Raw genomic sequence first — 61,242 nt, forward strand, 5'->3', positions numbered from 1 at the left:
TTGTTGTTGTTGAGTTTAATTATAGTGGCGTGCACACAATTGTGCATGTGCCACTTTTTTCTGACTGCACCGCAGCCTGCTAGTTGTTCCTGGGAAAGGGGATGGTGCCACCTCCCCCAGGCTTTTATGGATTCAAGGAACCCTGATAGTTTGGCCTCAATCTGTGGGTCCATAAAGGTCCCTTACAGTTGAATGGTTGGCTGTCATTTGTGGGAAGGAGAGCTCGGGAACGGTCCTGCTTGCTTTACATCGCTGGTTTCTTGTTGCATTTGCCTGGTGTTTCTTGCAATTTTTTTTTTCTTCTTCAAAATGTTCTAAAAGGAGGGGGGATGTTGTATGCTGTTTATAGAGGTTCTTAGTAGAAATCATGTATGACGAGAGATTTTCAAGGTTATTATGGTATTACTAGTCGAGGTCTTTAGGGTGTGCTTCCTACGTTATGTTATTTATAAGTTTTTAGATATTACGTCTTTAAGTTATTTATTAATTAATGTTTTTAGTGATTGAATGTTATTTATACTTTATTTAGCAAGAGACCGATGTCCTAGCCGATTACACGGTTCGTTAAGGACATCTAGGACCGGAATCCTAGCTGATTACTCGGTTCGTTAAAGACATCTAGGACATCCGATTTTGCGGTTTCCTTAGGTTTTTTTTTTATAGGTGCTTCGTAAGTGAATTATTTATTAATACTTTTATAAATTGAATGATATGTTATGGGTTTTTATGTGGTGGCTTCTACATTTATTTAGCTAGTTACTAGGTCTTTTGGTTTTGTGGGGATAGTAATTATATTTTGTTCCTAAGTCCTCCTGAGTCTATGAATTGATTTATATTTTTATATGCTGATTGTTTATTTTTATTAGAGTCCATAAGTAACTCTGGGTATGTGTGTGGTGATCTAATCTCTTTTTGGTTTTTGATAAATATTTTCCGAGCGGGTTGATATTTTGGGCATATATTGAATACGTGGTGTAGATCTTCGATGGTGTGGCAGTTAAAGCAGTTAATGGTTGCTGGTTTGGGTCCTATAAACCTTCCAAAACTGCTTGCTAGTTTAGTTTTTCCAGTTATTATCCTGTTTATGGTTTTCTGTTCTAAATAGGTACCTTTAGGTAACTGTATGTTCCTATCTACGTTTTTTGGGGGGGTTTCATGGTACTTTTTACCTTTTGTGGAGGAGTTCCAAAAATCTTGCCATGTTTGGTCTATATATGTTTGTGCGAAGCTTAGTGCTTCTGTAGAGCTATAGTTAAGCTTGATAGAGTTTTGATCTCCTAGTTTGGTTTTTGCAACTTTGTCTGCTGTTTCGTTGCCAGAGATTCCAATGTCCGACGGTATCCACATGAGCTCGACTAATTGATGTGCTGTGGTGATATCGTCGATGAATTGGCATGCTCTGTCGAGGAATTGTTCCCTAGAGTGTGTATTGCGATTTTGGATCGATTTGATAACGCTTAGGGAATCGCTTATAATGACTGCTTTAGGTATTTGGTAGTCTTTGATCCATTGTAGTGATTCAAGTATAGTCCAGAATTCAGTGGTGTAAATGGAGCAATAGTCAGGTAATCTGGTTCCCGTTTGTATATTGAATTCAGGGATGACTATTGCTGCTGCTGTTCTTGGTGGGTTGTTTGTTTTTGATCCATCGGTATATATTTTAACATAGTCCGGGTATTTTTGGTTGATTTCGTTTACCAGTACAGGTTTTAGTAAGTTTTCTTGTCCTTCTTTATTGCCTAATTTGGTAGCTCAGTGTTAATACTTGGTGGTTTTTGTAACCATGGTGATTTGTTCTGGTCTGTATTGTTTGCTACCTGTTTTTTTAGTAGAGGTATCTTTTCTCTTAGTTCAAGGATTACTTTGCCACTTGGTGTGATGGGTATGATTTTGGGTTTGAAGACAACTTTACACTTATTTATAGCTATTTTGGTGGGATGGTTGTCTGGGCGGGTATCTAATCGAATGGAGTATCGGAGGAGCAGTTCTTGCCTACGTAATTTTAAGGGTAGTTCACCTGTTAGTGTTTGTAGTTCTTCTAATGATGTTGAGGGGAGTGTTCCTGTGCATAATAGTAAGGCTTTTCTCTGGATAGTGTCAAGTTTTTGTAGTACAGGTTGCTTAGCCGAGTTATATGCTTGGCAACCGTAATCCAGTTTTGATCTAATTAGGGTTTTATATATCGTGAGGAGGGTTTCCTGGTTGGATCCCCAGTCAGTCCCTGTGATGCTCCTGAGTAAATTGAGATCTTTGTTACAATTCTGGGTGAGTTGTTCAATGTGCTGTTTCCATGTGAGGTGGTTGTCAAAGAACATTCCTAGGAAGTTTACTACTGTTACGTATTTGATTAATTGATTTTGTATATAGAAGTTTGGATAGACTAGGTTGTTATTTCGTTTGGGGGTGAATATGATTGCCACAGTTTTTTCATGAGATATTTTGAAACCCCATTTGTCCGCCCATCTCACTATGTTGTCTAGGCTATGCTGGATTTCTTTAACTACTGTGTTATTGGCAGGATTTCCATTCCTCTATATGCCACTATCATCTGCAAATTGTGACAAGTTTATTTTTGCGGAGGCTGCATTGAGGTCAAGGTCGTTTACCATTAGGTTAAATAGTAAGGGACTTATTACACTGTCTTGCGGTGTTCCATTTTCAAGTGAAAATTCTTCCGAATGGGTGTTGCCTATTCTTGTGGTAATTTTCCGGCCTGTGAGGAAATCGCCAATCCAGTTGAACAAGCGTCCAGTTATTCCAAATTGGTTTAATTTGGCCATTAGTCCATTGGTCCATACTAGGTCGAACGCTTTTTCTAGGTCTAAAAAAACCACTATGAGGTTGCGATCGGTTTTCCTATGTGCGTTAAAAGCGAGTTTGATGTCTGTTTCCAGTCTGAGAAGTTGGTCAGTGGTGGACCGTTTGTTCCGAAAGCCACATTGATTTATGGAGAGTATGATATTGGTTTCTAGGTGGTGTTTTAACCTATCTGCCATTATTGTCTCCATTATTTTGCAAATATTGTTTGTAAGGGAGATGGGTCGGTACGAATTTATGTTGTTGGGATCTTTACCTAGCTTGGGGATTGGTATTACTATGGCCTGTTTCCATTTGGTGGGTAGTTGGCCTTTATCCCATATCCTATTAAAGAGTTTGATTATGGCTATTGTTATATTGATAGGTAGTTTTTTTGTAGATAATGTAACCTAACTGATCCTTACCAAGGGATGTTTCGTTTTTGGATCGAAAGGCTATCTTCCATTCATGTACTGTGATGTCGCTATTTAGGTGAGATTCTTTTGTTCCTTGGTCTTGAAACATTTGAGTTTGGGTTCCCTCCATTAGTATTTTGTGTTCTTGAAAGTTTCTGGTGTGATTATTGTTGCTACTCATGTTCGATAAATGCTTCGCTAGGAGGTCTGCCTTATCTTTATTTGTTATGGCATTTTTAATTTTTGGGGCTGAGGTAGTTGCTTTCCCTTTTATGGCTTTTATCTTGTCCCATATTTGTTTTGAGTTTGATTTTAGACTCAGTTTAGAGCAAAAAGGTTTGCCATAGATTAATTGTAGCAGTTTTTATAGTTTGTTTTAGTGCTTTTTCTATATCTTTATATTGCTGGAAGTAGATAGAATTTTTGGTGCGTTTATATTTATTTAAGGCCCTTTTTTGTCTTTATGTGCTATAGTGCACTGTTTAGTACACCATGGTACAGGGTTTTTATTTTGGATATTAGTTGTCTTTGGTATGCATCGGTTAGCTGCTTCTATAATTGTGTCTGTTGTGTTATCATAATACATGTCAATACTTGGGCTTTCTAAGTTATCTGGATTTACTCTAGCTAGTAATAATTGGAATTGGTCCCAGTCTGCCTGTTGGTACCTCCATTTAGGTGGGGTTTCGTTTGGAATGTGTTGAGTTTTTGTTTGAATATTGATTGTGATGGGAAAATGGTCACTTCCTAACGTATCTTCCTGATCCACCCACCAATTTGTGATTTGAGCCAATTTTGGGGTAGTGATGGTTAGGTCTATGGCTGAGAGAGTGCCATCCTCAGGGTTGAATCTAGTGTTCGACCAGTCATTTAAGATGACCAGATTGTTCTCAGTTACCCATTTTTCTACCATTTTCCCTCTTTGATCTTTCTTTTTACCTCCCCATAATTCACTGTGTGCGTTGAAGTCACCACAGATCATTAGATTGTTGTTGTTGTTATTAGTGATTGCCTTTAGTGAGATTAGGTTGGTAGGGCAGAAGGTACCCCCTGGGTCGTATGCATTTATTATTTGAATGTTTGTGGTTCCTATATTTATCATTACTGACATTATTTCGATGCTATTATTGATGTTTATGTTAGGGGGTACTTCTTTTACTTCATAGTAGATTAGTGTATCTATTAAAAAAATTGCTACTCCACCCCCTTTCTGCCCCATGGGTCTGTTTTTAAAGATTCCCTGGGTATAGCCTTGTAGTTTGGGCAGGCGTTTGTGTTCTTGTGTTATGAGGGTTTCCTGTAGGCAGATTGCGTCTGGTTTTGCGGCCGTATCATTCAGTTTGTTCTGCAGTTCTGATAGGTTTTTAAAGATTCCTCTGCAGTTCCATTGCCAGATGGTGATTTTATTGTGCATGCGTGGACTAATGCAGTAACAATTTTTTTAACGAAATTGAATTGTTTAAATTTTACCAATGAGATATATTTGATTTTATAAGCGAAATAAGTAAGAATGATCCTGTATCCGTGTGGCTGTTTCAAAGTTCAGATAATGGAAACTATGATCAGTTTGTACTGCCTGATGGAGATATTTACAGAACAGAATCTCTCTTATTTGATATTTGCAAGTAGAAAGATAGTTCGTGATACACTTCAACAACAATTATTTATGTTAAATAAAGAAAAAAATTCAAATCTACCTGTAACATTGTGTTATCGACCAGTAGATACGCGACGACAGAATATCGACGTTGATATACCAGGGTCGTCAGAAATACAAAATCTTGTATTAAATGATATTGTTTTAGTTTCTGCCAGTGTTGCTGAGAGCGCGTTAACTCCTGATGAAGTCAGGAACAAAACTCCATGGACGCTAGCAAACGCAATGACGATTAATTCAACACAATGATTAACCATCTCTGATACAAATGTTTGGATCGTCGATTATCGTATTGAATGGTCAAATTTAGTTTATCTCACAATGTCTTGAGTCAGAAGAATATCTCAGCTGCGGAGAATTATCATAGACTTCACAGATATTGAGAATCAAACTGGTGGCAATGGCGATAATATAGTAAGAAAAAGATTAGTTATAAACAATGTGACCCAAAAAAAATCGCGACTTTGATCTTGATGCTGAATTTATCATGACATTAAAACAGCAACAAAATAATCATTGTGCTAGCTGTAACACAGTAATATTGTCGCAATATTCAAAACATAATCCAAGACAATTTACCGTAGACAGAATTAATAGTAGTCTTGGTCATACACGCGAAAATGTGATGCTGACTTGTCTTGAATGTAATCGACATCGAGGTGCTAGTTTACAAAAGTGAATACGGTGGTAATTGTGTGTCTTCAAGAATTACTTGTAATTGTTCATGTACAAAATCCACGTTGAGGAGAAGCTGAATCTAATCTGGATATTGCAGATCTTACCATGCTAGGAAGTTTAAGTTTCATGATACTCCTAATAGGACCAGTCGCTCTTTCTTTTTACCACCTTCAAGATCACCGGGTTCATATAAATACCTGACAGTAACATTACCTAATTATGGTTGTTTTGAAAATTCGTGTCGTTGTATTGGTATGTGTTGTTTTTTTTTTTTTGTTTTTTTTTTGTAATCGCATTAGCGGGTCTCATGGTAGTTGTTCGAGTAATTTCATTATGTAATGCAGCTATCACACTTGGTAATCTTGCAACCCATTTGCGAGATCTTATATCTTTCTGAATTATTTCCTTCGGATATTGATATCTAAATAACCGCTCAGCAAGTGTTCGATTAAATCGTTCAACAATTGCCTGATCACGATGAATTGCGGTATGTCCTCGTCTGATTTTGACGTTATGTTTTTTCATTAAGGATGATACTGCACCAAGAAATTCGTTGCCAGGATCAACCTGTAGTAGTCGTGGCCATCGCAAGGGTCCTCGTTGATAAATTCGTTCAAAAGCAGATGCAACTTCAGATGCTGTTTTGGTTGATAACGGCTCTGCTTCCTTATATCTACTTGCAACATCAACGACAGTCAACGCGTATTTATATGTATGTGATTGACGTCTTCCAATTTTAATAGTATCATGTGGTAAAAATAAAATATCTGCTTGATGAACTTCATTAAGAGTGCTGACATCAGAATGTGCATGCAAATTTTTTTAGATGATGATAGATACAAAGTTGCCATATTGCCTGTCGTGCTAACCATTTTGCAGCAACAGGACGTGTAACATTTGCTGCATCATCGAGTCTACTAATCTCTGCTCTACCCCTCCAATATCCTCTTGGGCTATAATAAATTGATTTCATTATTTTATAATAATCGATTGATTAATTACCAGCGCCTAATAATAATTTACCTTTCATCGCAGATCTTACCAACCAATGAGCTAATGTTTCTTTAAAAGATTTTTTTATATATATAGAATTTAACGAATGAATTAATTTCACATCTGCAATATGCCTTTGTTTCTGGATTTTCATAAGCTACATCATGAACATGACACGCTTTATCAATCGCGTTTATTGGATATTCACCAGGTCTTGGTTGATCTCGCTCGTCAAGTCGAATATCAAGTCGGGTTCCAGGACCACAATAATTAGGATCATTTTTTTCTCCTGGGTATTTCGCCCAAGGAGTTCCTGGTAATTTTCCTAATGAAGTAGCGATACCACCACCAGACATTTTGTGTCCTGGCTGTGTCAGGGAGATACATTTATATTTTTTATACCTCATTCCACACATTTGCCTGTAAGTGCGCGCTTTTTATTTTTTGTTATTATTGTTAATCCACTTGAGGTGGTGGATGCTCTGCATCTAACGCAAAATGAATCCATATTAGCTATTATATTTCAACAACATGAATGTCATTGATTTGTCAGCGACACGAAAGCAAGAGCCAGTAAAACATCATCCAGCACTACCAAATTCTATCAGAGCAATTATCAGAGGTCCGTCTGGGTCTGGTAAAACACAATTATTACTTAATTTGATAATAATGAGATGGCTCAAATGAGATAAATTTTATTTAGTAGCTCTGTCAGTTGATGATCATAGATGTTACGATGTACTTAAAGATTTTACTGAAAACGCAAAATTGTTAGATGAGGACGGTAATGATATTATTGATTTTATCACCGATATTGATGAAGCCCAATCTGTAGATGACCTCTATGGATTTATTAATAATTTAGTAGCATACGATGATGTAATGCTGGACAAACAAACAAATCCAGCAAGAATATTTTCTTGAGGCAGACATAAAAATGCTGATGTGATTTATGTTACTCAGAGATATACACAAATACATAAAGTGATCAGAGATAACTGTAATATTTTAGTTGTGTTTAATGGAGTCGATACACAGCCTCTGCGAAATATTCATCAGACTTGGTGTAGTGGGGACATGGATTTGATTAGGTTCGAAAACGTCTTTTCAAAAACACAATCTGCTTCACGCGAATTTATAACAATAAATTTGCATGATCGTCGATCACGATATTGTGTAGGTCTTGATAAATTCTTTGGTTGAGAGATTGATTTAATTACTCACACATTTATAGCAGCAGAGAGGGTGCGACCTCAATGAAACGTCCAAAAGGTAAACAAAACGCGCATATAAATTTAGAAAAACACGAACGACAAAGATAAAGTAACAAAAAAACTAACCCAATTAGAGAAACTCTCGGTCAGTTAGAGACTTCTTTTTGACGTTATTAACCTTAATTTTTTTGTTTTCGTAGGAAGCTTTATTTTTTTTTTCAAAAATGACGTTCCAGCAGAAGGTCTGTTTGCCTTCTCTGCTGCTCACAGGATCAGGCTGGCAGAACTATTCTCTATCTCCCTATGTTAAATGAGTGTTATTAAATAAGGAATCAGGTTGCTGGAACTATTCTCTTACATGGGTTATAATTTTTCTGTATTCTTTACAACATTGATGTATTTCAGCCTTATTCATGTCAACATTTTTGTAATATGATGTTAGAAATATTGACTAAACATCCGCTAATTTCTTCTTTCTTATGTTTTCAATCATAATTTTACAGAATATCAAAACGATTACAAATTAATTGAAATTTCTCCATATCTAAATTGTTGTCTATTGAATTAAATGCATTACTATCCGACAATTTTATTGAGCGATCAGGCCGGATTTTTCTAATTCGAAAGTACATGTAAAACTTACCCATTCAGGTTATTAACCCATCCCCAAGAAATAAATTCCTCCAATCGACTTCACGTCATGCTGCTGCTCATCCTATTGTCTAGATTAATTAATTTTGTCAAAAATACATGACACACGCTGATTTTATAGTTTTTCAATGTGCCATCCTCGTCAAATTTGTCGAGAATATCAAGTATCATTCGTACAAATGAGCTTTTTCTCTATTTAATATACATTTATCTCGTTTAACAGATTCACTAGTTCTATACTCGGAAGCACTAAAACTGGTTGCAGAACAAAGGTAAGGTGTGCAACTTATCCCCCCCCCCTTTTTATATATCGTTCTTTGAAATCTGAATTGTCTTTTGTTTATAATTTTGTTTCATAAACGTTAGCTTTATCAACAAAATCAATAATAATAATAATAATAATAATAATAAGAAGAAGAAGAAGAAGAAGAAGAATAAATTTTGTGTAAAAAGCAGGTTGAAGGATGAAAATGGGGGGGGGGGTGAAGCGGGGGCTTGGTGTTTAGGGTCGAAAATAGGCTGTTGAAAAATGTATGAGAAACATTTTACAAAGGCATTCTTTGAAAGGATGACTGAAAATAAACAAATAAGACATACATCAAAATAGCTAGTGGTTTTGTTTTTGTTCTTGTAATTGTATCATTTAAATATTTAAAATTTAAATGAAATCCAAATTTCCAAATGCATTTTACCCCCATCCCCCTCTAGCTACCATTCACCTAGAAACAATTCGCCATAATTTAACATCCATTAAGTTTTAAATGAAAAACTGAGAGAGAACGGCTAATTCGAGATATGTTCGATTATTGCTTTGCTAGGGGAGGTAACCAAATTTGTCACGTGATCCAAAGTCGGCCATTTTGCAGCTCCTGCTGCCGATATATTTATTACCGATTTGAGTCGGACCGATTTTCAAATGGCATCTAGAATGTCAAAATGGCTCCTTCGACCCATCAAGGTTTAATACAACATGCGTATTAATATTAGACGCGATGCACGTAGAATTCATGGAATTAACGCTTAACAAAGGGTGTAACTTTGGGTCAGGACACCGGTGACATTGACACTGTACTGTAGCGGGGTTGGGGGATGCTGATGTTTTTTGTAAAGTTTAATTTTCTTAATGATTATTTTGAACCATTTCTTATTGGTTTAAAGTCTTAAAATACCATTTAAAGTTTTCGTATTATTACCTTATATACATCCAGTTTCTGATTGACATTGATTGCAATGTCTTTTGAAGGGCAAGTGTAGTCCTGTAAGACATGGCCCGTGTTGTTTTTGTTTAAGTGCAATGTCTTACTACCCAAATAACGGCCTTATATAGCATGTTCTGATGTCGGTTGACATCGGAATGAGTATACACTTGGCAGCCTATTTCGACACTCTTCCACTAATTAGTAATTTATGTGTAATTATAATATACTTAACTGTGCTGTCTTTATCCTGGCGGAATGAAAATATGACACTAGCAAATGGATGCATTTTCATGTTCTGTTGACATACATTTGAATTTGTTGCAGTGCAACTGTAGTTGAGGTATGTCAAAGTAGGTTCATGTGGGGGATATGTTTCTTGAATGAAACAAAACGTGCTTACAGTCCCAATAGGCATACTATATTTTTATTTGTTTCTTTAAAGAATAATATTTCAACTTAACTCAATTTTGGCATTCCCAGCTTTTATTGCTATCCAGCCAACTGAAATGTAGGCAAATGAAACTTGAAAATGGGTCTATTTCTTTTATGAAAATTTGTATTTTATGAGAGAAAAGACATCAGGGTAAGTAAAGTCTGACAAAAACTTTACTTTGTAGAAAGGTGTCATTATTGGTTGTCAGTTATGTGTGATATTCCTAAAAATTTGACTTTCGTTACACTGTTAGCCGACATCAAATCATGCTACACAGCACCGTTAGTTAGGCAGTAAGACCCATCACCCCTCCAGAACAAAAATATCGGGTGATGTGGCTTACGTTGTATGACTAGGGCAAGTGATGCAAACGTTTACCCTAGTTTCAGTAATAACATTATTGTCCATAAATGATCAAACTTGGTTACAGAAATATTGATTGATCTGTTAGCTGGAAGATTCATGGTTTGCAGTCCTATCTTATTAGAAAATCAAATGCCAAGACAAAGGGAGATGGCAAATGATTGTACATGTAATCCATGTCTTGCCGTAGCTTAAGTGTTCAGTGTGAATTTGAATGCTTGCATTATAATATATTAGGAAAAAAATATTAAAATCACTTTAGAAGTTGCCCTGATATATTTAATTAATTTATTCCTTAAAAATGGTTATAAACCCTCAGTCCTGTGCTAGTTATTGTTTTTCTGTGTGTGTCATAGTTTGTCTGTTACCAGAAGTTTGTCCATGATTCATGGCTCAGACATAAAGCCACTTGATATAAAATGGTAATGTGCCATTTAGGCCATGGTTTAGAAATCAGTTGTTTATGGTGTCCATTTGTTATTATTATTTTCATCTACATAATATTTTTCTGCTTTAAAACACATATTTGACTGCAAGAAAGTTTTTATTGCACAATTAACATTATCTCAAACTATCAAGACATATAAGTGTTTATATGATAATGGTTCCTTCATTTACAGTGTCAACGACTGTTTCTAAAGAAAAGCTGTTGTGCACAATATTTTTAATCAGGGTACAGATCCATTTGTTACAAATAGTTCTTAAAATTTGTCAGTGGTCAAAATGGTTTCATTGATTAAAAAAAAGGTATATCCCATTCCTCTTTACAGGGTCGTTCCTATGCAACACAGACAGTAACTCAAATCAAGACAGATGCCAAACCTCTTATCCCTTCCCAAGGTGCAAAGGTAACATAATTACATTGAAGCTTTTTTCCCTCATTTAATAATCCATTGTTTTCACATGACATCACAAAACATGTGTGCTTTAATATCCGCCATTTTGATTCCCTAGTCACGCAACGCGGAACCTAACAACATTGCCTTCCCACATAATTATGAAGGTATGTCTCACTGTGCATAGGGATATAATAATACATCACATTCTTTTGTGCATGTCAACCACACGAGACTGAATGCGTGTCTTTTCCCCTTGTTTTCTTCAAGGAAAACATTGAAATTTCAGCTGTCTTTGTTATTCTTTAAACAAGAAGTAGATCCAGCAATAGATGCATAAACAAATGGATACACAAAAAAGTAGAAACATGTAATGATTGTTAATCTTCATGGGCTTAAATCAATCATTTGGTTATCGTTAAGAATACTTGGCTTTGACATTATGCACAAATTCATGTTCGGTTAGGCACATGTTTTGTTTTAATATCCTGAAGATGAAACATCTTTGAACGGTTATTGCTTTCATTCAGTATCATCCTAAGTTCATCATCTCCAACACAAATACAATATTTGACCATACTAGTTAAACAAAATTTGTCAGCTGCCTTTGGCACAAGCACTTGTGAAAAGTATTTATAAATGAAAGTTCCAGTATAATACCCATGCTGTGAAATTTTAATTACGTAACTGATATTGTATCCGAAAGATCATTGTCCGGCAATACTCTTTCAAGATGACAAGCTGATGGACATCATACAAAATGTTTTTAAAAAAATGCCAATATTGACTGTTGGTAAAGAAAAAATAACCTTTCTATTTTATAGCAATATTTCATGATTATGGTTCAGTTTCACTATCCTGTCTTTCGATAGAAGCCAGCACACTTCCAACTTTATTATATTTTCATGCTATCGGGGCACTTAATTTCAAGCATAATCTATGTCTCATTTTGATTAGGTAAATATCCTTATTGACTACTAAATAAGATTAGTATCTTGAATATACATGATGACTAAAGTTGACAAAGGTTTGTTAGGGACTCAAAATGGCAGTGCAAGGTGTGCACATGTTGCATTGTGGGTATTTGCATACACAAGTGATGTCTGTGAAAACAACCCATTCAGTAGATATATTTCTAATTACCCAATGATGATAAAAATGAAGTGAAAATAAAATCAGAAATTTTTCTTACACATTATAGAATGATTTGTGAAAGTTGTGATTTCTGTTGTTTCATTAGACCACTTCTTCACTTGAAGAGAGTAATAACAAACACTGATATGATTTACTCACCCATATGACAGAAAATCTAGCGGATTTGCTGAGCTTTTTTCTTATCTCAGTCTGGTTGTCTCCAGCATGGTGTCCATGTGCTAGGAACTACTTGTAAAAAGAAGAAATCCTTGTTGTCTGCTGTGCCTAACAGAGTTGTTATAAAATCAACCAACAACAGGAACAGATACAGTGGAACCCCGCTATAACGCGATAATTGGGTCCAAAAATTTAAATCGCGTTAATATCATGGTCGCGTTAATGCGGGGTTTTACAGTATTTTACTTTTTTCAGAGAACAGCTCATTGGCACATATACATGTATTCATGTCTAATGTGTATGATGAATAGGGTATCAACACTGTTTACTATCGTGCCGTTGTGGCATGCAGTTCATCTATAATGCATGTAATTCCATTGAAAAATTGCAAACATATTTACAATATTTAATATAAAAAATTCACAGATCATTGTGTCGGAATTCAGCGTCTAATATACGGCATGAACAGAGTATCAACACCGTTTACATGCCGTCTGATATTGTGCCGTCGGGGCTTGCAATTAATCCATAAAATATGTAATTCCATTGCCAAAATTGTATACATATTTAAACTATTCAATAATTTTGTCACACATCATTATGTGTCTGAATTCAATGTGAAAAATTAACAGCAAAATTAGGTTAAGAAAGACGAAGCACGTGTACGGTTCATTACGTTCCAGGGTCTATGAGCGGTGTCTGTACAAATTTCCTACTGCTAAAATTTTCTCATGCGTTTCTGTGTACATTTATCCATTGCAAATTTTCAGTAATTAACACTTGTACGCCTATTTGTTTGAACGACTACAGCAAGAATAATTAACAATCAACACATGCTTTCAGCATGCATATAACTTTTACTTCAGATTTTGTGAATATCAAAAAGAAAAAAATCGTGTGAAAACTACTATACTAATCACCGTGCAAAGCGCAGATAACGACTTGCGTTTGTAAACTTGCTTTTCCATAACAGTAAAATATTTTTATAAAAAATAGAAAATTAATAACGAGTTCATGAACAAACACCATACCTGTAAAACCCAAGGACTAAGTGCATAGGCCTGCGATGGTCACGAGTCACGTTTATAAAAATGTTAAGCTGAACGCATGTACAATTTCATATCCTTTAAATTTCTAGCTAATAAAGACATTATTTACTGGTCAACTGATTGCATCTAATAACACCGCCAAGTCCAGCAAATATCATGGCAGCTTTCTTTTTGTTTTTTGATTTTGTTTATTGTGAGAATCTTTTATCAACAACCGCATTGTCTACTGCTTGATTGTGTGTGTATGCAGTTAAAGAAACAGATGTTGGCTATTGTTTGAGCAACGATTGTATACAGAATTAATTGAAGACAATCACAAAGAGGACTTACTAGCTTTACTCATGGATCAGTAATAAGTAACATTTCCGATAATGTTTAGTTTGGCATAACACTTTGAGAACCTGGTGAAATTGTTAAATTTCAGAAGCCAAGCCATGATCATATTAGATTCGAATTTGTACATGAACTCTTCCCCAAAATGATAATAAACGTTTTACACACTTTCTCGTACTTTAGATTAAAAAGTATTTTTCCAGGTACGAGAAACATATAAGTACATTTACATGTATTTAAAATTTCAGAAACCACGCCACGATTGAATTATATTTGAATTCATACACAGTCTCTTCCCCAAAATGATGATAATTTTTGGCGTAAAGTGCAGAGAACAAATTGAGTTTGTGAACTTGCTTTTCCATAACGATAAAATATTTTTCTAAAAAGTAAGAAATTAATAACGAGTTCATAAGAAAACTCCATACACAGGTAAAAACCCGAGAACTAAGTGCAGTAGGCCAGCAATGGTCATGAGTCACTTTTATAAAAGAAAATTACAGTTGAACGCATGTACAATTTCATACCCTTTCAATTTCCAGCTAATAAAGTGGACATTATTTTCTGGTCAGCTGATTGCGTCTAATAACACCGCCAAGCCCAGCAGACATCTTGGCAGCTTTTGTTTTTTTTTTTGATGTTTATTAAACTGTGAGAACCTGTTATCAACCACTGCATTGTCTGCTGCTTGGTTGTGTATGCAGTTAAAGAAGAAACACGTTATCTATTGTTTGAGCAACGATTGTATACAGAATTAACTGAAGACAATCACAAAGATGATTTACTGGCTTTACTCATGGACCAGTAATAAGTAACATTTCCGATAATGTCTATTTTGGCGTAACACTTTAAGAACCTGGTGATATTGTTAAATTTCAGAAGCAATGCCACGATCGTATTATATTAAAATTTATACATGAACTCTTCCCCAAAATGATAATAAATGTTTTACACACTATTTATCATATTTTAAAAACAAAAAATTTCTGGTATGAGAAAAATATAGATGTATTTAAAATTTCAGGAACCACGCCACGAGCATATTAAATTGGAATTCATACGCGATCTCCTCCTAATGATACTAATTTATTTATACACTATTTCATGTACTTTGAACAAATTTTTTTTCATGTGCGAATATACGAAATTTCGGGAACCACGCCACGACCACGTTATATCCGAATTATCGTCATAGTGGGGTTGCACTGTATATAACAAACAAAACGTCACTCTTAAAGCAACGTAAGTTCTCTCCGACTTTGATAGCACACCATACAAAATATTTTGAGAGACAGATGCACATAAATTTGAGCCATTTGGTGGAGCTGCAAAAAATGAAAGTGTATCATATAACCCAAATTTAAAAGGTCATGAATAAACTGATCAGATCCTTGCTGAAGGGTTCTTACACACCATAAACTTTATCAAACACCTTATGGTTCAAAAATAGTTGTACTTTGGGATATGAGGGAGGGTGGATGAAGAACACAGAAACAACAAGTATGGTGCAAGATTGTGAAATTAGAATAGTTTAATGAGAGACAGATGAAGACAAGGACATGGAGGACATAAGAAACACAAGCAGTGAAAAACCAACAATGTATGCTAATCTCATATTTCCAGACAGGTACCCTGTATCTAAACATGTTATAAGAACAAACGTCCCAGTGACTTTTGTGACTTGGCCATACATTCTACGTTGCCCTCTATAACCCATGTTGATGCACCTGTGCCAGATGAGCAATTGATTTATATGGGCACCAATTGGGAGTAAGAAAGCTGAGTACCTTTATAAATAAAAAACAGGAAAAAGGCTGTGAAAACAAACTTACCCAAGTTGACTTCTAAACTAAAGTATGAGAAAATATTTATGCCAGAAATTTTAGAAAACACTTCCAGACACACAGGCTATACACATCAATGGTCACAAGAATCCAAACTCTCAAGAACTACTTGCATGCAAAGCTGGCAACAACTAGAAATGTGTTACATCAGACCTGTGTTCCAACTTTGTCAAACACCTCCAATCTGCCCCAGTTGAATTAAACATAGTAATGCAATTACAAATGAAAACGTGCACTTAACCAATCACTGATTCAGTCCACACACTATTCCACAAGATTTCTATGTAGCTTATCATTGCAATAGGAAAGGCCACGCTTACCTTGTTTGCAGAGCAAAAAATATATATTTTTAAGAAAATCATGATGAGAAATCTTTGTTAGAGCTGTGTACGCAGTATTGTATTGTACCATTGATAACCATATAATTTTTTCCAAATTAGAACTGATGAAAGTTAAAAGTCATCTGTATAAAAAAATAGTATGTACTTATTGTTATTTTCATTTGACAGCCATTGATTAAATATGGTAATACAGTAATAATGTAAAATGTTTTTGTTTCTATCTTCTCATGCATAGAATTTGTATAATTAAGGTCAATAGTTCACTTTGTTTGGACTAGTCAGCCTGGTGTCTGGATAATTTGACTGGGTGGGACATCTTGCTACATATCTGCTGCATGATGCCCAAGTGCTAGACATCACTATAAACTGCCACACTGCAGACATCATAGCAGTATGATTACAAAATTGTTAAAGATACATTAAAAATCCAGAACACACACACAGAGTACACCCTGTTGCCCACATCAATATATTTATATTAATGCGCAGTGCTGGCAAACAATTACATGTTGATCTAGCTACTCGTGGTGCAACATTTCCAACATGTAAAACTTTTAAATTTGTTTTTTTTTTTTTGCATTTTTAAGAGCAGCATATTTAGCTAGATCATGCATAATTATTGAGTTTTTCATAAAAGAGTATAAGACCTGATGCCATTTATTCAAAGTGGGAGGCAATAATTTTAACTGATTAGTACTGTATGTGTTGAATCTGCTAAATATATTGCAAAAGTGCATGGTTATTTTAATTTGTTTGGAAAAAATTGGGTGAGAAAAATAATCTGTTAGTTGTTTGTACCAAGACAATGAAATCCCAGTCGCATGGTTACATTATTTGTTTTCTCACTTGGCAGAGTCTCACGGGGAGACAATGTAACCTCTTGACTGGAATTTCAGTGCAACCCCACCATAGATTCTATTAGAGTTGGTACATGAATACATGTAGATGCCGAAGAATATTTACCTGGCTCTTTTGAGTTGGCGCAGTTTTTTTATAGGTTCAATGCCGGTTTATGTTTAATGCATAATAGCTTTAAGAAACAGTCATGTTTTGCTTGTCAGTAAGAGGCAGGACAATTATGGATGGTGTAGTATTACTGAGAAGATAACACAGATATGCCATAAAACAGTTGTTTATTTCAGTTGTTAAAGTTATTAGTCAGACCATTTGATTATTGTCAAAGTGATTATAGTTTTACCTATCAGTGAGGTTATTAGTTTTTATAAAATCAGTATATTTTCTTTTTATGTCCTGCCATGAACGGTCAGGGGTTGTTTAGTGTTACCCTAGGTCAATGTCTCAGATATTGTAAGTCACAGAGACATGCAACTTTGTTGATTTATTTTGGTGAGTACCTCACATATCAACCAAAAGTAGTTGTCTGTGACATAATTTCACTCTCCTGCAACTTTTACTTTGTTTTTTGTTTAGGTCAGTTCCTCAGGCATTGTTTGCCCCTGAGACAGTAGCCTGATCTGTAGATGTGCATTTGTGAGTACATCTCTCTACAAAAATTAGATTGCACCTTTAGATCAAAATCAGTTTATTTTGCCAGAGGGAAAAAATCTGTCTACTATATTACTTTAAAGTATAGAGTGTTCCAAATGAATCCCATGTCTTGAATGTGCTGATGTGCCAGTAGCCTTTAATGGGCTGATGTACCAACTGTCTTAATGGATCACAGTGATATAATCCAGAATGTCTTGAATGAATTCACATTAACACATTAACCCTTGGTGACGAGATCACATGGCAGGAGGTAGGAGCCAACTGCCAAGCTCTGTAGCTTCAAGGTCATGTACGATACACTAAAATGGGTGGTATTAGAGGAAGGTAGGCAGATGTAGCTCTGCAATGATACAGATGATCTGGAATTTTTAGTTGCACTACAAAATACAGAGGGACAAAACCTCATTTTTGGACCTGATTTTTTCTACCCAAAATTCGCCCGTGGTTGGAATCCGATTTTGTGTCTGGATTTTAGACTTTTTGGTCTCAGATCTAAGGCAGACCAGTATGAACTGCAAACAGACAGATGAACCTTTGCAAAATGTAGGATAAGATGTGCATTTGGAATAAACTGTGGTCTCGACATGAAAATAATTGGTCCAAGGAAAGAAAAAAGAACTCCAACTTTTACCCTTCGGCTTATGCGCGAGCCAAATAGCCAGTGAAAAACGATGTTTCTAACACAACTAGGCAGTATGTTGTTGGAAGATCACCTGGAAGTTGATGTTTTAGGATGTATTCAGAAACAGCTTTCAAAATGTGTTTCCTACTCAAATTTCAGATGAAAACGACAAAAACCTCCAGGGGTTAATGTGTTAATCCCACAATAGTGTTGTAGTCCAAACAGTCTTTGAGCAGTTTGTCGTTCCAATAAATAATTAAAAATTTTCCTCAGATTGAACTGAACACAAGAACTGTTTGGTTCAACCTTATATGCATCCCCACTAGACCTATGTCACAATATTCTTTTTTGAAAAAACTACATGGAAAGGTACCCCAAAACAGTAAACAAATTAATTTCTAGAATTCAAGACTGGGTCTTGAGCTCAAACCAAAGTAAACAATCAGTTGATAACTTACTCAGGAGACAAAGTACAGGTATATGCCAAAACTCTATTCTCATTCATGGACAAAGGTCAAAAACAAGCTTGGCATTCATCAGTCTAATTCTTTGATTGTCTAGTTGGTCCTTAATGAAAATGACTCGGTATAGCCACCATGGTGCCTATCTTAAAAATATTGTTATTTCTACTTCTTCAGATGGATGGTTATATCAGCATGGGGCTTTCACTAGTAGCATTCTTGTGATACTTAGTTGGTCCTAAATGAAAATGTTTCTAGTTGAACATACAGTATGGATTCCACAATGACTGACTTAAAAATCTTGTTGTCACTACCTCTCTCTCCCCCCCCCCCCCCAGGATGATCATTATGACATAGGGTTTTCATCAAAAGATTTTTGATGTCTACTCTTTCCTGAATGAAAATGGCAACAATCTGACTTCCAAAATGTGTACTACAGCAGGTATTTTGAAAATCTTGTTATTGCGAAACAAAATATAGTTGGTTTCAGCACATAACAGTTAAAAGGAAGAAATGGTCCTATCTTGAATTCCTGGAAATTCCTTTTGACACTAAAACATCAGTCCCTTTGAGCAATTCTTGTTCATGGGTGGTTTTGTGTAATTGTTCCAATATAGCTAGCTTGGAGATCAGTCATTGGTCCATTGGAATTTCAGATGTAATTGATTTGCAAATGATGCTTAAAATCCAACAATTACAAGTGCCTCCGATTTTGTGTATGACTTAATTAAATGCATTTAAAACTTTGTATTTTTGCGTTGCAGGTAACCCAGCTTCCAAATGGCATCATAGTTGCCTCTTTAGAGAACTACTCCCCCATTGCCAGGATAGCAGCTGTAGCTCTTGCAGGATCCAGATGTGAAACTCCCCAAAACATTGGAATTACACATTGCATCCGAGTATTGGCTGGTTTGGTAAGGGGCCTTACTTATTGGGATTTTTTTCTAGGATATAGTAATTACAGAAGTCATGATTGTTTCTCACAACTTGCATTAAAAAAGTCATATCAGATTTTAAACCCTATCTATCTTTATTTCTTGATTAAATCCTGCCTATATTTTGAAGAAAAAACCCTCCCCTTTTTTCCAGATATAAGGTTAACTGCACTCCAGATTATTTTTTTTATTCAATAGAGACTGGCTCCATATTATTAGCATATACTGAGACATGGAACCTACTTTTCCAGCACAAAAAGTCATATCAGATTTTGAACCCTATCTGTCTTTATTTCTTGGTTAAATCGTGCCTATATTTTGAAAAATTCATTCCCCCCCCCCCCAACTTTTTTTCAGATAAAAGGTGATTTGCACTCCAGATTTTTGTTGTTATTCAATAGACTGGCTTCATATTATTAGCATATACTGAGACATGGATACTACTTTTCCAGCACAAAAAGTCAAATAGATTTAAAACCCTATCTTGGTTAAATCCTGCCTATATTTTGAAAAAATTCACCCCACCCCACCCCCCGGGCATTTTTTTCTCTTTCTCTTAGATAAAAGGTGAATTGCACTGCAGATTTTTTTTTTATTCAATAGAGACTGGCTCCATATTAGCATATACTGAGACATGCACTACTTTTCCAGCACAAAATTAATGTTAATATTTTTTATGAAGATTTTGATATAAAAGTATTTTAATTCCTGTACAAGTTTGGTATGCAGAAGTGTGGTTGAAAGTGAGACACAGTGTAGTGTTCCATTGAACCTTTGTGATTTATATATCTTGTATGAATTTTAATAGTATTACAGTGGAATGTGGAAAAAAACAGGTGCTGACAAGAGTGTACTTTTTCTTCATTTCTTGATATTAGCTAGTTTATAAATGAAATAAAGCATATTGAACATAATAACTTTATATACCTCTGCTTCACATGGCGATTTATACATCCTCATGTCCATCAATACAGTCATAACATGATCTTGTAAATTTATTTAATCCCCACATTTTTTATGGATTGTCATGAAACTAGGTAACTATTATGGTAATCGCCTAAAGATGTCTGTATCTATCAATAACTTTGCTGCTGCAATTTTTGTAAGTGTTATTGACCTTTTAACTTGTTTCTGAATGCCAAAATTTGTGAATGTTCCTAATCTCAGAGCTCATCGGATCACTGAAACTTGGAATGTGTTCTGGTCATCAGTTGAAGATGTGCTTATTGACAAATTTCCATCCTCCTGCAATTTTACTGAGATTTATTACCCGTTTTCTCTTGCACATGAATTCAGTGTAAGACAAAATCCTGTAAATGCAACTAGTCCTGCAGTTTTTTTATTTATTGATTACTGTGAATATTAGTACATATTGTAGCCACCTTCGCAAGATGCACACATTGACAAATTACTAGGTTCCTCTGATGTTTGTTTTGTTTGTTAGTCTTGTTGCTGTTATTTATTTGGTAATAGATATAGTTAGTGATTGACAGAATATTGTGATTGCAATAAGTCTCACAGTCTTCATTGGAAGGCCATTAAACCTTACACATGGTCATAATCTGAAATGCTTATATGAATAAATCACTACTTTCACCATTTTGGTCCTGCAGCTGAATCATATAGGGCATACTTGTGTGAATGCAGCTTGGAATGCGGTTTTTAATGGATTACTTTGAAACTTAGCATATATTGTGGTCATCAAAAAGACCTTTTATGATGTCTTTTTGGTTGGAAATTATGTCAATTTTTACATCCAAAATGACCACCACACCATGGTCATCTTGAAAATCTTTTTTATCACAGTCAGTACACTTTGCCTGTAGTGTGTGCAGTTTCATAATTTTGATATAACATGTGAACATATTGCTTGATGTGATTCTGATTGGTCGAAATAAGCCTATGAAATTATTGTGCAGTATTCTCTTTACTGATTAGCTGCGATCGTAAGCAAACTTTTTTGATCCCCGCTTTTTGGAATGTTTTGTTTTCAATGAACATTTTGTCGGCCATTTTTCAACTCGACTCACAAAAGGAAATTGAGGAAAAATGATCTCATCTGTCTGAATATGGACAATTTACCCCCATAGGGGTTTATTTAATCACAATATCATAAGATAAATGGCGTAAAACTCCAAGAACAACAACAAGAAGTAAAGCTAAGGGTATTGCTCATTTGATAGCTTGTGGTGGTTGGTGGGTGGGGGCAATATGTTTGTAACATAGGATCCACCCTATATACAAGCATGGTTTAAATGTTAACTTACAGAAGTAAATAAATTCACCTCTGTTCACAGAAGAATATAAACATGAACCTGTCTCCGAACTGATAGAACTTTATCAAACCACAGCATTGATGCAAATCTGCCTCAAAAAGAAATTTGTTTAAGCTTTCTGTACAGTTTACTGTACCTAATCAAATTCTGCAAATATCTGGTTACAAATACATTACAGTAAATATGTGAATTTCTGCATCCAGTGATCCTGTTTCACATGAAAATTGCCACAATGCAATGTTTAGTGACATTTTAGGGTAAACGTGTACTCTTGGCCTACTGTGTACCATATCAAACAATGTGACGTCACATGCATTGATCATTCTGTTTTGAAAAATGATTTTGTCATTATAAAATGTTCTGTTTATTAGGATGGATGCCTGTTCATTGATATAAAGTTTGTAAAAAAAAAATTAAATTTCACTTATACTTGTTCTTTGTTTGGGACTATATTTTATGCACAACAATTGAAAGGTGCACCATCTATCAGAATGAACAAAATTATTAATTCTTCTTTTTATCTAAATAATTTCCACTGAAATAAAAACCATGTGGTAAAAAGACTCTCAAATGGGTAATGATTTAGTATTAAAAATATGAAACTCGTTGAATAATGTCCAGCTTTTGTGAGTCTTGGATCACAAAAGCTGGACATAATTCAACTTTTGTTTAAAATCATTTGAGATCCTTTTTTTATTACTACTTATCCTGAATAGATTGTCATATGAAAATAAGGTTTTAACTAAAAAGGCTTCTTAAAACATTAAGTTGATCAAAAATGAAAATGGTACCCATCTGACATCAGTATTCCTACTATATCAGCCATCTTGAAAATCTTATTATCGTTACTCTTGAGTGGATGGTCATATCAGCATGAGGTTTTAATTCGGAAACTCTTTATGATGTTTACTTGTTCCTAAATGAAAATGGTGGTCTGAAGTCCAATATGCCACCACAGCAGCCGTTATGAAAAACTTTTTGATACTTTTGATGAAAAGAAATTAGAATTGATGTTGCTTTCACCAAATGTATCATTACTACTTGGTCCTAAACGAAATTGTTGCTGATGAGATCTATTATGGGTGCCACAGTGGCCAGCTTGAAAATCTGTTCACTACCTATCCTTAATGAATATTCATATCAGCATGGGGTTTTCACTAAAAGACTTGTAATGTTTTGTTGATCCTAAATGAAAATGGTGCTAATCTGATATCCAAAATGTGGCCATTTTGAGAATCTCATTTTGCCAATCCACTTAAATGAAAGGTCATTTTTACATATTTTGTTTTTATCTGAAGAGTTCTTATGGTGCCTAGTTGGTTTTCAAATGTAAAGGACTGACCATCAATATGGTCACCGTAGTAACTGTGTTAAAAATATTGTTATCTCTGCTTCTCCCAAATGGATGGAAATCAACAGTAGATTTTCACCTATATAATTTTTATGATGCCTAGTTGGTTCTAAATGAAAATGGTGCCAATTGTACATCCAGTATAGCTGACATGATGGCTGTTTTCAAAATCTTGTCACTGTTCACCCTGAATGGTTGACCATGAGTTTTCATCAAAGAAATGATGTCAACTTTTTTTTAATGAAAAGAATGGGAATCTGACATTAAAAATCTATGCACCACAGCAGCTGATTTGGAAATCTTGTTATTGCTGAAGAATATCAGAAATAATTTTAGTATTAGGCAGTTAAAATGAAGCAATGGTCTTATCTTAAATTTCTGCAAATTTTCACCAATACAGCAATCAGTCCCTACAGGGGACTCTTGTTTGCTTATATTGTATGAAGATTCGCCCTCAGATTTACATATTTCACCCACTGGTTTGGACAGAGAAGGGTATTTAATGCAAGATTTTACTTCCTGTGGAGCACTTGGGTGTATCACCAAAGTTTATGCTAAGTTTATGTTGCTTTAAATAACACTTTTCACACATTTTGATTATTTTCCTCTCCATTTTGCCACTACATTTTTTTGTCTTTTTCCCCATAGAGTACAAAAGGAGTAAGCAGTTTTGGTTTAACAAGATCAGTGATGCAGATGGGTGGAAGTTTCAGGTAAAGTACATCCTCTTATTCTTGTTAGTACAGATTTTAAGGAATAGTGTATTCTTTGACAAATAAATGGATGGTCCACAGCTTTACACAAGGAAAGAACATCTTATATTATGCTCATAACCAGTATCATCAAGAAGTGGTTAGAAAGGTGAACAGACATTTTTCTTGTTAGTATTTCCAGTTAGTAACAGCTGTATTAGTTTCTTAAAGCTTTTAGATAATAGTATAACATAATTCCAGGCTGCTTGCTTTCAAATAACTTGATTAACTGAATTGTTTGTTCATTGTTTGTGAAAAATATAAATGTCTGTTGCTTTGTCAGTCTTGTTGCTTCATTTCACAGACATTGTATCTTCAGTGATAAAATTTCTTGCTTGCATCATCTCAAAGCCTACTAATCACAATCTTGTAAAGTAGGTTACTATGACCTACTTTCCAGTCTGTAATTTCTTTGTTGGATTTAGCTCGTGTTCAGGGACACTCTTTGAGTCATCTAGTTTTGGAGTACAGCTTTCCCCAGTTTTAATGTGCCTTACTACAACACAATTCCAGATATAATTTGGTACTACTATGGACTCTGACCAAATTCATACCAATGTATAATAATGAGTGTTCAAAGAACTTGTACAAAAAATTTAGATAGTGTCCTCTATATCATGGTCCTGTATATTATGCTATTCTCATTATATTGCAGTTCATTATACATTGCTGTTTTCAGTTACAAATTGAACATGACATTTGAATAATACACTTTCTCTTAGAATAAAATTATCAGATTTATAAGAAAAGCAAGTAGCTGTGCAGTTATACCTATAAAACAGATTTCGTCATGAAATGTTTGAACTCATTTGCTCAGCATGCCTGCATGTTGTGGTTGTTTCCGGTCCTTTCAAAGTCAGCATTGATGACAGGTCAGAGTCGTCATATTCCTTTTTCTCTTCTCTCTCTCCAGCTTCTTTCAGGTCATCAACCATAACTTGGTTGTCTGCTCTTTTTCCCCCCAGTGGTGCTCATATGGAGCTATTTTCCCCTTTAAAATAAATATGTAAATACACAATCTAAATACTTGTCAGGCTTTCTTACTAAAGGGATTGAACAATAATCTCCACTCTTATTACCTCAGTTATCATATTACTGTAATTCAACAGAAACTAAGGGTAATACAGGATGGTTCGCAGCTTGATAGCTGATACACATAACCCTATTACCAGCTAGCCAGATTCCTAATGGGACAGTGACATAACTAGACATTGCAATTAACTCCTCGTATGCCCCAGTTGCAGGTTGTAAATCAATAGCTGGACTAAGCCTGTTGGCAGGTGTACAATGCTCAGTTTAAAAGAATTCACAACTTAATTACACAAAAGAATTAATGGACTTCACTTCTTGTCTTAACTTACATTACTTGCTAACTAGCAATACAGTTCAGACATAGAAAAATCAATTCCTAGCCTACATGATTCATATCATTTAAGACAGATAAAGTCACTCATTTTCACAATTCATATCAGAAGTAATGCATGAAATTCCTAGAAAACATGATTCCCATTATATACAAATGAGTGAATTCAAACAAATTCATATCGAGGAAATATTTTGTGACATTGTTAGAATACATGAGTCATATAATATTCAAGACAGATGAATGCAATTAACTTCCAAAATCAAGAAAAATAGATGTATGAATTTAATAACACAAATTCAAACAAATAATTACAAACTTATATCAATGAATAATTTTGCATGTGATTAAGACAAACTGTGTACTTTCTTAGACTTGTTTTTATGTAGCAGAATCTCTTAAAGTTCCATGTCCTTCTACTTCCGTACACCCATCTGTTGGAAATTTTATAATGGGAGAACATTTTCTGCCACTCCTCCCCACTCATCCCAAGTCAATACTTCCCCTTCTGCAGAAAAACTTGGACTGACTAATGTAGCGAGGGAAAATACTTAAAACCTTGAATTGCAACTAGGAAACACAATCAGGATTAACTTTTATCTAACTGCAAGAAATTTAACACAACCGTAGAAAGTTAGAATGATTCTCACTATTCCACTTTTATTAACAACTGTTTTTGGGAAAAACTCGCTTTATGACACTTATTTAAAATGGCCCAAAATTGCCCCAGGATTATCTCCACTTTACTGTTTCTCTGCTACTTAACCCCAAATTCACCTCACCTCTCTATCTGTCCGACTCGTTTCACAATGGATTCTAATTGAAATGAAGCATGCTCCAGATCAGGGAGGTTAAACCATCACAGGCTAACGATTTATTGCAGACCTAGAACTTAACGTCAGTGTTAATTGGTATGTGTCATGCTGTCCACGACATGATTCCATCAGCTATGGTACATTAATCATCTTTCAAAATTAATTCTGTTACAGGCACAATGATTATTTTTTTTAATGAAAATAAGCAAGCTCTATACAGTAATCTTACAACTGCATTGCTTGCTATGCTCTGCAATTATGCTTTTTGCCCCATAAATAGAAAATCTCTGGATTGTCCAGAAATAATCATGTACTCAGTATATCCAGTCATGATGTTTCAGATAAGCTTGACATGCTACCAAATCGTAATACCAAAAATGAAAATGTGAAATAAATTCAACTAATATATTGAGATAACATTCACTAATGTTTTGTTTACATTTTTTTGACTGAAAGAAAAATGTTTATATCCTGCAGTTTTTGTAATTTTCTCACTTCGATTCACATGATACGACCCTGATGTAGTACCCTTTGCATTTCCAAAGGCATGAATGTTTTGTGAAGAGTAGATATGAAATAGTGAATGACGTTTGTTTTTACCCCAGCATCACTCTTAAACCATGATGACTATAGAAATGACAGAAAAAATTATAAGTTAGTATTAAAAAGCACAAAATTATAATGAAAGTAAACCCGGGGGTGAAACTTGCAACTAAGAATTAGATTTTGAAATAATGAAACATAAGAAGAAAAATATACACATGCCATCAAAAAATAATTTAAAAGTTGAAACTTTGCAAATTCTGATGACTAGAATGTTGGAGGGGCAAATAATTCAATTATATTAGAGTATAGTCAGAGGCATCAGATGGGAGATCCTGAAGTAAATGTTAGTTAATTTGGTTTTTCATGCAAAAAAGGTAAAATAGACTATGCACATGATATCTTGGTTTATATGATGATGGCCCATTATGATCACGCCATTGGTCAATTTTTCAAAAAATGCAGGGGACCAGTTAACCCCATTTTACTCAGGTTTGGCTGAAGCACTGCAGTGGAACACTGTTCACCACCCATTGACCACATGTGGAAGAAATGTACAGACAGATGAAACAATGAATTTTGAAATACTCTTAGATCCAGGTGATCCTTCCACTTATTTTTATGAGATTGTCTGCAGAAATTATACCACCAGTATTTGTTTTGGAAAATGTATCTCCATTTGTTTGGATATAATATTGGGGTAACTTGGAAGTATATTGTCACTTTGGAATTTTGAACTAGAATATATTTCATATATTTTTTTAAATTACTATTAGTTATAATAGTTTTGCCATTAGATTGCTGCATGTTCTTAGGTTATGTACTTAACATTTTTCTACATATTCTTGTACCTCATAAATTTCAGCTGCACAACATCAAGAGAATTTATGCAGTATACCATACAGTGCCAGCGAGATAATGTGTAAGACTCCTTACTTTTTTGGATTTACTGGTGATGCTGTGTAGGTTAATGATTTGAAACATGCATTGTACATTTTTATTTCAATGCATAACTTTGATTTTAATATTGAAAAAGTAATGACTAATGAAAAATATACATATTTTGAAAGTAACATTTAACACAAATTCAACAAGAAATCACTCACCTGGAAAGTTGAGAATTCATCTGTGTACTTTGTGAATAGTTTTATGATAAAATGAATAAGTGGTAAAATGATGATGATCAGAATCAGATATCTTAAAGGTAAAATTAGTCAAGTTGGCTTTCCTGTTCATTTAATTTTAATTTCTACATTGAGTGGCCTATTAACTTTTCCATTTCTTTTCATACAGCTCCTAAAGTTACATTTGCAGTTTTCCAGTTTCTTCAGAAACCAGTGTAGACAAAATTCATCTGAGACCACTCTGGCATTAAAACCTTGCATGATTGTATAAATTTTTACATTCACCATCAAATATGGCTGCTGTCACTTGATAAAAGAAATTCTTTAAATGTCAAATATCGTGGTACTAAAAAACAGAAAACCTTTTAAACAACATATTCTTGATAACTGCTCAGCATAGTTTGCCCTTGTTTGACTTCTAGCAAAAGAAATATTAAATTTTTTAGCAATGATGCAGATCTCACTGTTGTTTTTACATTGTTTATATTAGTCTCTAATAACATACGGAAACCTGTTCAACAAATTTCTGCTAAATTTGAAAGAAACCGTTCTGGCATCAATGCCTTTTGATTTTGTTTAACAAATTATGCTATCAAATATGGCCATAATTCAATATAAAATAGGAAAACTTTTAAATGATACTGACACAAAAACTGCTGAACAAATTTTGTGCCATCAGAATTTGTATAAAATGATAATATATTATAAGATATGGGCATCTTTACTGAAAATGTAAACAAATCTTTCAACAACAACATCAAAACTTTGGAGCGTTAATTATGACCTGATTTGACTGAGCACCAGCTGCAAAGTGTTTTGAGTTTGTGCAGATGTTGATCAAGATTGAATTATAGCTAGTTATTAAAAGTAGCAAAATCTTGTATTTGACAGTATTAGAAGAAAAACGGACTGATTGTTAATGGATATAATGTGTATCAGCTTGCTTCAGTTCTTGTAGCCCAGATACCTAGACATGTTCATATTTTAGGTCCATATCAGCCAGATGAGTTACATTAGGCCCACTTCAGCCTCTTATTATTGATGACAAAGGATATAATGCTGTTTGACATATTTTGTGTGGTTGGTGATAATTTGAAAGACTTCATGAAACGTGATTGAAAAAGATTTTTGTTTTGAGCCCTTTGCAAAGTGATAATGTATTTTCTGCAGACAAGAAGCACTTGAGCCCCTAGTAGACATAATGACCAAGCCAGCTTTCAAAGCCTGGGAAGTTAAAGATATTCAACCCCATATGGAGCTAGATCTGGCCATTCTAGAAGCGCAACCAGAGAATCGTAAGTTTTAACAAGGTGTAATACTTCCGTCATCCATTTGTGTATGTCCACATTCATACAGTGCATGTGCAACATTCAGTAAAGATATGCAGAAGGATGTTAATTAATTGATACTCCTCTGGCATGCATGGTCATAGCGACATAGTAGTTTCACCAGAAGATGTCTTATGATATCTAGTTTGTTTAATTTTAAATGATACCAATCTTATGATGGATACAGCAGCCATCACAAGGTTCTTCTTTGTCAGCTTTGATTGGATGGTCATATCAACATAAAGTTTTCACCAAAAGACTCATTTTGATGTATTGTTTATCCTAAGTGAAAATGATGTTGATCTTGCAATTAGTATGGCTGCTTTGGTACAGTTTCAACATAAACAGTTAAAAGTCTTATCTTAGATTCATGGACATTCTTTTCAGCCACTAGTACAGGACCTTTGTCCTTGTATCTTTACATATTTATAGAGGCCTAACTACAAAATTTAATAGTGCACACAGTTGATCATAAACAAAGTTGTTTACAACAATTAGTTTTGAATAAAAATGTAAAGAACTATATTAAATAAAGACTGTTTTATGACCACATTTTATGAAGGAATTTGTTTTTAATGAATTTCAAGACTCCATCTTGATCTGTTATTCAAATTCAAATCACACTTTTTTTTATTGATTTTTATTTCATACCAAAATATGACTTTAAACATATGCTGATGTTAGAAATTTGCAAAATAAAATGCTCTATTTAGCAACTTCACTCTAAGTTAAATATGAGCACCTTCTTGCTCCAGAGAAATTTCAACAGACTGTAATGCTCAAAATATCATCTTTGAGCAAAGTTTTGCAGATACTTAAAAAATGAAAAATTCAGAAGATCTGTCTACATCTCATTGGCATTTTGTTGCATTTGTCCACTTTATCAAATGAAGAGCACCGATCAGCCCCTTTTTGTCAAACCCGACTGAAACACTGCAGTATATGGGCAGCAAGGTGCAAACATTTAAAAATTTAGTACCAGAAATTTGAAGTAATAATTATTTCACAGAAGAGTTCTAAATCATTTCAAAAATTTATCAGCAACCATTAATGTATAAAATAATTTCAAATTAAAAGAGATTAACTTTGTATCCTTTGTAGAAATTTTCACTTGATTGTAAATCACAGATGATCCTATGCTGGTTATATTTGTATATAATATTTGTTGAAAGTTTTTTGCTCTGAAGTATGCTGCTTTTTATCTCCCATAAACAAAGCTCAGCAAGTTGTGTGTTTTGGCAGCTTATTCTTTGATCCCCATACTTGTCAAAATTAATGTCTGCTAAAAGGTTTTTATAGTATCTTCCCATGGTCTTTGGATTTCTGATATTATGGGAAAATATTTCAAGAAATCATTGCATCATGTTTTTCATTTTATTGTTTGAAAAGATAGTAAACTACCCTAGTCATGCACTAAATCAGTAAGAATTTCACTGCTGGCCTCAGGCCAGGATTTGCATTAATAGAATGGTCTAGAGGGGGACAAAGTTCAAGGTACATTGGAATAAATATTCATTTGGAGGTCCTTTTTTATGTAATGTATATACCATTCTTTATATTTATACCTTTTCATCTAAATCTTCATTAACATACACCATTTAAATTCTTCTTTCATCAGGAAGCTTTATATATTACCCCTACCCTCTGTGACGTTTTTTTTTATTATTGCTGGCTGATGCGAAACCTTTTATCACTTTTAAATGATCCTACATATAACCTTTATTATGGTGTTAAATAGCCTAACAGTTCTGGTGTGCCTTAAAAATACAATTAATCAACTTATTTTTAATTTCTTACCACATTCTTTTAGTTGCCTTCTCCAAATATCTTTTCTAGTTTTGAATTTAGTTGTATTGAGTAAATGTTGCCAAGATACATTTTTTCAGCAGTATCTGGACCCATTATATCATGATGTACTTAACGAAGGAATAAATGAGAACCATGTTTAGTCCTTCCTCATTCTCAAAAGCTATTTGTTGTCAGTGCTTTTCCTCCCCATACAAAATGAAATAAAGTAAAGTTGAGTTATGTTTCAGCCTTTGGTATTGAATTTGGAAGTGCTGAAAAAAGAAATGCAACAGAATAAGAATTTTTACAACAGTTACTTTACCAACTACTGAAATATGTCTTTGACTTAAGCTTGCCAGTATTCTTTTTGCAGTTACTTTCTTCCTGTAATTGTTTCCCAGCATTTGTTGTAAATTGAGAGTGAAATTGATGCCACTGAATGCAAAGTTAGAAAAAGACCAATTTAAGTCCATATTGGGACATATTCTTTCATTGTAAAATTAATTTTTTCCAATCCAAACAACCTTTGAGTTTGGTATAATACGTTTAAAACCAGATAATAGAATAAAAACTTGCAAGATATTCACAGATGCATTTAGAAAATGATAAAATCCCTCAAGAAGACTTTTTCATTATTGGCATACTGACCCAAATGATACTCTTGTATTAAAAATCAATCCCCATACATTCACATTTTGTTTTAAATTTTGTCGCTAAAATCTCAACTTTGATCATAGACTATTAAGGCTTAATAGAACTTCCATTGTTTTTTCACAAAGCTCCAGTCAATTAAATCAGGCTGTTTTAGTCTATTAATAAACTAAACCAAATCTATTTTCATTCTTTAGTTGATCCATGATATCATATAAACACCTAGTATTTTCTCCAAAGATTCCACCCTTCGTATGTCCTTTTTGAGTATCACTGATTATTGTAGGAGATGCATTTTTAATCCGAGTTGTAATAGCTCCCTAAGCAATCTTATACTCAGGGTTTAAAAGAAATATGGTCTTTATTTTTAATGTGTCCTATGACTTTTTCTTTCTTTGGTAAACATAATGACTCCTGGAGTCAGGAAATCTGAAAGTTTTCCAGCATTTTTTTCTTGATCTATTGATCTGCACAGAAATTCCCCAAGATCATTCCAAAAAAATGAATAGAACTTCGCATTGAGTCCATCTGAGTCTTGGGTTATTCCAGTTTCCATCCATTTTAAAGGCTTGCTTTGTTCATTAATTGTAAGTAAACCCTTGCATGTTTCTCTTTCCTTTTTACAAAGCTAGTATTGTAATTGAAAAATCTAATTTGGTCTTCTTGACTATCATCAACATCAAGCTGAGCAATTTTAATTTAATATGATTCTATATAAAACTGTTTTTGAGCTTCTAAAATGTCCATTTTGTACGATATACTTGCCCATCATCTGAAGTCATTCCCTATATCATTGTATTGACATAATTTCTTCTTTAAAGGAGACTAGAAATCAAAATTTTCCTTTTACGTATGTAATTCTCTACAGATTGTAATTCGACTGCAATGTTTATAAATTAAATATCGTAAGCGAGCAGTGATTATATTGCGTGGAAGATACCACGATTCCGTAAATTGCCGAGTTTTTCCGAGTTTTAATGAGACGACAGATCACGTGGTACCGTGACGCAATACTAGCCAGTCCTCGAATACAAACATAAACATTGGCGAGCGAGGTAGACAGAAAACCACAGTTTGGTAATATCTCTCAATTTGGCGCAGCGAAGTCCCGATTATTACATTATGTCTGTCAATTTTCATTTGTCAGAAGAAAAAAACCCAACCCCAAACCATTTTTAAATATAACGTATGCAATCCACAGTCTAAACTGCCACACTACTAACATCGTAGCGATATGACTGAAAAATTGTTAAAGCTACGTTAAAAATTCAAATCACACACGTCTAAACCCGGCACTGGACGAAATAATTAATATCATACAACAGTTTTTTTCTTCTTTTTTTCTTCTTAAGTAAATAGAACGTGAAGATTAAACATTATTCAAGTAAATTTCAGATTTTTTAAACAACTACAACGGTACTATAGTAAAAAAAAAAATAATTAAAAGAATAAAATTGTCACCAATTAGCTTAAATGAATGATCACGTTGAAATTTTCTCTGCAAACAAAATCGCATCTCCATTTCCGCCAAAGAAATTCGGCCAGTTAACACCTGACATTCCTCTACCGTATATGAAAAGTTTAATTACCATGATTAAATTACAAGGAATAAAACAAAATATACCATGCAATATATGTGGCCCTAAAGAACTAATTCTGAATAAATATTTTAATCAGCAAACAGTGTTACATGCATTAAGACTTAAAACCTAAGGAAATAAGGTGGGGCATAAAACTTGAGAAAAACAGTTGCCACATGTACGGTAACTTGTGACTGCAGATTTGAACTGTTAAAATGAAGTCCATGGCATCGTAAGTAACAACAAAATAGGCATTGTTTATTTGGTAATCAATTGCTGGTGCTTACACATACACACACTGTCGAACATGGTTTCTTTGAAGTATGTCCGAAGGGCAGTCCTTTTCACAAGATCAATGCAAGGATAAGGATTCTGTTCATTAGTCACACCGGCTTTATTGTTTGCGTACTTAAATCAAAACTTTAGCTATTTTGCAGTTTAGCCAGAACTGACCAGAATATGCAAAAGGCACTTGTCATGGGGGAATAATAAGGCGTATCACAGCGAGAAAAGGCACGTCAAATGGGCGGTCGCACATTGGGGCAAGGGGGGGGGGGTCAATAGCCCCCCTCCCCGTTCTATTGTCAGACAGTTAATGTGAAACTTTGACCTTTTTTTTAATAGCTGCTTTTTAAACTGCCCAAGGAATAGTTTTATATCAGTTCCAATTAATACAGATTACCGTTTATGCATAATACATGTATACAATGCATTATTTTTTAAAAAAATTATTTTTTATAAGATTACTGAAAATTGTGTTTTCTCGAAACACGACAGGTTTAGAATCTTATTTTTAGCAAAGCTTCCATTTGATTAAAATCAAATCTAAATTTCACCTAGGACAGTGGTGATTTGATTTAGATTGTGCCGTGTTAAGGCATGTATATCAACATCTTGAAAATACATTTACTCATTTCACCAGCGCGATCAAAGTTTCCTCAGGCAAACAATTTTTGTTTCGACAAGCCTGACGGGCACCTCACTTTGAATACAGGATGGGCCGGAACTAAAACCAGAAGGGGCCCAGGGTGTCGGGCTATCAGATTTGTTTTTAGCACTGCTGTTTTAGATAAAAGATATGTGGATTGATTGTTGCATTTTGTGGTCACTTACTCGTCCTTCTGCCTATTTTCGTAACTCACACGTTTAACTCTTTTCCCAGGATTTAAAATGTCCAAAGGTATGTCTGGAACAGCGCCAACTTTTAGTCTAGGCCTAGCATTTGCGTATCTTTGAGCTGCTATTTTTTCATGATCCCTCTCGTAACATTCCTTTGAGAAACGAATGCTGTATGGTGTTGCTTTGAAATCAACTCGTTTGTAATAATGTACCCATTCTTTCACGATGCCTTTATCTTTCGGAAAAGAAAAAAATATTATGTCCACAGGATTTTCTTAATGTTCTATTACACCCTTAAGCAACGCAAAACGGTATTGTCTTTTACTCTGGCAACTCCCACTTGGGCTGCTGGAGTCGCTACTATGACGTCAGATCCCGAAAGTAACCGAATAGGCGCGGAAATTTTGCATACGAGGTCACGGAAATTCAGCCCATAGAAGATAGGCCAATATTTAAATATTGGCATTACGGTCGCAGATGATACTTCAGAATAAGGTTTTCTGCTATAGTACTTTTATTATGATTCTATATTTCCATTGGTTTCTGGTCTCCTTTAAATATGTTACTCGATCATAATACTTTGAGAACTACTATTGCCTTGCAGATCCAGCCCTTCCAGATTAAAACGTTTAACTTAACTAATATCTATCTGCCCACCTAGGTTGCAGTTGGGCAGAGTGATCTCCCCTTGATATAATGATTGGCGGCAAACGCATGAATATCAGTTAATACTTCTGCTCTTGCCTAGAAGCATGCTCTGAACATGAGAGACCTTGTAAATGTCAGAATTAACATTGATACAGGTTGAAAGAGTTATCACTTCACAGAGAAAGTATACTCCATCTATATTTCCATCTTGTCTTTCAGTGTTCTGCTTGACTATTTTAACCACACGTTATCATCTTTACAAATTAAAATGGACCTAGGTACTTCACATTAAGTTTGGGCTATGCTTTTAATTATGTTAATGTGCAAGTTCCTGAGACTAACAAAAACAATTATTATATGTTTATTTCCACAAAAACTGGCTACATAGAGGTGAATTTTCTCTGTTAATTTATTTATTGTCCACATGGCACACTTCACTGCATTTACCTGTACCAGTCATCCTTGAACAGTTAAGGGTCCTCTTTATGTCCCTAATTAATATTCTTTTGTAGTATTAGTTTTACCCATTTTAACTGAATCATTGTATGGAATTGTATTTAAAAATTGGTTATATCAACATAGAGTTTGACAAGAAGACTTCTTATTATGTCTAGTTGGTCCTCTGTGAAATGGTTGTACATGGACTTCCAATATGGCTGCTACGGAACCATCTTGATAATCTTTTTATCACTACTCCTCCTGAATGGATGGTCATATCAGCCATCTTGAAAATCTTGTGATTGCTACTGCTCATAAATGGAAATTTGTATCAAAATTGAGACTTTCACCAATACGATGTCTAGTTAGTCGTGTGTGAAAATGGTGCCAGTCTGATTTCAGATATGGCTGTCAAATAGAAAACATTGAAAATCTTGTCACTAATTTTCCAGAATGGATCAACATGAGGTTTTACCAAAAGTCATATAGTTTGTTCTGAAAGAAAATGGTGCCAATCTTAAACCCATAGGCTGCTGCAGTGGCTAATGTGAAAATCTTGTCACTCAGGAATATCATTTTTAACCTGGGAGGGCTGGATTTGTAAGCTAATAGTAGTTCTCCTTGGGTATTAAGATTGGGTAAGTATTCATGAAGAAACATATTTTACTAGAAAAATGAGTTTTTTTAAAACATTTTTTTTGCATGCCAGATCTGCTGGAGATCCTCCATGAGGCTGCATTCAGAGACACACTGGGACGGTCCTTATATGCCCCAGCATTTAAAATTGGAAAGTACAATCCTGAACAGGTATTTCATCTCTTTCTTGCATATTTCTGATAAATTTGGCCATGTGAGAAAGTCATGTTGGATAAATCTGTTGACATTAAATAGATGTAATCTTGCCTTTGACCCCAGTTAAATCCTTATAAGCTAAAATACATTGCAGTTTATCCACCATTATGACCTTAGTCACTTTATTTGACACAGACTGAAAGGAAAAAATACAAGTCACATGCCTATATAATTGATAGAGAAACCTTAACTGGTCATACAGTTGAGTCTATTATTACAAGATTGACATTTCTGCCTATCGTATTATTGATTGTTTTTGTGTTGATATGCAAGCAAGTTCACCTCTATTCAGCAATCAGCTTATAAACAACCACATTTTGATCCCATAAACAAAACTGTAAAAAAAATTTAATCTTTGTTAAGCTGCCCCTATTTCTTGGCCTTACCAGGTGCCATGGATTATTTTGTTTATGATCTACGTTGATTATGTTGTGTATAGTTAACAGTTCTATCATTGTCTGTAGAAATACATTCATATTTAATAGGTGAGAAAATTAGAATGAAGCTTGGTATATCTTCATAGATTAGAAAACATTTCAGCCACAACAAGTGCTCTTGCAGTTGTGAATATTTATTAATGGATATTCTTGTGTTATATTTCAGATGATGCCAGAAGTACCACATAGAAGATAATATATTTAAGTTTTTTGTTGATTCTTTTCAGCTTATGTCCTTTGTACATAATCAGTACACTGCTGGGCGTATAGCCATTGTTGGTGTGGGTGTGGACCATGATTTTCTGACCCACAAATTAATGAGGTTAAAGCCTTTTGAGGCATCAGATGTGGAAACAAAAAAAGCAGTTTTTCATGGTGGTAGGTTTTAATTTTAATTGCAGTAATACAATACCTGCTACTGCTGCATTGCTTTCACTTCCAGGGCTCTAGTCCCCAGTCCAAGCCAATTATTCTCTCATACACTTTGTATTGGAGGGCCAGAATTGAAAAGAGCATGATCCCAGTCTGACTCCTTAGACACAACTAACACATGTAATACCATCCACAGTGTTCTTTAGAAGATGTATATGTTATATTTGTGCTTTATTGCTTATTGAAACTTGCCTTAAATTTCATCTTGAAATGTCTTTTTGGCATTTTGCCTACCTTTTTGTATTGACTGAGTGTTTGTCTCCACAGTCCTTGCTTTAATTGTTCAGTTTTTAATTTTATGGGTTTTGTTCGCACTTATGTTAGCAAACTCTGTTTCATTAAATAAATTCCCCCTTCATTGTTCCAGTGCTAGGTTAAGTATAGCCTAACATTTATTTAGATCCCGATTTTTTTTTTTTGTTTTGCATTAATTGTAAGCTTTTCAGAGCTTTTAATGTTGCAAAGTGGGTGCACAGGAAGACCCTGTGAGACACTCACTCCACTTGCTTTGGTGTGCACACACAGATGGCTGCTCAATTTGTTATCTTTGGTCTGACCAGGTGGCACATGTATGGGGTGGGGGAGGAAGAAGTGTCCCTCTTTGATTTCGATCCATGGCTGAGTCATACCAAAGACTTACAAAAATGGTGCTAACAGCTGCCTCACTTGGCACTCAGCATTAAGAGGTTAGTTTTAGGACTGGTTGGCTTGGTGTCAGGATAATGTGACTGGGTGGGACATCATGCTGCATGTCTGCAGCATGATGTCCCAGTGCTAGACCACTATAAACTGCCACACTGCAGACATTGTAGCAATATGACTGAAAAATTGTTAAAGCTACGTAAAAAATCCAAGTCACACACACACACATTCCATTGACAAAATGAAGGGATGCTGAAGGTGAATCACATCACCAAATCTGATGATACTTTCTCTCCTTCCTTCATTTGAAAATTTCTGTTGACCTTAAGGATGGGTACTGGCTTCATTTCCAGGAACATCCTCCTATGTCGCAGACCAGGATGATCAGTGTAGTTGCAGTCCATTTGAGAACCTTAGTGCTATTCCTCCACTATTTTGATGCCTTATTGATGCTCAGAGGTCTTATAATTCTGTGAAGGACCTTTCTGACTGTTGCCTGATGGTTACCCATCTCAGTCTTATTCCAACCCTACAAAAGTCAGACCTCACCCATTCTCCGGACTTCATATTTGTGGGGATGAACTTTCTCATCAGCCTAGTGAGAGTTTGTGTTTTTTCAGACATCATCAATCCTCTTTTGTCCCTTATAATGGTTCTTCTGGCCAAAACTTGTCGGCTTGCCTTATCTCTCTTTAGAGGGACTGTACTCTGCTGCGGATTTCTTTCCTCAGAGTAGACTGTATTTGCACCCTCACCAGTTCCTGCTTGCAGCATAATGGAAACCACACAGGAACCCTTTATTAGCTTGGATCCATATTCACCACCATCTACATTGGTGTCTGTAATGGACCAGTAACCCAGTCTCCCCCATCCAAACTCTTCTCCTTTCTTTACACTGACACATCAGTCACTTAAGGCATCACTGTGTTGCTGATGCCTCAGGCAATTCATCCATGGTAGTATACCTCCGTGTCAGGGTGGTACGTGTGCTCCTTGTTGTGTGGAAGTCTGAGCCTCCTTATATGGCAACCTCGTCCAGGCAGATTATGTCCAGATGGGGTAATGTGTTTCTCAAGGAATGGACTCTCTACCAGTTGGTAGCAGAGTCACTTTCCTGCTATTGGGAAGATGCTTGGTAGATTTGTCCCATTTAAAGTGGGATAAACCGTATTCATATGCCGTTCAGCCTTTGAAAATAATTCTGCAGGTGCTCAACCCAGTGAAGATCTCCACTTGTCAGTCCCAATTTTCATGATTTAACAGCCTGCTTGACCTGTTGGTAGATTACCACAGGAGGGACCTGATGTTGCAACATGGAACCTCCACAACAGCTTTCAGATTACCCACCTTCACACTTGGCTTATCTCATGCAAGCAATCTGCCAGCTAATTTCATCCAGGATTGTAGGCAGTCTTCTTCCTTGGTTTGCATTGTAAAACTGGAGATCTGTGATTGGTGCCAGGGAAACTCCTTGATCTAGCTGTCCCTCTTTGAGCAGAGTAGCTGATTTTCATCATGTCCATTTTGAGGAAAGAAATGGTTTGGTGTCCACCATTAAGGGCTATGGGGCAGTCATTTCTGACATTATTAAATTCTCAAAGGGTTCTGCCTTTGGGTTAGGCACATTTTGAGCTTCAGAGATCATTATCTTGCTCACTGATGATTAGATGGAATCTTTCATGTGTTCTTTGGGCATTTTTAAAAGCCCCTTATGACCCTTTGAGTGCAATTTCCTTTAAGAACCTTAACGTTTTTCTGCTAGATTGGAGTCCTGGAAAAGATAATCAATGCAGTAGTATCAGTTAATTAATACATAATAACTGAAATTAGAACCCCTGTCCCCCACAAGAAAACAAAATACATTTGCATTGATATTAATTTTTATGGTTTTGTGAAAATATTAAATTTTTGTTGGTACTTACATTTTTGAATTGACATAGGTGCTGTGATGTCTCCACACAAAAATATTGTTCATTAAAGACATAAATTTGAGGTTTGTAGCAACCATGAAATCTATTAAAATTGGTACCCCATGAAAATAGTCCATTTACAGTAATACCCAAGTAAATAAAGCTTGGTTATTGTTATATCATCAATGCTGGTAGTGATGGTATTTTACCAGGGTAATAATTTCTGGACATCTTGCAAGTTTGTCAGAACATTTTAAAATTATTTTATATGACCATAGACACAGTTTGTCTTACTGGGTTTTTTTTCCAACATCGATTGGTTTGATTGTCTACCAAGTAAAATTCATCACATAAAAATCTCATTGCAGCTACTGACAGTATCCCAGTAAAACTAAACTCCGAAAATACCATCACCATTACTAAACTAACTGGTGCAAGCAAGTTGCAACAAGATAATTTCCATTTCTTTGAGTGTGTCTGTGTGTGTATGAGCCTAATTATCTTCTATAAGATTTTTGTTTGCATTTAATTTTGTTTTCACAAGTAAGAAATTTTTTGAAGCAGCCTAGTTCAAATCTAAAACAATTATAGTGAAGGTACAGGTTATGAAAACTAGTTACAATGATGGTTGTGCAGTTAAATAGTAGAATGAAAATTTTTCATTTTCTTTGCAATATAATTGTTCTTCCTGCTTAGCATACAATGACTTATTTGGAATTGGTTGATTGAGGCATTGATAAATTATGTGATATTCTTGGTCCAGGTACAGTCAGGAGCCATGTATAGGAATAGGAATCTTTGTTAGTGATGGGTTATTGATCCACTTTGTTCCATATTGACCTTTGAGATATGTTGTTTGCCAAAAATATTTTGAACATATGTCCTTCATTGGATGAAAGAGTTACTGCTTGTATCAAGCAAAAGTAAATTTACCATAGAGAGAAATTGTTACACGACTGGTTAGGTATTTAGTACATGACGATGTCAATAATGGCCATATGTCTTTAGTTTAGGGAAGAACATGTTAACACATTAACCCCTGGAGCTTTTTGTCATTTTCGCCTGAAAATCGAGTAGGAAACACATTTTGAAAGCTATTTCTGAATAGACTTGAAAACGCCAAATCCCTGGTCATCTTTCAATAACATACTGCCTAGTTGTGTTAGAAACATCGCTTTTCATTGGCTATTTGACTCACGCATGAGCAGAAGGGTACAAGTTGGAGTTCTTTTTTTTTTTTGCTAAATGGAGCCATTATTTTTTTTGTATAGAGACCACTCTTTATTCCAAATGCCCATCTTATCCTACTTTTTGCAAAGGCTCATCTGTCTGTTTGCAGTTCATACCGGTTTGCCTTAGAGCTGAGACCAAAAAGTCTAAAATACAGACACAAAGCTAATTTTGGATTAAAAAAAGTTGGGTCCAAAAAATGAGGTTTTTCTATCTGTATTTTGTAGTGCAGCTAGATATTCCAGATTATTTGGTATCATTGTAGAGTTACATCTGTCTACCTTTCTATAATACCACCCACTTTAGTGTATCATGCATGACCATGACGCTACAGAGCTAGGCAGTAGGCTACTACCTCCTGCCCAGTTAAGTCGTCGCTAGGGGTTAATGTGTTAATGATTAAATTTTGGAGAAATTCAAACAGCAAGATGCATTATATTATGTCTGCCAATAGTGGCAGCTTTAATTATCCCTATTGTTTTAGGTAAATGTAATGATGAGTCTGATTGGATGCAGCTGAAAGGAACTGAGCCAATCAGAAAGCAGAGCATTAGACACTGGTTTGGTTAGTTGGGGCCTAGCTCACCATGTTGAAGCTCTACATTAAACATATCCATTGATCATTTTGGATGTCCTTCAGTCCATCCATTTCCCTATCCTTCATCAGGTTGGTTTCTGTAAGATTACTGGTAATTGTTGCATTAACAGCAGTTTGAAATTGATGAGACCTCAACAGTTAGATTTTCAAGACTGGTAGAGTTGGTGTGGTCCCATGTTACCTATTCTTCTAACTTATGTTTCCGCAATTTTTTTGGATTTCAACTTAATATGTTATACAGCATTATGTTGATGAGTTCAGTGTGACTTAAATGAGTTCGGTTTCTAGTGTTCCTTGACATCATTTGCATTAAAAGTTAGGCTTTAGTTTCTTGAGAAAAACTCCGCGCAGTTATGTTTCATTTCCAAAAGATTGTGGCTTTGTATTGCTGTGGTCTTGAAAGAGGCTGATAATCCAGGATTCCACAGTATCATTATAGGAATTATGCCTCCTCTTTTTTCCCACCTCCAGTTTTCAATTATTGTAACATTATTATTTCTAGGATTGTTGGAATTCAATCAGCTGTGGCATGTAGCTTTATGCTTTATATTGATAAGACATTGAGTGAATTTGATTTCCAGCATTTACTATGCTTTTTATAGGTGGTGTGGCTCATGATTTGTCATCGTCCTAACTGTGCTTTTTGCAGCTTAACTGTTCTTGGATTTTTGGATTTCAGCCAAATATTGCACACACTGATGCATGATGATATCTTGAATTTATTTTATATCTAACATTCCTATAACATACAGGAGTTAAGATACCCTGATTGTCTGTATTTCTGACTTGATTTTCTGCCAGATGTTTTAAAACCAGATTTGGCATGTAGCTTCATATTGATGAGATCTTGAATAAGTTTGAATTCCAGTGTTCCACACTTTCCTTTTTTTAAGAGTTATTTCCTTTAGGACCTGTCCTCCTAGCTTTGCTTTCTACTTACCAAATATTACTGTATTTCACCAAAATTGGATGTGCAGCTTTGATGAAACCTTAAATAAGTTTTATAGTGAGTGGGACCTTGTGCAATTTATCAATTTCTAATAGCTCTAGTTACATATGCCATTGTTTAGTGCAGAACAGTGGACTGATGACCCTTCACTAGTGAAGATGAGAAACAGATTGATCAGAGAAGTTGCAAATAAATTCATCAAAAAGTAAGAGGCGTCTGATCTAATTCAACATTTTTTTCTCCATCCTTTCCAGGAGAACTAAGAGTCCCATCACCACTTGATTTAACTTATGTAGCAGTAGCAACTGAAGGCCCTAGGTAAATAGAAATTGATTATTTTTAGACATTTTTAGCTCTTCTGGTTATAAACTAAAAGGTTTATGGGATGGCCTGTTTGTTGTTGTCCGTCAGACGAACATCATCTGTCGATTAACACAAGTTTGTTATTGCTCCTCATAAACTACATGAAGGATTGTCATGAAACTTTTCAAACATATTCATCTGATGGTCTAGTTCTTCCTAAATGAAAATGGTGCTGCTCAGACTTCTGCATGGCCACTGCACTGGCCATCTCAAAATCTTATTAGTGTTATTCCTTCAGAATGGATGGTCAAGTCAGCTTGGGTTTTCACCCGAAGACTTTGTATGATGTTTAATTAATCCTAAATGAAATGGTGTTGATCTGATATTCAATGTGACCACCACAGCAGTCATCTTGAAAATGTTCATAATGCTACTTCTGATGAACAGAACCTCCTTTTAACTTGGGGTTTTCACCAGAAGACTTTATTAATATGTCTAGTTGGTCCTAAATGAAAATGGCGCTGCTTGCACATTCACAGTACGGCTACTGCTGTGGTCATCTTGAAAATCTTGTTAGTGTTACTTCTCCTGAATGGATGGCCATATCAAGATGGTGTTTTGCAAAATGCAGAAACACTTCCAACTACATCACTAGAAAGGGATTGTATCAGAAACAGTAATTGTATTTTAGGATTCTCAGACTTGATTGACAAGGAACAGTAAGCCAATAGCAAACTACCATTATAAGATGTAACAGAAAATCATTTGTTCAGATAACTTAAATGATTATTCATAATCAAAATTAAAAGCAATGTCAGTTTTATCATTTTTCAATAGCACAGTGTGTAATGCTTGGGCAAGTTACATGGAATGTTTAGAACCTTTGTGATAAAATATCTTATAAACCATTTGAAGGATAATTACTTATCACAAAACACAACAAAATGAAATGAGTTCTGTAAGTGTGCAAACAAGTGTCATGGATAAAAGTACATAGTTAAGTCATATGGACTGAGGAACACTCAATTGTCAGATTTAAACAAGTTGTTTCATTGCAGTACATCATTCGGTCATTCCATTGATATCTGCTTAAGAGTTTCTACATGGTTCTCTGTCAGATGAGTCGAAATGTATTCTTGATTCAGTTTTGTCAGTATTGGCTGACAGAAATGTCTTACTGACTTTGATTACCTTGGAAACCAATCAAGTCACTGACCATAGAAAACATAAAGAAGAGATGATGAAATACTTAGCCAAAATACTGATCCATTTATTTCCAAAAAGTAAGTATACAAGGGGAAAAATTTAAATGCAATTGTCCTAAATAAATTCTGTGATCTATTGAACTTAGAGCAGGTTCCCAGAAATATCCTGCCTTCTTTTAGCTTGCTCAGCAATGGTGAATGCAGGTTTTCCATCTGCACCCAAAGATGCTGAGCATGCACACTTGGCTTGATAGTCCAGAATGGTTCTCAACAAGTGGTGGACAGAATTGCTCCTGCAATGAGGCCCACCATTTTAAAAGTATGTTAAGCAATGGAAAGTTTAACTCCCAGTGGTGCAAGTATAAACACTTGTCCACAAGAGCCTCAGTTCCGCATATAACTAACTTCCTCCATTGGACTCCCTGTGGAGAATAAAATAACTCCCATCGCTATCAAGGACTGCATTTGTAGACAAGTTGCATCACTATGAAAAGGACGTTAACAGAACTAAGATCTCTCCAATCTTATTGCAAGACTGACTTGTCCTGACCCAGGGCATTTACCCTTCATTTAAAATGGAGTTTTCCATGGGCTTTGATGTGTTTGAATAAAGCAGTCCTTTGAATCAATGTCTCAAGCTTCTTCAAATCACTTTGTAGTACAGAACCCGCATCGTAGTCATTACCTTCCTGGGTCCCTCAGCAACTTGTTGTGATGTGGGTTACTCTATTTCTTCTGGTAGTGTAAATAATTCTATCAGCTGCAATCGTTCAGAAACCATGTACTAACCTTAGCCTGCATCTCAGAGGTTCAAAACTGCTTTATGTACTGTAGGAGATGGGATACAGTGCCAGCTCTAGGGTGAGGGGATGTAGCTCCCTCCTCCTCTAACTTTTCTAAGGTTATTGTTTGGTATCAATTTTTAAAAAGTAAATTGTTGGAGTAAAGGATGTTTCTTTGATCATACTTGTCTAAATACCAAATACAGGCACACACCCCAAAACTTGCCCCACAGATAGAGTTAGATCCCTGATAGAGTGAGCATATCTGCTCAAGTAGTAATTGATAGCTGGATGGGATTTGGCACCAGTTTCACTGTCTGTCAAATGGAGACCACTCGTGAAGGGCTTTAACCTAAGCAAGTAGATGGCTCTTCAGCATGTTTCCTGCAAATTTGAGTCTGGGAGCATTGGATTTGCAAGGTATCTGATGTATTTGTAAGGTGTTATGATCATGTAAAAATTATTGAGAAAACATTTTACTTAAGAAATTGGTTGTTATTAAATTTAGGGATTGTAGATTTGTAGGCTTGATGTTCATTTTCATCATGATTCTTAAGATTTTGAGATGACCCCTCAGGCTGACTTTCATTGGTACAGAGCTTAGTTTTACCTTCATTATTATTAGTTTTGTTCACAGCATTTATGAAATGAAACCAACTTTTTGTTACTTTATTGGCATGTTTCAGTTATCTTTTTCATCATCCTACTGTCCATTTATTGTAGGCTAATTTATAAACTAACACCACATGAACATTTAGACAATTGCTTGGAGAAATGCTTAAATCCAGATTGTCACAAATGATTGTTTTTCTTCCACTTTGATAAAATGTTTGAATATGTTCAGATTCACTAATGTCTGGAATTGCAAGTACTTGGTAGCAACAAATAAATAATGGTCTAAGATCATGACCTGAGTGTGGCATGATGGTCCTTATTTCCCAATCCCATTTGAAATTTGTTTTTAGGTTTTGGTCTAGCATTTAACAGAAAGTAATGCAAGTAGGTTATTCAGTGCTGAGGTAGTTGACTTAAATTGCATTGCCCAAGAGTCAGATTTGTATTTTCTGCTTGCAAAGCAAACAATAAGCATAGAAAAGCATTAATTATGTCTGCATATATACAAATGTAGGAAACATACCCATTTGAAAATGAGAACTTACTATTGTGTAGCACTCAGCATTGTGGAGCAAAAAAATTGCAAAGATGCATACATGTACAACATAAAGAAACATTTGAACTTGCATTAATATTCTTTTGGTTTCTGCTTGAATACTGCAATCACAAATGCAAAAGTATATTGAAATTATAATGAATCTTAGCATGTCATATGTCATCAGTATGAAACTGCATTATTTTATATGACAGCTTGAACAGCAAGGAATACTTGGCTGCTGGTGTACTACAAATGATCCTAGGAAGTGGACCCTTTCTCAAGTACAGCAGTAATATCACATGCTCCAAGCTTGCCCAGGCTGTCAGCAAGGTTACAGATCAGCCATTTGCTGTGAGTATTATTTCATTTTATATATGTTCTCTGTCAACAAAAGGTGTTATTGTTTATTTCATCCATCCAGATTGGTGGGCAGGTATCTGGTTTCTAAATGTTAATTTAAGGTCAGTCAGACTTTTGAACTTCTGGTGAACAAGCTTCAGTGCAGCTTGATAAATGTTTCTCTTAACCCAAGGATTATTCCTTATACCTTATACCTCCAAAGTCATGGTCACCATTGTATAAAAAGTTGATTTTGCCTGTGTATTTCATTTTTATATTTCCTTCCCCCCCTCCCCTTCTGAAATGTGGTGGGTGGGGCAGCATATCTTTTATCTCTCCAGATTCTCAAATTTCTGATAAAACATACCAATGTTGACTTGTCAGCAATCTAAAGAGTCTACATCCTTGAAAACACACTTTCCAGCTGATTTCTTACTCAAATAATTCAGAGCCCTCTATCTACTGATGTTCCTATGAGCAGCTGTAGATTAGCAGATTATAATGACTGAATTATTCAAGTTAGCTGATTTCTAGTACTGGTAGTGATGCCAAACAAGAATCCAAGGACCGTCACTCCAACTTAATCAAGATTTTTGTTTCAAATAACCAAAGTGTCAACTCTTTCTTTAGAAGAAATGAAGCTCCACCACTTGATGTAGGTCCATGCCAAAATGATTGCATATAGATAAGAATCCAGAGCCGACTGTACTTGACCAGATCAAGATCATTTTTGACGGACTGGAAATCCAACTCTTTTTGTAACTTTCATTGGATTCTTGTACCAAATCTGGAATGTTCTATACGGTTTTTGCATTTTGTGTTTTCCATTAAATAATGCCTGTCCCCATAAAGTTCTCATTGTCCCCCAAAATGTTTGGCAGGTGGACACTGTGTCCCCTGGTTTGCAAACCTAGATTCATCACTGTGCACATACAGGGATAGCTTACAGTAGATTGGCTGTTGTTGATAACTCAAGATCTAAAGACTATTTTTTTCATCCAGTTTCTATAATATTTATTAATATGGTTTACATGAATCATAAAACTCATTGATGAATTCATTTGTGGGCAGAGTATATTAATTACGCCTTTTGTCTTAGAAAGAATTGTCAGGATATAGTAACAGTGTATCCCCCAGGTGTGTAAAATTGAGGGTTAAAAAAAAAAACTTGGTGTCAGAACTGGGGGTCAAATAAAAAACCGGGGTCTAAAATGTACTGACAAATTTTTCAGCTTGAAACAGGATGTTGCAATTTTCACAACATTCTCTCTCTAAACATACAAATAAACCAACATGCACAATTAACAAACAAATGCATTGTCCATTCAAAGAATAATTTTATTAGTTCATTTTTCTTTTAAAGTCGTACTTTTAACAGTCTCCTTATAATCAATATGAAGCAATATTATAGCCCAACACATTACATACAAGCCAATACAAAAAGCCAAATAAATCTTTTTAACCAAATGGCAGTTAATTTACTGCCTTTAATAAAATGTGTACTATCATTGGTTTCATTGTACTTCATCCTAGAACACATTTTTCCTAAAATCAAGGAGTCTAATGATTCATCTTCTTCCTAATAAATTAACTTTAAGATCTTTCTTTTATTGCAGAAAAGTTAAAAACCAACAAAATCTGCAATGACCCACTGACTTTGTAATGCAAATAATGCATTTGTCTCTGCAAGTTAACTGATTTCTTTGTTGTGAAAGAATGTCTTGGGGTATAATATGTTCTCCAGATATCTTGTGGCGAACGAGGGCAGATTTTTTAAAATTTTAAAACCCTGTCACGAAAGGATTATTCACTTTTGCAGTCTTTGCAATCACATGATCAGAGAAGTCACACCGGTAATCCTAATGGATGTGCCATATTCCAGTCAATGGAATTATTTTCTCCATTTTCCATTAAAGTTAGATCCACAGTTACTCTTATGTGTTCTGCTCCTTTCACTTTCTTTGCTAAAGATTTTTAGTGCACAATGTTTTAATCTGGAGATCACTTTTTAGTGCAACAAGCATTGAAGTTCAACATCTAGATGACAGCTTGCTGAGCTCGCTGGAAATCGTGTGAGAGCTTACAAGATATGGGGAAGCTACTCCGTCATAACGTTGTCTATGCTAGTCTGTTTCATTGTTTCGTAAGTTCCCAGCGTTGCATTCTGCTATACGAATAGAGGAGCGCAAGGCAGGGAGCAAACAAAGCGGGGAACCAGTCAGTGCCTATGCTGAAATTATATACAATGCCATTCATTGTCCAATCCATTGGATATTAAATCAATCCTGATCACATTATGCGAATCCTTTGTGTTAAAAAAACGCACGGCAACAAAATGTGTGCATCAATTTTCTCCAGCATGTGTCCCTGATGCACAAATGTGTGTAAAGGGAAACACTAGCGAAATACGTTTTAAAAAATGTAAAAATTTTGGGAAATATTTTAAACAGGATATGTTTTACAGTACTTCAGAAGTCTGAATAGTGAAATGATAAACTATCAGCTTAAAAGTATGATGAGCCAATATCAGGCCTACTTAGTCCTCTTGTTTCCTTTTTAATCATGGAAAATATCACCCTGGATAGTGGTCTGAGGCACATTCCTTTACAGACCACTAATATTTCATGTGTCCACATGGGTTTCGAACCTCAGGCTTGGCCATTGTGGGTAGGTGAGAAGGTTTGCCAGTAACTTTCTGTGGGTTGGTTGTTGGTGGTTCTTCCTGGGTTCTTCCTCCACCCAATATAATGGCTGTCGTGTATCATGCCTTAATGTTGTCAAACCCAACACAACAACAACAACTGCACCTTTGGATACCACAACATTACTTTTGAAACTTTATTTATGTATATAGAGTTTAATGGTATGTCAGCACAATCCAGGCTATATTGTGCTGATTAAAAGTTGATGCATCATTTTGCATTAAATTAAGGAGATTTTATTTGATTTAAGCTGAGCTCATCATTTACACTGTATTGAATCCAAAAATAAAATCAGTTGAAATGTTGGCAACAAGAAGTAAATCAAATTTTTATAAAAACTGGTTGGCTGTGAAGAAAATGTTGGCATTATTAATTATTTTACAAATTCCAGCTATTATTGCATGCCACAGGAAACAAGTCCATGGGCTATGTGTTTGAGACCCCACTCAAGGCATTAGTAAATGTGGGCATAAAAAGGTAGCAGTGGAATCACACCCGACTTGTTTAGCAGCCGAAGCATGTGTATGTACTGACAAGTCCTATTTGTTGTTTGTGGCTTGACAAGGTTTGGGTTGAGTCTTGGGCTTGGCCAATGTGGATATGTGAGAAAGCTTGCTGGTAGGTTCTAGTGGGTCGATGGTTCTTTCCGGAGTTTCCCGGGTTCTTCTTCCACCATTAATACTGGCTGCCATGTATAGCCTATCTTGTGCTGAAAAATGGCGTTAAACCTTATAACAAGAACAACAGCAAGGTTTGGGACATAGCAGAAGGTCACTGTGTCTATAGGGCCAGGAGAAATGGTTCAAATTCTTTCTTATAATCTCTAGAGGACCCTACCTTTCCCAAGATGGGTTTACAGCACTTCTGATACAGGATATTTGTCATGATAATAGAGTTTATTGCCTCCACTTGTAGGAATTGATAGCCTCCAATTGCTTGCCCTTCCTTCCTAACACAAATGAAGTGCAGTCATCATCTTACTCAAGTTGGCCTTGATTTAAATAAGATTTTATTTTTTTGAGTTCACTCAACAGAGACTCTTCAATATGGTCTACATCATCTAACCAGTCATTGACCATTCGCCAGGTAGTGGACACTGTCAGGAGACAGTCATGACAGGTCCATCATTGGGCATGCAGCAAGGATCACCAGATATGATATATGTTGCCAATCTTACTTTTTTTGTCATGGGTCACTGATTTAGGAACAGTGAGCATTTGTCTGAAATACCAAGAGCTGGGCACAGAGCATTGGGTGTCAGTGTGTCATTGGACTGGGTACCATATTTTGACCACTGGTCTGTGTGAAAGGATTAATACCATGGATGATTTTGTCATGGCTCAGTGGACTGGTCGTGCCTTAGATCTTCCTGCCTCTGGTGTCATGATCAAGGAGAGTAGTGGACAGTGGGGAGGCTGCCACTTAGTGCATTCTGTGTTGAGAGGAAATCACTGGTCTCTTTCTCCAGTGAGAGGATCAATGAGCTAGTTCTCCCCATCCCCTCTTTTCCCAAGATGGAGATGAGCAAAATAGTCTTTCCTTTTCTGAGAGCAAAGACAAGATAACAAAATTTAGATTTTTGTGAATGCAGATGGAGTTCCCAGAAGAATCCCTCACTCTGGATTCTCATCATTTGGACTTTCCTTTTTTTTTTATCACGCCCAATAGGTCAGATGATAGAGAAGGAATAGGTTTAGATAAGGTGGTAAATGAAATTTACTGCCTACTTTTCCTGGAGCTAAAAGTCCCAGACCATCAGGAGTGTCAGAAGCTAGGATCTTCCTCAGTTAGGAGAGGCTGTCTGTGGCACATCCAAAGACAGACCTGCTGTTTTCTACTTCATTCAGCAATAGCAGAGGAGCTGACAGAAGTTCTCTATAGGCTAGGAGAGGGACAGACAGCTGAAGGATGGTTTCTTCTCTGACACTTAGCACCTGGTTGTAACCTCCAACCACAGGGTCCATTTGCTAGCTTGGCCCTGTAAGCCCCTTCAGGTCTTCTCAGCAGGGATCTTGGTCGACCTCCCTGTCAAGGTTCAAGAGGCTTTAAAACTGAAGGCATAGAAACTAATTACCATGCTGATTTCTTTTCAACTGCCTCCTTCAGTTTGTGGAAGGAAGAATTATTATCTTCAGCTGTATTGTGGAGTTTATTAGAAGCTGTTCCCAAGACCTTGAGGAGCCCCATGTAGCAGAATGGTCTAATGTGATCTCAGGAATCTCAACTCTCTCCACGTGAGTTCAAGTCTGTGCTCAGCTAACATGGTTATGTGAGAAAGGTGATCAGTAGTTTCTTGTGGATTGGTGGTTCTTTGGGTTTTCCAGGTTCATCTTCCAACAAATATACTGGCTGCCAGTAATAGCCTATCATTTGCTGAAAACAACCAAGACCTTGAGACAATATTCATGGTACTCTCTATTAAGCTTTTGTACTTTTTGTAGGCCACCCATCTCGTGGCGGAGATTTTTTGAGGTCTAATCCCTAATCCCTACAGCGTCCTTGCAAGATTTGAGTGATCAGCAAAACCAGTATGTGGCAGTGGAACACGGCTCAGCTAAAGCAGCAGTGATACACCCCTATCCAAAATGGTCCAGTTTTCCCATATAAATATTTTAAAAAATGAAACCGTCAAAACCAAAACTGGTCCCAGTTTAAAACCCCATTTTCCCTGTAACTCAGATTATTTAATGTTGACCCTGACAAAATTACAAAAACCTGCCTTCCATTTAAATGATAAATAAAGTGCATGACAGTATGATGTAACTTTGTATCTCAGTCTTATTCAAAATGGCATCTTTATTTCTCAAGATGGGGGCTATTTCACAGTTGCTGATGACATCAACAAACAAAAAGTTAAATATAACCTGTACTTTACAAAAGGTTTCCTACACTGAAGGTAGCACAAGTGCACTGCTAAACCTGTTTAAACATAGCACAGGTGTCTTTAAAAGTGAGGACATAATCTCTGGCAAAAAAAATACTTGCCCAAAGGCCAATTGCCTGATTTATGTCACCAGTGTAATGTCAACTGTTGAGTAGCAGTGATGTATTGAAATACTAGCTATTACAAATGCACACGATCTCCGACCACTCACTATAGTGCAGTATAGTTCATATTGTGAGATTCAAAAGTTCAAAAGGTTTTGTGTCAAATTAAACCCCTATAACATAGTGCAAGGAAAAAACTTTTTTTTTTTAATATGTTTCAATCTGCTATGAAATTTTACATGAAGTAGCTTTTGGGATGACCTCTTTGCTTGATATGGGAGTTGACTTTACTGATGGGCGAAAATAGTTATTCCACATATTATTTTGGCATAGATATCAGTATTAACCGACTTCATATATCTGAACTACTAATGACTATTGAAAGAGAAAATTAGGAAAATGTGTGTAATTGTTCACTTATAAATTCTAGGTGTCAGAATTTGAACATTTCTGCATTCTATGAGATAACATTTTAAGTGTAGTCACCTAATACACATTGTGTGACTTTTGGTCTATATGTACCACTAATGTTGAAGGAAATGAATGTACCAGGACATATTCAGTGAGTTTTCTTGTTGAACACAATCTACCTTTATCAGCTGGAGACCATGTTAAACATTTGTTCTGACAGATGTTCCTGGACTTGAAGATCGCTTCACAGATTCATGTCAGAATTCACTAATTTTTATCCCTGTTTTCACTCATTGTGAGCCTGGAGGGTTGGCAGCTATATATAACTGAATTGGTCTCAAAGACTCTTTCCTTCATATCAACAGTTTAGAAATGTGGGCTATTTTTCTAGCACACCAAATGCATCAACTGTACCAGACATATCTGCATCATTGTTGCTGCAGATAACTCGGTCATGGTGTGCCTCAGACATCAACGGGGCACTCAATGCCCCTTTTCTGTGCTTGCAAGTCTGAATCCTCCTAAGTTGCACAGCTTCAGAGTAAATTGCTCTTAGTTTGCCTTCTTATTTGCTTACTTTTCATCAGTGTCACACCAGAGTGAATAATCTATGCTTTGGGCCCATTTGTATCTATCAACAAGTTGGCAAGCCATCCTCCCGTCTGCAGTAGAGCATCCTACTTGCAGCAATCGCAAGTTCACTTAACAGCTTATGTTAGATTGTCAGGCAAAATTCAGCAATGCAATAATATCAGTTAATGTATTGCTATTATTAGAGTGTATGATTTGGGGAAGGGTAATCTAATTGTAATAATGTAATACCTGCCTCTTATTATTGCCCAATTTCCCTCAACCCCCTCCATCCGGATATCCATTCAGTCATGGGCATGGTCCAAGAAGAATGATATTCCAGTTGTCAGAAGTGGACTGAGGTATCAGAATGGGATCATGTTGTTTTCTACTCTATATATCAAAGAGGAGATAATAAAGTTCTTGGACAGGGAACCTGCACCAGGGAATAACGTAGCAGTGCAGTAATAGCAGGCAAGTATTATATAATTAAAATTACTTATAACTGCCCCAAAAAATTGGATTAATAATAATGCTACTGTTTGAGTGAAATCCATCATTCATTGTAGAGATAATCTGTATTTTATTTCTCTTCACATTTTTGATAGATTTCTGGTCTGAATGCCAGCTACAGTGACTCTGGCCTGTTTGGATTTGTGGCCATATCACAGCCTGAGGACATGGAGAAGGTGAGGACAACGTGGAAAATTTAAAAGAAATCATTTTAATTCTGAATAGGTTTTAAGTTTCATTGTTGTATCTGTGTGCATTTTTATTATCAGTTTTTTGTTAATGAATATTCAGCTGGAGTACAAAGTCATGCTCAGAAGTTTTATTCACAAGTGGACATGTTAATAGACATATTTATTCTTATATTTCATCTGGTCATTATGACATGTTAAATGGGAGGTTGCAGGCTGTTGAAGCAGGTAGTGCAGAAAATATCTCTACACTTAGAAGAAGAAAAGGACCATGTTTGCTCTGTGCCTTTTATCAGCCATCACTCACTAGAAACAGTAGAATTATGCATGGTGGCTCAGCTCAGTTGTTAAAAATATATAATCCCCAGTTAGTGTCTGCTATAAATGACAAGAAACCCTTGCTGGCTGAGTGGTCTAAGGCAGTCACTGTTGTCCATGTGGGTTCAAATCTTGGGCTCGGCTAATGTGAGTATGAGAAAGTTTGCCAGTAGCTTTCTGTGGATTGGTGCTTCTTCCTCCACCAAGTATACTGGCTGTCATGTAAAGCCTGTCATGTGTTGAAATGTGGCTTTCAACAACAAGTATAAATGGCAAGAACTGAATGAGAACAATAATACCTTGATCATAGTGAGAAGATTGATGTTGTTGTTGTTGTGGGGTTTAACGCCATTTTTCAGCACGTGATAGGCTATACATGGTGGCCAGTATTAATGGTGGAGGAAGAACCTGGGAAAACGCTGGAAAGAACCACCGACCCACGAGAAGCTACTGGCAAGCTTTCTCACATACCCACATTGGCTGAATCCTAGACTCGAACCGCCGCAGACAGAGGTGAGATGGCAGTGATCCGTAACAAAGAGCACTTTAGACCACTCGGCCACTCGGGGCCCCGAGAAGATTGAATTTGTAATAAAATGTAATAGTGAATCAAGTCAGTAACATTTAGTTAATAGGGAATATTTGGCAATTTTGCAGTTGCAAATATACCACATTGACTTTTGATGCCTTGTATTATTAACTCATGTTGCCTGATACTGCTTCAGATGATAATGTAGCCTTGATCAACAGAAGCTGTAATGTCTACCTGATAATCCTTCTAAATTCTGATGTCTCTTATTTAGCACTGGCAGAATTGTATTTTTTTTTTCTCCAGGTCTTGAGGGGAGCATTTAAAGAGATGGCTGGACTCTCCAAGACAGGTGTTAGTGACCAAGAAGTCCAGAGAGGGAAGTAAGTATACAGATTGCATCCAAAATGGATGGAGTCACATGTTACAATTAAAATATGGATCCTTATTTCTTGCCTGCAAGCACAGGATTATTAAATATTATGCACCCCATTTATAGGTTGGAGTGGGATTGGGAGCTGAAATTTACCACAAGCAAAGATATTATTTAGTTCCATATAAAACAGTTTTTCACTAATTAAAATGGCACATGGACAGAAAAATAGAACCAAATTAATTTCCCCAACAAGGAAGTTGTTGAAATTGTTAAAAAAATTGCTCTTCTAAATTCATCCATTGTAGATGAACTTAATTTTTCTTGTCTATTATTACAATGGCCAGCTGTAATGATTTAATGCCCTTTGGTTAAATGTACGACTTTCATGAATTCTTCCAGTGTTTACATGCTGTAGCAAATACTTTGGGTCCACATGAGTTGCCTTTTACACCAAGGTTTTCCTGAAAGCAGAGTCTTCTGTCCTTTGTTGATTTCATAAGGAAAATTAGGTTAGGTTAATCTTGTGAATTTGAAGGGTTTTGATTTGAATCCAATTAACAGGACACTTTTCAGTTTGAATCATTACAAAGAATCAATAATATGAATGGTCTACTACTGTTTTCTTCTTAATGCTTTCTAGGAACCAGCTTAAATCTTCTGTTCTCATGTCTTTGGAGGATGGAAACAACTTGTTGACTGACTTGGTAGCTCAGTCTTTGTTGTACAAGAAGTTTGTACCACCTGAGGAGCTCATTCGAAACATAGATGACATCTCAAAGAATGATATAAATAATGTAAGTATGCTTCAGAAAAGATATCTTTTATTATTTCTGTGTAAATACAGAGATATTGCCAGGGCACCTGAGTGCGGGAATGACACAGTGTATGTACAAACTCACACACTTGGAGATCAGTGATATGCAAGAACTCCTGCAAATTAATTTAAAGTCGCACATATAACATGTACTCTGTGAAGTATACCATTTTTATTTAACCATTAACCCTTAAAATGCTTAGGGCAACACAAGTCATTCAGCCAGGAATGGTATCATAAGGCTTGTTAAAACATGTGTCTCTTTTCTGGAAGCAGTGTTGGGAATTTCTGCTTGACATGAGTGGTGGTTAAACTAAATTAGATTGATGTTTTGGGCCATGTAAGAAGCATTCTGCAGTAGTTTTCGAGGATATTTTACAAATGTGTGTTTAAAATACGAGCTAGCTAGAAAACCAAACTGGCTGTTTGCCAGCATGGTTCATCTTCAGACAACTATTTTGCTCTGTAAATACTGGCTAATGATAGGGATGATGATATTGATTTTCATAGTTATGAACTATATCAGATTATTGGAGCTGGAAAAGTGTTAATGAAGATACCAGTGATTGATTTTGAGACAAAATAATGTTGTAAAAGAGTTATGTACATGCTGGATGAACATAAAACAACAGACTCCATACAGGCCAGCCCCTCGTTCAGCAGTATTTCAAAATTAAATGTAAAAATGGCAGAATACCAAGCCTATTTAACATACAGACAGTTTAAAAGTATAGTGCAGTTTTCATTTCTGTTCTTAAACAATTTAGCCCAGCAGGCTCTTATGCTACTTAACTAGATAGCCCTATAAAGTTTAAGATAAATCTAATAAATAAGAATCTAAAATGAAATAAAAAAGTAAAAGATATTTGTTTGATCAAAATATCTCTGTCTCAAAAAAGGACAGTATGGCATTGATGGAAAAAAACAATTAATACTGGATTATGGAACAGATGAGAAATCTGGTATAGTAGTCAGTCAAGAAGATTCAAGGCAAACTCCGGCAGAGGTTATGTTAGTAAAAAGCTAATTTTAGAACAATCCAAAATTCAATACCTGTGATCTGTGGAAAATTGTACATAATATCCTAAAGAATAATTTCCCAACTTGGTAGCATCTCTGTAAATACAATCCACTTCATTTCAGGATTCTCAGTGGGACATTAGGCCAAGCAAAAAATTGGGTGTTTCCTATTGTACTGGTATTAAAATTAGGGTAGGCAAGTTTTTATAAAAAAAAAACCCATACATTTGATGTATTTTTTTTTTTACCATTGTGGAAAAAGGTGCTAGGGTTGGCAGTGAGACATAGTCAACCAACCGGAAATGTAAATTTTTTGCTTGGCCTTAAAAAACTTAATATTGTACTTTTGTATGATCAATATTTATGATTTTATTTCCCATCATGAAAGTTGTAGGGCATATTTAAATATACATGTATGTCCAATACAGTACATCTGGTTAAATTTCTCGTTTGTCTGTTTGAGATGCAAATGGTAAGACATATTTTCGATTAACTTATTTATTTCTAGTTGGTGGGTTAGAGTTTTTTAATGTCTTCAAATGCCAAAACTCGACTCCTAGCAGTAACATATAATACACATACATCACTTACGCACTAATGCAGTTTATATTTAATTCCAGATTTGAACAGTGTCATGACCAATTTTCTTTTCTTTAACAGCTCGTTTACGTTTGCATTAAATTCTGTTTGCTTCATTTGCCTTGTGATGCACACTTTGAATTCATGTCATCTTTATCATTTTAGGTTGCCAAGAAAATCGTGAATGGTAAACCAGCTATGGCAGCAGTTGGAGACTTGTCCAATACACCCTACCTAGACCAGTTGTGGAAATAATATCTTTTGTGTCTAGGAATTTTATAAAACATTCTGTTCGAACTTTTTTAGGATTTGCCAATTTTCAGTTATTGGAACTTAAATGGCAGATTTTCAGTGTGAATTTGGAGAATGACATCTGAGACAATTACAGCAGTATCAGGTGTTTTAAATAGCTTCTTGGTTGAAAACAATCTATATTTATGAGCATTTTGAAAATTTGTGATAATAAATATTTAGACTTTCGAGTTGTTTTAGTTTTTATTTCATGAAGAATGGGGCTACTATACTGTTGGCATTGGCATATATAAAAGTTATACTGTTGGCATTGGCATATGCAATGGAGTTATTGTACTGTTGGCATTGGCCTATGCATATGTTAAAGGCTATACACATGTACAGTTTCACTGCATCTCCCTTTCTAGGTCCTAGCCAGCAGTTTGGAGTGGGTTTCATTCCACTTACCCTTGGGAAGTGGACCAGCTTTGTACATATTTGTGATTTCTTGGTTAAGTGTTTGTTCAGCTCTTGGGTGTTTTGTGTGCACTATTTGTACTTACATACTATTACACCAGGAATCGTGAAAGTTTGTGATGGAATGCATATTAATGAGTCTTTTACCCTTACTGTTACCCATATTTCATGCTTTACTGACAGTGTTCAAATTTTGCTTCTGTAGTTTATTTCTAAAGCAATAATCATGCTAGAATTGTGAAACTAGATGATTGTATGCATCTATACTTGTATCACACCCATATAAAAAATGGTCACAGTAACCTAAATTTCACATTCTGCAGGCTTAGATTTTTGCATTTTGTCAAGACCATAGGCTTTTTGCATCCAGTATAAATGTTTTACCATTAATCACGAGACTTGCTAATAGGATCCATCTCGAGTAACACCTTCAGTGCAAAAATATATCACTGTGACTCATATTTCATGCTTCAGTTAAATCTTGTATTTTAACTGGTCATACTAGAATCATTACCCTACATGACTATTCATCCATATTAGTATGCTGTGTGCATACTAACCCATCTAGAATCATGAAAATTTTTGAGCAGGATATATCTGGACTATCACACCACTCCAATGGCTAGAGCATTCACTTTGGATGTGGGAGGTCATGGGTTTGAACCACAGCCAAATCGTACCAAAGACTTATAAAAACGGTACTAACAGCTGCCTCAATTGGCACTCAGCATTTGGAGGTTAGGACTGGTTGGCCTGGTGTCAGGATAATGTGACTGAGTGGGACATGATGCTGTGTGTCTGCAGCATGATGTCCCAGTGCTTGACATCACAATAAACTGCCACGCTGCAGACCTCATAGCAATAAGACTAAAATTGTTAAAGCAAAGTTCAAACTCTAAATCACACACACATACATCTGGACTACTTTCAGATTGCAGAAGAACATTATAACCCACATTTTGCACTTCGGTGGTTTATATTTTAATATCAGGAATAAGTTTACCTATCAGTAATAAATAGCTTAGTTATTCCACCACAAAATTAGTCTCATCCATATAACAAGAGTTCATTCTCTTATGGAAAAACCTCCATAGTGAATTCTGAAAAGAATCCAGAACATAACGCATACCCACTCTGCTGCCGAAAGTCACTGGCACATTCTTTCTAGACCTCACACTTTTTTCTGGACACCATATGCACTGCAGTCTATGCAACATTGTTCAACAAAATGTTTGCCTTCAGTTTGTGGAAAAACATGCATAGGTCATTCTCAATTCTCAGAGGCTATTCCCTTAGTCAATTACTTTTTCATTCATGAATTTCAACCTCTTAAGTTGTCTCAGGAATGGACATCTCATTTCTGCCCATGGTAGGGGCCCCATCGACTTTAAATGTCTCCAAAGAGACTGATCCAGTCCTGCTCTGAGACCTAATGGATTTGGCATGGATACCTTACCCTGGGGCTTTCTTGTGCCTATATTTACTAGCACGTTGCCTCTAAGACATTTGCTGCAAGGAAAGAACTGGAAACAAGCAGAGATCTTGTATAGCAAAAATTATGGGAATTTGACTGTAATCTAGGCTGAATGCAAATTAAAGCAACTTCACCTACCCAATGCATATCTATTATGAATCAAAATAACAACATCAATGAAGTTTTAATCCAAAAGATGACAGCAATACTTAATTATCTCCGTACTGGAGACAAAGAAAGCAATAAATGGAAAAGAAGGAATACTCTCCTTTAAACATAATACAAAATAAAAGGGGTGGAGAGAAAAAAATCAACAGTATGGGCTTTTCTCCTGTCAACACCTCATTTACTATAAAAGCTAAATGGAGATTTTGTACTAAAATGCTACCATCAAATAAAAAATATATCTCTTGTTAGGGAGTTATATTCAAACTGGTCAAAAACAATTACTCTGAATTCATTTATTTTTATGTGCATCAATTTTCAATGACCGGGTTGGAGGGGAACAACATTTTCATCTTGAGTTCTTGGATTCATTTTCATTTTGCTTGAGCCATCAATAATGGAAACCAAGACAGCAGAATTTTTTTTTTAACATCATCAACAGTTATGGTGTTTGGTCCAAAAGTAACACAGCAACTCGTGGAAAGCAGGCACTGGTTTTCTAGTTAAATTAATTTCTGTGGTATTTAAGTTCTTGGTTGGCAGCATTATATACAGTGTGACCCCGCTATAACACGGCAGTTGGGAGCTATAGAACCTGATCACATTATAGACCGAACCATGTTATAAGCAACCAGATCAGTTAGCTGAAGAAAATTATGCACGTACCCAAAAATAAATTGCGAGGAGGGGGTGTAGTTAATAAATGCGGGCAGTAAAATACATGCTTCATCGGCACAGTTACCATTTTAAATTGATGCATATTAAATGAGAAATACACCTGTAGTGAAAACAAGACGCATATAATAGTTTACTTTATTTAGAGAACCACGAATTGGTACATATACGTTAATACTGTTTATATATATATATATATATATATATATATATATACACACACATTTCTAATGTATAACATGAATAGTATCAACACTGTACTCGCCCGCGAACCTCATCATATACACTGAATCCACAATACAAGTGATTGCATCGAACACACTTAGCTTTAAAATATTCAATAACTTTGTCACAGGTCATATTGGTCTGAATTCAGTGGAAAAATACAGCACAATCGCGTAACGAATCGCGAAGCACATTTACTTTTCAGTATGTCCCAAGTTGGTAAAAGTTAGTTTGTGTTTTAAGCCGCCGTTGGTAGTGTACGTAAGCATAAACTTTTTCCCTACAAAAAGAAAACTTTCATGGCACAGTTAACGTGTTCCAGTCACGTTGGAAAATGCAAAAATCCATCAGATTCCACCACTTTTATTTAAGTTTGGTACTGACTCCTTTGATAAAAAGTTCTGTTTTTATTGAAAGATTGTAGTTGGCTTTCTTTGATGAAGGGTGCATGCATTATTAAAGTCACTGCTAGAGTACAGCTTTGGAGAACCAAACAAATGCCCATTTCTTATTGCAGTGGCAACATCAAATAATTGTATTGCATGATTGAGACCGATTTTTTTTCTTCCATTCGCTGAGTACGTTTTCATAACAATTGGTGCTTCAAAGGTAATCTGTTTCCTTTGAAATTTCAGCAAACTATTTTATCTTGGTACATTTTTAAAAAGGAATTGTTTGGACTATTCTAGTTACTGTCCCTCCATGCCTATTGAGTAAGATGTAGGGTTTTTTATGTTG

The 61,242-nt window shown here is 35.5% G+C and overlaps 1 protein-coding gene across 1 annotated transcript; it reads left to right on the forward strand.

Moving 5' to 3' along the window:
* The first annotated feature begins 9,249 nt into the window (after positions 1-9,249).
* Positions 9,250-57,736, forward strand: LOC149803550 (cytochrome b-c1 complex subunit 2, mitochondrial-like). The gene is made up of 14 exons (XM_089953284.1): positions 9,250-9,363; positions 11,171-11,248; positions 19,471-19,620; positions 23,917-23,981; positions 27,607-27,663; positions 29,036-29,160; positions 36,127-36,224; positions 36,934-37,084; positions 42,722-42,785; positions 46,123-46,261; positions 53,529-53,609; positions 54,775-54,851; positions 55,485-55,638; positions 57,423-57,736. Exons 1-14 carry the CDS (start codon positions 9,322-9,324, stop codon positions 57,510-57,512), a joined length of 1,371 nt encoding a protein of 456 aa, XP_089809410.1. The 5' UTR covers positions 9,250-9,321; the 3' UTR covers positions 57,513-57,736.
* Positions 57,737-61,242: the final 3,506 nt, after the last annotated feature.

The sequence above is a fragment of the Sinohyriopsis cumingii genome, chromosome 3 (genome assembly GCF_028554795.1).
Source record: "Sinohyriopsis cumingii isolate HCF-2022 chromosome 3, ASM2855479v2, whole genome shotgun sequence".
Classification (NCBI taxonomy): domain Eukaryota; kingdom Metazoa; phylum Mollusca; class Bivalvia; order Unionida; family Unionidae; genus Sinohyriopsis; species Sinohyriopsis cumingii.

Coding starts and splice junctions, on each gene's coding strand:
- LOC149803550 (XM_089953284.1), top strand. CDS start 9,322: ATGGCATCTAGAATGTCAAAATGGCTCCTTCGACCCATCAAG. Junction 11,249..19,470: donor TCCCTTCCCAAGGTGCAAAG/GTAACATAATTA, acceptor TTTGCGTTGCAG/GTAACCCAGCTTCCAAATGG. Junction 46,262..53,528: donor TTACAGATCAGCCATTTGCT/GTGAGTATTATT, acceptor CATTTTTGATAG/ATTTCTGGTCTGAATGCCAG.